Consider the following 72,089-nt stretch of genomic DNA (forward strand, 5'->3'; position numbering starts at 1 on the left):
TTTTGTTGATATTCTGCAATAGACATACTTCCTTGTCTTAAATTAAAAAACTCTTTCTTTTTAGCATCACAATAGACAGGGGGAACATATTTTGCACGAAATAATTTCACAAAGTCATCCCAAGTCAGCACCGGAGGTTTTGCTTTTGCATTTGGCACACTTACCCACCAATCATAGGCGTCTTTTTTGTAAAAGAGAGATAACATACTTAAATTTGGAAGCATTAGTACACTCCAGTTGTTCAAAGACCCTCTCCATGCACTCGAGCCATTGTTCAGCTACCGTGGGATCTGTAGTGCCTTCAAATTCAACTCCGCCCATTTTTCTCATCTTCTCAAAATTCATTTCACTAGGTTCTGACCTTGTCCCAGCCAAGTGACGAAAGAACTCAGCCATTTGCTGGAATGGAGGAGTCATAAATGGAGTATTATGACTCATTGCTCTTGGATTACTGCCCACTTCATTTCCACTAACACGAGGATGATTTAGGTCAGGCAAGGGTTCCTCATTTTCTCCCTGAAGGTGAGGCATGACATTATGCTGAGCCTGACTTTCATCAACGGATTCAACAGCTCTATTCGAAGAAGAGGCCATATTAAAATTCCTATAAAAGATAAGATCACACTGCATTAGGGACATGTACATGATGCACGTGCACACAGAATCCAATAAATTAAATTAAACAAGTATGCAAAAATTTATAAACTCCAAGTAATTTTCAAAAAAAAAAATAACAACAAATACTACGTACTATCACAACAAAACAAATCCTAGAATCACAAGTCATGGCTCTGATACCAAAACTTGTAGCAACCCCTTTGGGAAGCTACTACTTAAGAAATAAATCTAATTCCCTACTTACAAAATATTAAAAGAGATATTAATAAAAATATCCAAAGTAATTTAGTAGCGGAAATAGGCTCATGCGAAAAGGTTCAAAGTGCAATATTTTTTTTTAACATACACCATAATTTTATTTAAAATAAAATACAATGTCAAAATATTAACATAGGGTGATATAACTCTTCTTGAGCAATCAAGAGATTAAAACAACCTTCTAACAAATTTATACACTCATTCACAATCACTGCAAGTTTGTATTATACATAAATTTTAAACTATCGGGTATAAAGAAAGGAAAACTAGTTTTCTTCTTTTCTACATATTTACAAGACAAAGTGTAAATTCAGCATATTACAAGACCTGAGTCATTAAAATACCCTAATACAATAAAGTAGGTTACAAATTCAAGTTACAAGATTTTTTTTTTGGTCTTTAAAAACCAACAAGCCTCCAAATAACATAAGTGTGATATATATATATATATATATATATATATATATATATATATATATATATATATATATATATATATGTATATGTATATATAACATAAGTGTGACATATATATATATATATGTATATATTCTGTATATCCTGTACATCATGTATACGTCCCAAAACTATGCAAAACCAAGGTGCATATGCAAATGTGATCTTCATAAGTTCTTCCAAAAGACTAATTCACCCTGGCCATCTTCAGATTTCATCCCGAACATTTCCTACGATAGAAAACAACTATCGCTAAGCATAAAGCTTAGTGGTGTATAAACTTTAGGCTTGGAGTCATTAAATTCTCCAATTCCCCTTTTCAGTCATAGTTAGCTCAATTTAACATAATTTAAAACAAGTGAACAAATATATCAAACATACCAATATCAAACTTTGAAGTGTTTCCAAATATCAATAACAATGCTCAAGAGTCTAGAAAGTGTATATTATCAATTTAAGGAAGTATACCAAATATCCATTTTTCGCCCAATATGTACGTCATACCATCACACTAAGCATAATCAGATATAAAGATGGACCGAAGCCCCAAATCAAGTTGGGTCAAAACCCAATAGACAAGAGAATCAAGAACCATATTAAAAATGGCTTCCTAGTTCGTACTTAACACGGACAAGTTCCATAATCCAAGACGAACTACAAATCCAAAGTCAAAATGGCAAAAGATCCGAATCAAAAGGTATGCCAAGTGAGTGACCAAATCACTGCCACAAGAAGGACAAAGTCCCAACAAGAATGCAAAATGATCAAACAATCCGTACGAATGGGCGATTTAACAAATTTCTGACAAGACTTAATATAATACGAATATAACAATATAAATTGAAGACAATAAAAGCAAAATATCAGGTTATTTCAACATATTTCCAGAAAGCAAAAAGAGTACAAGTTTATACACAAACCTTGGTGTTTTACCATAAAACAGTTCAATCACAAATTGGGGACGTTCGAATCGTCTACGCCGTAAACAAACCAAATCTGTCCACTTCCTCAAACACTTCCCCTTTGATATTTTTTTCAAGGGTTTATATACCTTAAATACATAATCAAATATCTAAATAAGTTCAGTGATTTAACAAGTCAACTAAACATGATATTGGTGAAAATTACCCAAAAACATTTGAAATAGAAATTCTGGATAGTATCATTGTTCCGAGTTGTGACTCAGCTTTGAAGATCTATACGGACAAACTAGATTTTATAGTCTTCACAAAAGTTGTAGATCTATGTCTTACCATTTCAGAAAATCTTGAATCAATACAATATCAATTTTGAACAAAAAGTTATGCTAAATTTACTAACAGCAGTACATGGAGTATTTCAAGAACTGAAAATCTGGACAGCACCTGCCCTGTACGTTTTGACCATTTTTCAGGTATATACCAACAAAACTAGATTTTAGTTCCTTCATAAGAGTTGTATATTTATGAAATACCTTTCCATAAAGTCCTAGATCACTTAAATCGGAGCTCTGTACAAAAAGATATATAGAAAATACTAGTAGATGTCTAGTATAAAAACGGGTTATAGAAACTTACCAAGAGGAGCAACTTGATCTTCACCAAAAGCGAATTTTGTGTGTTGATTTAGTAGAAATCCATGGGTTTTTTTTTGATGAACCTTCAGCTTCTTGTTCTTACAGAGGAGAAAGATAGAGAGAGATAGAGATAGAGAGATAGAGTAGAAAGATAGAGATAGAAAGAGATAGAGGTAGATATTTCTTCTTCTTTGTTTCTGAAGAGTAGAAGAATAGGGAGCTTACGAATAGATATGAAATAAAATGATTCCTCAACTACTAAATATTCTTAGATAAATACAAAAGGTTGGAAACCCAAAACTTAATTATATACTATATTTAATAACAACTCGTCAAAATAATATTAAGTGTTACATATAGCAACACCATGGAACTTCCTTGCCAATATTAACACAACCTAAAGTAAGAAATTTTCATATACTGACCATTTCACATTTAGAAAGTGCAAAGTAAAATATTTCCTCGTTATAAAAAAAAATGCTCAATCAAGAATGCAAATATTGTAAAAATTTTGGGGTGTTACACGTGTCCATGACGTTGCAAATTCCTTTTAAAAAATAAGAATGAGATGAGCCTCGCCGAACAAAAATATAAAAATTGCGGGGCCCTCAGTAAATATTTGCTTTAAAATTATTTAGACTTCGGGACGGACCGTTTAGCAAAATTCCATGGCCCTACCCAAAGTAAATGATACGTTAGTCGCTTTAGGCGCACCTCTAATAATTTAATTTTCTTAAACTCGGGTGCACATTTATGTGACCCAAATCCAAATCTCAACGGATTCAAAGTGTGTCAACGACCACGGGTACATTGATTGTGACGCGGTTTGAGATACATTTTCACAATGTTGCAATTCCTTGTAAAAATAATAATAATAATTATGAAAGCGGTAAAAAGATAAAATTTGCACATAAGTTCATATTTGTATAAAATCAGATAATCAAGCCGAATATGACAGTTGAGCGACCGTGCTAGAACCACGGAACTCGGAAATGCCTAACACCTTCTCCCGGGTTAACAGAATTCCTTATCCGGATTTCTGGTACGCAGACTATAATATGGAGTCATTCTTTTCCTCGATTCGGGATTAAATTGGTGACTTGGGACACCCTAAAATCTCCCAAGTGGCGACTCTGAAATAAATAAACAAATTCCGTTTCGATTGTTCTTTAATTAGAAAAAACTCCTACGCCCCTCGCGGGGGCGAAAAAAGGAGGTGTGACAATATACAGCGGTCTGTCATAACCGCACTTACGATTGGTCGACTTCAGGTGCGAGACCGCAGATGCGACCAAGGTAGGCCAGGCCGAGAACCACAGAAGCAGCTCCGCAGAAGCGGTCGCAGCCCACTTGGCCGGTTCCACAGATGCGCCCAATTTCTCGCAGAAGTGGGACCACAGATGCAGTCCCCAGACCGCAGATGCGGAAATCGCTGAAATAGTGAGCTTCATTTAATAGGGGCTCTAAGTCATTTTTGCCACTTTTCACTCCTCCATTGGCGATTTTGGGAGCTTTTGGGAGAAGACTTCCACCTAGCATCTTGAGGTAAGTTTATCCCACCTATTCTTAGACTAATACTTGTGTCTTAGGTAAATTAAATACTAGGATTTAGGTAAAATCAAGGGGTTAGAGCAAAACCTAGGGTTTTAACAAAAGTTAGGTTTAACCACGAAATTTGTTTTGAAACAAATTGGAAATCATATATTATTGATCCTTAGGTTATAGAGAACAACTTCCTTCGAAATTTTCAGAATCCGGGCACGTGGGCCTGAGGTCGGATTTTAGGAAACTTGTGTCAAGGGTTGGGAAATTGTTTAAATAGCTAGAATATGATCTTGTGAGCTTATATTGACTAGTTCCTACCTCATTTAACTAGTTTTGGATTATTCGGCTCCAAATTGAAATTTCGGGTTCGTTCTTGGTATTGGAAGTGCACTTTAGAGTGAGGTGAGTCTCCTTTCTAACCTTGTAAGAGGGAATTGTCTCCATAGGTGTAATAATTGAATAATTGCTACTAAATGTGGGGGCTACGTACGCACTAGGTGACGAGAGTCCATGCGTAGCTACTATTATACTAATTGTCCGGGTAGTCTTGGACCCGTACCATGCTATATTGTGAATGTCTCTATATTTTCTTGCTAATGTGATCAGTTAGGGTGTGAGACCCGACCCATCGTCTCGTGAGTTACCGCCCCATTTTCCCCACTACCTATTTTGTTATGCTTATGTGGACGAGTTGAATTGTAGTGGTTTTAATAAGAAATGAGACACTTAGTCTCTTTAAGGAAGGTTTGTGTTGGAAAAGTCAACCGGACATTGACTTATGTGTTAGAGGACTCGGATTTGAATTCCGATGATTCGGTTAGCTTCGGGGGATGATTTGTGACTTAGGAGTGTGATCGGAAGTAATTTTGGAGGTCCGGTGTAGAATTAGGCTTGAATTGGCGAAGTTAGTATTTTGGCGATTTCCGGTTGATAGGTAAGATTTTGATCAGAGAGTCGGAATGGAATTTCGAGAATTGCAGTAGCTCCGTTAAGTGATTTGGGATGCGTGTGCAAATTTTCAGGTCATTCGGACGTAGTTTGGTTGGGTTTTCGATCGAATGTGTGTTTTAGAAGTTTTAAAAGAACTTAGGCTTGAATTCGATGTAATTCGATGATTTTAGTGTTAGTTGAGGTGTTTTGATGATTGGAGAAAGTTTGGATGATGTTTTAAGATATGTTTGTGCGTTTGGTTGAGGTCCCGGGGACCTCGGGGTGATTTCGGATGGCTAACGGGAATTTTTGAAGTTGGAAAATGCTGCAGAAATGCAGCAGTCAGTGCAGAGCCATTTTGCTCTATGTGATCGCATAGGGTTAGCTACAGTGCCCGGGAATTATGTTCTATGCGATCGCAGGAGCTCTAATGCGATCGCATAGGGTTAGCTACAGTACCCGGACAGAATGTTAAAAACATTTCATCCGCGAACCAAACCCACTTTTCCACCATTTTTGAACAACCTTGAGAGCTTTTGGACGGGAATTAAAGGGGTTTTGACGGGAAGTGATTGGAGGTAAGTCCTATGAACTAAATACATGATTATATTGTGAAATCATCCTTCAAATTCATGAAAATAGAGCCAAATTGTAAGAAATTAGGGCTTGAAATTAAAATTCTAAAATTGGGATTTGAGGGACCATTTGTGGTCCGATTTGAGAGATTTTTGTATGTATAGGCTCGTGGAGAGATAAGGAACCAGATGACGTAAAATATTTTGAGTTTTGAGACGTGGGCCCGGGGCTCGGGTTTTGTCAAATTCGTTAATTTTGATATTTTTCGAGTGTTTTTGATTGGGTATTGTCTCTTTAGCATAATGCGACATATGTGTTGTGATTTTGAGCAGATTCGTCGCACGAGGAGGCTAATTTGAGAGGCAAGGGCATTGCGAGCTAAACTTTGACCGTCTTGAGGTGAGTAATGGTTATAAATGATGTTCTGAAGGTTTGAAACCCCGGATTTGCACGACGTGGTGCTATGTTGAGATGAGATACACGTTGTATGATAAGCGTGGGGTCTGTTACTACTGGGGATTTGGACTCGGTCCATCCCGTTTGATGACTCTACTGTACTTTTGACTGAGACTTAATTAATATCATTATATTATGGGCTAGTTGCCATGTTTGGGGCCTTGTGCCGATCTGTAGAACCCTTAGGGGGCATTTGTATTGGTTGACCTCACTTTTCTTGTCGAAATCATACCCTCAGTCATGTTCTTAACTGATAAACATAATATGAACCAGCTTTAGAAATTGTTAAATCCTAATGAGAGTAACGTGTGGGTTGACAACCCGTCTTATCTTAGTGTGCCCGAGAGGCCAAGTCTCTATTGACTGAGAGGGGTCGAGAACCCCATTGTGAGGGTATTTGATATGCTATGGATCGGGCTGCACGCCGCAACAGTATATATATTTATGCGGATCGGACTGCACGCCGCAGTAGTATATTATATGGATCGGACTGCACGCCGCAGTAGTATATTATATGGATCGGACTGCACGCCGCAGTAGTATATTATATGGATCGGATTGCACGCCGCAGTAGTATATTATATGGGTCGGACTGCACGCCGTAGTAGTATAGCGCTTGGGCTGAAGGAGCCCCTCCGGAGTCTGCACACCCCCAGTGAGCGCAGTCGACTATTATTATTATTATGGATCGGGCTGTACGCCACAGCGATATACGGATCGGGCTGCACACCGCAGCGGTATATATATTTATTGATTTGGTTATCGTGAGAAGTATATGAATTAAGACCTGAGGATAAGAACGAATAAATGAACTGAAATGCTTGAGGAGTTGATTTATACTGATTATATCTGTTTTACCTGGTTTAAAGAATTTCACATGATTTCCTCATTCACTGTTGCTTAAATGATTTTTACTATTTTGATATAGAACTGCTTAGTGCCTTTACGTGATTTCATACTGTCAACCATTATTTATTGTTATTACTCACTGAGTCGGAGTACTCACATTACTCCCTGCACCATGTGTGCAGGTACAAGTATTCCTGAAGCATAGAGCGAGCTTTCCTGCCGTTCTGTTTTCATCGGAGTTATTGAGGTAGCTGCATGGCGTTCGCAGACCCGATTTCTCCTTCTATCTCCACTTATTATTCCGCATTTTAGACATATTTCTGTATTAGATTGTTGAAGCCTTGTATTAGAGGCTCAGACTTGTGACACCAGATCAGTGGGCTGTTTTACAAAGATTTTTCATGATTAGGGTTTCCGCACATTTCATATGTTAAATTCATACTTCTATTTATATTAAATTGGTATTAAATCCCAAAAATTGGTATTGAATTATAAAGAAAGAGGTTGTGAGATGTTAGTTGGTCGGGCTTGCCTAGCAGTGTGTTGGGCGCCATCATGACCGGGGTTGGGGTCATGACAAGTTGGTATCAGAGCCTAGGCTAATTGGTCTCGCGAGTTATAAGCCGGTTTAGTAGAGTCTCGCGGATCGGTACGGAGACGTTTGTATTTATCCTCGAGAGGCTGCAGAACCTTTAGGAAAACTTCACATTCTTGAATTCTTATCGTGCGCCGTTGATTCATCTTGAAAAGAAACTTTTGAAATTCCTTCCACGCGTTCGTATGCGCGCATAAGCGCTCAGTATCAGATGTGCCTCGATGGCTTGTGATTCTCCGATCGAGGGGCTAGGTGTAATCTCTGTGAGTTTATGGTGGGCCAGTCTGAAGGACTTGAGGTTGGATCTTTGCCTATGGCTGGAGCGCTGAGGTACTGATTGTGTAAACAAGTGTTTTTGAACTTATATGTTCGGTACTGTCCCTGTTAGTGGAAATGATGGTTGTGGCTATGTGAGGAGTATGTTAGTACTACGAGGTGTATCCATATGAATTGGAAGCGACGAGAAGGGGTCTGTTGAATGATGGAAGAATTAGTAGATGCTTGAAGTCTATCTTGATTCAAGTTATAGCCCGAGTTATGGGCGTTTGAAGAATCTTTTCATGACTCCTAGTTGGGAGTGAAGTAAATTTCATGTTGCGGTATGAGTACAGACTCAGGAAGATCAAGTGACTGCGTAATGCTTATGGCGGTGGAAGGTATACGAAAATGTTATATTGAGGCGAAGCAGGTGGGTTATCTCCCGTGAAGTGTGCTGAGGCGGTGTGATCCTCATGTGAATGACAGAAGATCTCATGTGCAAATGAATTGTAAGTGTTGAAGTTTGAAATTTTTGGTTCACTTAAGAGAGTGAGTTTAACTGTTGCGAGATTGCCAAAGAGTTGAAGTACTAGATAAAATGTGTTTACACAAGCTTACAGAGGATTTGAATTTAACCTCACTATGGTATTGAGGCAACAATGGAGTATACGCGTTATGAGTATAGTGTGTTGTGATCTATGGCTTCGAGCCAAGTGGGAAGCTTGTTATTGGTTAGCGGATTGTGCGGTTATGTACTATGTTAGTTCCGATTTGATGCATGCTGGTGAATCAGTTCTGGTTGTGGAAATTGGGCCGAGAATGGCACGAGTGAAGGAAATTTTTTGACAAGATGTCATGAGCTCGGATGAGCAGGAGATAAGTTTCGATGTTTACGGTAAGTTGGTATTGTCTTCAGCGTCACCTAAGATCGGTGTTTTGTAAAAAGGGTTTTGCGTCCTGGTTAATAATTCTTGATCGCTCTTTAGCGTTAGTGCGACCGGTGGTTTGGAGGTACGCTCCAGATATTGTTGTGGTAGGTTGTGGGAGTGTGTCCCACGGGAAGATTATATAAGTGTGGCATATGATCACTTGATTGATTAAAGATGTAAACCAAGTATGAAGTTTGTGATGGTGTCGTTAAATTGAAGATTCATCCCTGGAGGGCACTTGGCATATTGGGTTGTGAATTGGGGAGGATTACTCCGATTATGATGGTTGTTCTTGTGTGTTATGAGAAAAATGGGAGTTATTATGGACCTTTAAAAGGTTATCAGACTAGTTCAGTGTGATCAGAATCAGCTTGAAGTCGGTGGATAGAATTAATGTGAATAATGGCTCTATATCAGGCCAGATGTGTGCATTTTAGTAATGCGGTCCTCATGGAAGAGTAGTTAGGTTGATGTTTCGTTGTCAGATATTTCGCGTAGTGATGCATTGCATCGTTTGAGTTGTGAGACAGCTTGAGAAATTGCTATGGGTTGAGAATCCGCGTAGGAATGATGTTATATGAGCATCTTGGCTCTTGAAATTCAGATTGTACATCGCACCTCAGTTGTGCTTGAAATTTGTAGCTTATAACGCTATATGTCCCTCAGAGATATTATTATGTACTTAGCATACTTACGACCGATACTCGGTATTTTGTTGTAATGAGCAAATTTGGCTCGATGTGCATCTCCTTATGTGAGATCTATGTGTGGATCGGGTGGCACGCCGCCATAGGTATGTTATCTGGATCGGGTTGCACGCCGCAACAGTGTGATGTTGAGTATAATTTTCTATATGCTATTTTGTATGCCTTGCTTCCTGTTTTCTAAGGAAAGTCTGTATTAGTGCATGGGATTGGTAATTCCTTCCAGTGTTGGTTTTTTTTGTATCATGTTTGAATTGGTAGCCTATTGGCATATTATGGCATCATATGCAGCTTTTGATTATGTCTGGGGTGGCTTATTGCCTGAGCAGTTCGTAATGGGTAAGACGAGATCATTGAATTCGAGATCAGTGCAATCTGAGTATATGAAGTAAATTAAGGGGCTAAGACCATTCTTTGGTTCATAATGAGGTGATAGTTCTTGCAAGAAGTATAGACCCAATGAATTGTTGATTCGGCGGTGTTATGAATTTATACAAATCTCATCTGTCGTGTCGGTATTGTAAGAATTTGAACAAGACTTATGTATGTCATGCAGAACATGGGATGTGTAATGATTTTTCTTCTAGATGGGATCAATGGAAATTTTAGAGTATTTATCGTAGGATGATAGGGTATCAAAGGTGTGCATGTATTCGCATGGTGGAAACTGGAATCAGGTATGATGATTTGTGTGCCATATGGAGTTGGAGACTGGGAGTTCTCATGTCCAGGCTAGGTTGTGGTGGTGGATCGTGTGTATTTGGCACCGTTTAGCGACAATCGGGATTTGGAGGCTCGAGTGGATCTTTGTTTGCTGGCATGTTAGATTTATGATGTGATGCCGGAATTCAGACTGGTTGTCTTAGTGTTAAGTGATTCTGAAATATTGCGCTACGGGCAATACCGAAAATGCCACAGGTTGAGTGATGAAGTGCGTTGGATTATGTTCTAGCAGAGTGGTTTATATTTCAAAGAACCAGTGGACGGTTGGGAAAGATTGCTTTCTTAATTGGGCATTCGTGATGGATGTCAGTGCAAAGGTTGCTATCATTAATTCACTTTCGGTGTTGAGGGACTTTACGGACGCGTTTCGTGTGGCTAGGCATGTTGCCGGGAGAGGTGTTGATTTCGGTATTAATTTGATGTCAGGCACCGGATCGTCTGGCTCCGATAGGAGTTGTAGTAGTGGAAGTCAATCGGGATGAGTAATTGGGTGTTGCTCGGTGAATAACGTACCGGTTATGTTCTATCAGGTTTGCGTGGTGTGTGTTATTTGTTTCACCGTGGGTGTAATGATTTGCTTTGTCTCCAAACATCAATTGAGCATGGTTGTCGATTTCAAACATAGTGACTTGAGGCGTTTCATGTGGAGTAGTATTTGGATAGGATCGCGCGTTGCAGCAAAGCTGTGTGGAAACATGACCTTGCGGGTCAAATTTGTGTGTCCTATTTCTATAATGTGAGACAGGGTCTCAGCCTTGTGTTGTGGCAGTACTGGTGAGTTTGAGGTACAACTCTCTTAGTTGAGTCATTTTCATGATTTGAGTATGTTCGGACCGTTTCTTATTGGTGCACGTATTATGCAAGTTGTGGCTTAGGAATGTATTGATGTGTCATGTCACCAGAGTGGTGTGTTGGGTTCGAAGTGATTGTTGGGGTCATTAATGAATACAAACGGATTTGATTTCAGCATGTTTGATGGGTAAATATCGAGGTTCGGTTCAAAAATTTGTTATGATAATTGCTAGAGGAGAAATGGCCTCATGAATGGTTGATCTGAGCAATGGTTATGGTTTATTGCATGTTTCAATTATCGTTGGCAGTATATGAGAGTGTTGGAATGAGACCTTGGCTAATAAGAGATTTCTATCGGTATTTGGTTGTTGTGGGCAGCTGCTGTGAATGGAAGTTATCGCTGCATTTGTTTGAGTTATTGGTATATCATATAATTGCACCTAAGGTTGCAGGCATGGTCTATTACAGCTGGTTCAGACTTATTCTGAATGTAGGTGTGATGTTCTGATCTTGTGTATGATTCCGAAAAGGTGAAATGTGGCTCTATGATTTATGGGCTAGACTAGATTGTGTGATTTTAGTTAAAACGCGTTATCGGACCCATGTGAGATAGGGTGACATGGGATCATCCCGGGGTTTATTCTTGATAAAGTCATTCAACTTTTGGTTAGCTTCTAGGACAACTCTGGGTACGCTCGAGGAAGAGCGTTTGTTTAAGTTGGGGAGAATGTGACGACCCGACCCGACGTCTCGTGAGTTACCGCCCCGTTTTCCCCACTACCTATTTTGTTATGCTTATGTGGACGAGTTGAATTGGAGTGGTTTGTATAAGAAATGAGACACTTAGTCTCTTTAAGGAAGGTTTGTGTTGGAAAAGTCAATCGTACGTTGACTTATATGTTAGAGGGCTCGGATTTGAATTCTGATAATTCGGTTAGCTTCGGGGATGATTTGTGACTTAGGAGTGTTATCGGAAGTAATTTTGGAGGTTCGGTGTAGAATTAGGCTTGAATTGGCGAAGTTAGTATTTTGGCGATTTCCGATTGATAGGTAAGATTTTGATCCGAGAATCGGAATGGAATTCCGATAGATTCTGTAGCTCCGTTAAGTGATTTGGGACGCGTGTGAAAATTTTCAGGTTATTTGGACGTGGTTTGGTTGGGTTTTCGATCGAATGCGCGTCTTAAAAGTTTTAAAAGAACTTAGGCTTGAATTCGATGTAATTCGATGATTTTAGTGTTAGTTGAGATGTTTTGATGATTGGAGAAAGTTTGGATGATGTTTTAAGATATGTTGGTGCGTTTGGTTGAGGTCCCGGGGGCCTCGGGGTGATTTCGGATGGCTAACGGGAATTTTTGAAGATGGAAAATGCTACAGAAATGCAGCAGTCAGTATAGAGCAATTTTGCTCTATGCGATCACATAGAAGGTGTTGCGATCACATAGGGTTAGCTACAATGCCCGGGAATTTTGTTCTATGCGATCACAAGAGCTTTAATGCGATCGCATAGGGTTAGCTACAGTACCCGAACAGAATGTTAAAAACATTTCATCCGCGAACCAAACCCATTTTTCCACCATGTTTTAGCAACCTTGAGAACTTTTGGACGGGAATTGAAGGAGTTTTGACGGGAAGTGATTGGAGGTAAGTCCTATGAACTAAATACATGATTATATTGTGAAATCATCCTTGAAATCCATGAAAGTAGAGCCAAACTGTAAGAAATTAGGGCTTGAAATTGAAATTCTAAAATTGGGATTTGAGGGGCCATTTGTGGTCCGATTTGAGAGATTTTTGTATATATAGACTCGTGGAGAGATAAGGAACCCGATGACGTAAAAATATTTGAGTTTCGAGATGTGGGCCCGGGGCTCGGGTTTTGTCAAATTCGTTAATTTTGATATTTTTCGAGTGTTTTCGATTGGGTATTGTCTCTTTAGCATAATGCGACATATTCGTTGTGATTTTAAGCAGATTCGTCGCACGAGGAGGCTAATTTGAGAGGCAAGGGCATTGCGAGCTAGACTTTGACCGTCTTGAGGTGAGTAATGGTTATAAATGATGTTTTGAAGGTTTGAAACTCCGGATTTGCACAACATGGGGCTATGTTGAGATGAGACGCACGCTGTATGATGAGCATGTGGTCTGTTACTACTAGGGATTTGGACTCGGTCCATCCCGTTTGATGACTCTACTGTACTTTTGACTGAGATTTAATTAATATCATTATATTATGGGCTAGTTGCCATGTTTGGGGCCTTGTGCCGATTTGTAGAACCCTTAGGGGCATTTGTATTGGTTGACCTCACTTTTCTTGTCGAAATCATACCCTCAGTCATGTTCTTAACTGGTAAACATAATATGAACCAACTTTAGAAATTGTTAAATCCTAATGAGAGTAACGTGTGGGTTGAGAACCCCGTCTTATCTCAGGTGCCCGAGAGGCCAAGTCTATATTGACTGAGAGGGGTCGAGTACCCCATTGTGCGGGTATTTGATATTTTATGGATCGGGCTGCACGCCGCAGTAGTATATATATTTATGCGGATCGGACTACATGCCGCAGTAGTATATTATATGGATCGGACTGCACGCCGCAGTAGTATATTATATGGATCGGACTGCACGCTGCAGTAGTATATTATATGGGTCGGACTGCACGCCGCAATAGTATAGTGCTTGGGCTGAAGGAGCCCCTCCGAAGTCTGCACACCCCCAGTGAGCGCAGTCGACTATTATTATTATGGATCAGGCTGTACGCCACAACGATATACGGATCGGGCTGCACGCCGCAGCGGTATATATATTTATTGATTCGGTTATCGTGAGAAGTATATGAATTGAGAACTGAGGATAAGAACGAATAAATGAACTGAAATGCTTGAGGAGTTGATTTATACTGATTATATTTGTTTTACCTGATTTAAAGAATTTCACATGATTTCCTAATTCACTGCTGCTTAAATGATTTTTACTGTTTTGGTATAGAACTACTTAGTGCTTAGAACAGGTATTCCTGAGGCATAGAGCGTGCTTTCCTGCCGTTCTGTTTTCATCGGAGTTATCGAGGTAGCTGCATGGCATTCGCAGACCCGATTTCTCCTTCTATCTCCACTTATTATTCCGCATTTTAGACATATTTCTGTATTAGATTGTTGAAATCTTGTATTAGAGGCTCAGACTTGTGACACCGGATGGTGGGCTATTTTACAGAAATTTTTCGTGATTATGGTTTCCGCACATTTCATCTGTTAAATTCATACTTCTATTTATATTAAATTGGTATTAAACCCCGAAAATTGGTATTGAATTACAAAGAAAGAGGTTGTGAGATGTTAGTTGGTCGTGCTTGCCTAGCATTGTGTTGGATGCCATCACGGCCAGCGTTAATGTGATCACTTAGGGTATGCTAGAGACTTGGAAAGGAATATAAGCGAATGTATACACTTGTTAGACACTTGTATGAATTTAGTTGGATATAAATGCGCATTCATGTGTTTTCTTGATATTAATTGATATTTGTGGATCAGGCTGATCGTCTCGGTAGAAATAGATGCATCTATGGTTCGCAACATTCGGCCCTCTGGCAATGCACAATTTATTTTCTGTTGGATCAGGCTGTCGACCTCGGCATATTGTATGCATGATATCTATGTGAAATATTATCCATGACTTGTTCTGCTAAATATTTGAAAAATAAATGGCTAACTATAAAATGGTTGAGAACATGACTTATTACCTCTTGCTATAAATTGTTGAGTAATTGTGACCCCCATGCTTAGCGTGACACTTTCTTATATTATTTTACCTTAGTAAGTATCAAGTCGACCTTTCGTCTATACTTCTTCGAGATTAGACGGATACTTACGGGGTACATATTTTTTATGTACTCATACTACACTTCTGTATTTAATTGTACATGATCTGAGGCAGGTACATCTGGCTACCAGTCTGGTGCGTGCCCCTGATTCATAGTCCGAGACTTCCACGGTGAGTTGCCCCTTCCTGTGCCGTTCAGTAGCTTGATGGAGTCTTTCCTTACTTTTGTTGTCTATTCTGTTTCGGACAGTAGGATAGTTTTATTCTTTTGTACATTCTGGTAGTTGCCCACTACTTGTGACACCAGGTCTTGTCACACACCTTAGCAGACTTTTATTTTGGGGTTGTATGATTGTTTTTGGCACATTACTATTCATTTCTGGTTTTAACTATAGCTTAAGGAATTACTGCACTTATTTTGGTGAAAAGTAAAATGAAAACTTAATTATATTTCCGCGTCGGCTTGCCTGACAATGGTTTTGGGTGCCATCACGATCTATTGAGGAAATGGTTCGTGACAACATGGTATCAAAGCACTAGGTTCCCGTAGGTCTCACAAGTCATGGGCAAACCTAATAGAGTCTTGTGAATCGGTACGGAGACGTCTGTACTTATATTCGAGAGGCTATAGGGTTTTAGGAAAACTACTATTTATTCATTTCTTATCGTGCAGTGTTTGGTATACTAAATTTATCTCTTCTATTCTCTCACAGAACGTGAGGACACGCACGGCTGATGTTCCAGACCCGGGAAGAGTTATTCCCTTATTGCTAGAGATCGAGGCAGAGGCCGGGGGAGGGCACTGGCCCGAGGTTGGGGACGAGGGTGTCCCAGAGTTATCCAAGTAGTACCACCATTAGATCCTGCGGGAGATCCTATCATCGAGGAGCAGGGAGAGGTGCCCGCAGCTGAGCCTACCCCAACGAACTTTATGACAACACCGGGCTTCCAGGAGGTCATGGGCCGTATGCTGCGATTCATGGATTCCATGACTTAGGCTGGTTTATTTCCAGCGGATCCAGCTACATCACAGGCAGAAAGGGGAGCACAGACCCCTACTGCTCAGGCTCCTGGGTACGCAGATGCAGTGTATCAGACTCTGGGTGCACTACCCACAGATGGGGCCCAGCGAGTTGCTACAGTGGTGCCCCAGCCTAGACCAGCTGCGGTTGGTGACCTGCAGAAGTTATTAGACAGATGGACTAGACTTCACCCTCCTATATTCGGGGGTGAGCATCATGAGGATGCCCTCGTAGATAGGTGCAGGGACAGACTGCACAACATGAGGATATTGGAGTCGCATGGGGTTGATTTCACTACTTTTCAGCTTGAGGGCAGGGCCCGTAGATGGTGGCAGTCCTATGCTCTTGGCAGGCCAGCAGGTTTTCCTCCAATCACTTGGAGTCAGTTCTCACAGTTATTCCTGACAGGTATATTCCATCCTCTGAGAGGGAAAAGCTACGATATCAGTTCGAGCAGCTGGAGCAGGGTTAGATGTTGGTGACCGACTATAAGGAGAGGTTTTCTAAGTTATCCTGTCATGCATTGATGATACTTCCTACTGATGTAGAGAGGGTGCGGAGGTTCATTGCAGGGTTGCATTCTGGCATTAGGTCCAACATCGCCCCATAAGTGGAGATGGGGACTCCTTATCAACTAGTGGTGGAGATTGCTCGGAGGATTGAGGGCTACCATCTAAGGGGTAGAGAGCAGATGTAGCAGGACAAGAGGGCTAGATTCTCTGGAGAGTTCAGAGGTGCCCCAGCTAGGGGTAGAGGTTAGTTTGAGAGGGGTCAGCCCAGTAGGCCCCCATATTCAGCACCGCCACCTGCTCGGGGTGCTCCGGCATGCCCCTATTTCAGTGCCATGCTAGAGAGTTATTATCGCCCGCCAGTTATTCAGGGTTCCTCCGGTGGGTATTCAAGTCCTCAGGGTTCTTCTGATTCCAATTTCAGTGCTATGCTGGAGAGTTCATACCGTCCACCATCTATCCAAACTTCTTCCAGTGGGTCTACAGGCCATCAGGGTCATCCATCAAGGCAGCAGGCTGTAGCACCGCCGAGTTGTTTCAAGTGCGGAGACCTTGGTCATATGAGGAGATACTACCCCAAGCTTCGGGGCAAGGCAGTACAGCAAGGTCAGCAGCCTATGATTTCAGCACCGACTGCCCTGCCACCTAGATGTGGAGTGCAGACTAGTAGGGGTCATCTTAGGGGTGGTGTCCAGGCAGGGAGAGGTCAGCCAGCCACTACTCAGTCAGGTGGAGTCCATCTAGCCAGTGCTCCAGCCACATTTTATGCTCTTCCGGCTATGCCAGATGCATTAGCCTCAGATATCGTCATCATAAGTATCATTTCCGTCTGTGGTAGGGATGCTTCGGTGTTATTTGATCTAGGGTCTACTTATTCATATGTATCATCTCTATTTTCTTGCTTCCTGGTTATTTCTCCTGAGCCTTTGGGCACTCCTATTCATCTGTCCACTCCTGTGGGTGATTCTGTGGTTGTGGATCGGATCTACCGATCCTGTGTGGTTACATTTGGTGGTTTCGAGACTAGAGCAGATCTCCTGTTGCTTGATATAATCGATTTTGAGGTCATCCTGGGCATGGATTGGTTATCTTCATATCACGCAGTCCTAGATTGTCATGCCAATACTGTTTCATTAGCAATGCCAGGGTTGTCGAGGTTGGAGTGGAAGGGTTCCACAGTTGATACATCTAGTCGGGTTATCTCTTTCCTAAAGGCTCGGCATATGGTCGAGAAGGGGTGTTTGGCTTATCTAGCTTATGTTCGGGACACCACCGCAGAGTCTCCGACGACTGATTCAGTTCCAGTAGTTTGAGAGTTTGCTGATATGTTTCCTTCTGATCTTCCTAGCATGCCACCGATCGTTATATTGATTTTTGTATTGATTTAGCTCTAGGCACCCAGCCTGTATCTATCCCATCGTACCGTACGGCTACGAAAGAGTTGAAGGAGTTGAAGGAGCAACTTGAAGAGTTATTAACAAAGGGTTTTGTTAGACCTAGTGTATCGCCTTGGGGTGCACCAGTGTTATTTGTCTATGAATGTTTATTCTATTTTAATTAATGAAAAATACAAAAAATATATGTTTTGCATTTGCATTTACAATTTAGGATTAATTAAACAGTAATTTATTTTACGAAAATGAAAATCGAAAAAAAAATAACGTACTTCGCGTTTTTAGGGTTTAATGTCAAATTGTGTGATTATCTTTGTATTTAATTTTGTGTGATAATTATTATTAAGGGTTAATTAGTATTTTCTAAGTTAATTTTGGCTTTACAATTTATTTTAGAATTTTGGTAATTAGGAATCAAAAAGAAAATAAAAGAAAAAGAAGAAACAAGAGAAGAAGAGTTAAAAATCGGACTGGGCTAGTTTTAAAAGAAAGGTTCAGGCCCAATGTCACACCCCAACCTAGGCCCAAACCGGCTGGTCTCAGAGACGGCCAAAACGACATCGTTCTCTGATGCCCAATCTGGGCCGTTGATATGACTTGATCCAACAGTCCAGATCACCCCATCCCATAACCCGTTTCTAGCCTGACCCGCTTACCCCGAACCATACCCGCCCCAGCTAAGCCTAAACGACCCCGTTTGGTTTAAGCGACTTAATCTGGACCGGTGGTTCCCATCATCCAACGGTCCAGATTAATCAATTAATTTTCAATATACCAAAAAACCCCAAACCCCTTTCACCCGCCTCATTTTTCACTCCTTCGTCTCCAAGTCAGAGACTAAAACAAACCCTCCACCAAACCCTAGCCGCCCTCGTACCCCTTTGCCATAAAGCCGACGGCAACGATGTCGGTGACCACGAAACTCACACCCCTGAACCACCCTGCTCCCCCCTCTCCGATTCCACACTCTATTAACCTCGAATCATACTATGACTTCTCGAATCTTCGATCGAATATCCCCGTCTCAAACCCTAGCCTGCCCACTTAACCCCAAAATCACACCCAATAATCCCCTAGACCTCCTCATCGCTAATCCCTAACCAAATTGGCTCGAATCCGAGTAAAACTCGTCGAATGGCGGATCTAGGGTTCAACGGTTCGAGACTATTTCGAAGTTGTCAGGGTTGAACGGGTTCTAGTTAGTATTATAAGCCTATTTCTGACGAAATAGATGTATAATACTAACTGGAACTCAAGTTCGAAAGGGCATGTTGGTGAGATCCGAGAAAAGAACAGTAAGTTCTTATTAGCTCCTTTTTTTTTCTTTTTATATATATATGTTTATTTGTCTGTGTTAAGTTACAATTAGTCGCTTCTTCAGGTTTTCATCATTTTGTCAAGTAATTCGTCCGTGCTAAGTTGTAATTCATCACTCCTGTCAATTAATTCTCCTCCTCTTTCGGACCTTTTTCTGGTCTAGTTTTTCTCATTTTGGTCGATTGGCATATGTTGAATCAATTAAATGGTCTCGTCGATTGACCCATTCATGTCTATAGTTCAGTTGTTCTCTTCAAGTTATTTGATGTTGTTTTATCTTCTGACCTTTGTATTTTCAGCCTCAGGGCTCATAGCCAGTATACTTGTTGTTCCAGCATTTTTTTCGAGGTTAATTTAGAGTTATATTTGTTCCCAATATAGATAGCTTACTCTCATGCATCTGTGTGAATCAATTTCTTGACCTTAATAGTCCAGTCTGACTATTGTCCTGAATCGTTGAATCCCCATCTTGGTTGAAATGCTGTTGGATTTGATTTGAGTTCAATTGATGATTGAGTTTAATGATTCGAATCTACTTGTTTGTTCTGTTAAGCTTCTTCTGATATGAATCTGACCTTGTTGAATTGTCCTAATGTTCTTGATTGGGAGTTAGTTTCATGTATCTAATTAGTCAATTGATAGGCTTAAATTGGCTATAGCTGAGGTTTCATACAGGTTTAAAGGGATTGGGGTAGGATAGTAATCACCGGTGTTTCAAGGGATAATTTGGGACTTAAAAGTTTAAAAATGGTTGGTTTAAGTGTTCTGTCCAGTAAGTACTAATGTAACATTAAACTAATGCATTTGTTTAGTGCTAGTGGGAAACAAAACATAATGGTATGGGGAGGCTTAAAAGGTATTGATTAAAATATGTTGCCCATACCTGCTTGAACATTAAATAAGGAAAAGACAAGGGATAATGGGGAAAAACATACTCTAGTGGAGTTCTAAAGAAGATCATGGGCAGAATTAGTTTCTTAATTCTGCCTGAGTGCTCTTGAGCGCTGGCAAGGTCAGTGTTTGGGTATAAATGGAGGGACTTAGGACAGAGTTATGGGGGAGTAAAAAGCAATCTAAAAAGAGAGAGTAAAAGATAGAGGAAGAGAAACAGACAAGAAATTCTAAAAAAATAATATTATTGTTCCATTGAGGAAGTTTTCTGATTCTAGTTCATCTAGGATTAAAATAGCTTAAGTTTTCTTGGTATTGTTCAGTAACTGAAGCTTGAAAGGTCCAAGAATATGATTTCAAGTTGAATCTGGTTTGTTCGACTGAGTTGATTGGTTATTTGCTTGGGTTTATTGATTGTTGGGTTGATTCTTGGATTCTCTCGTGTCATTTGTTTTCTGAAAATTCTCTTATTGTCGTTGTTGAACCCTGCTGGATTGGTTATTTGCTGCTGCTGTTGCTGTTTGACTGACCCCCTCATTTTTTTTGGTTTATACTTCAACTTCCAGGTACACTGTTGTCTCTCATAATTTGAAGTTCCACTCAATGTATGCGAACAACTTTGAAATCAAAAATGAGGGAGAATCGCTAATTACTACGCGAATCTGTCTCTGTATTTCATTAACTAGTTCGAAATTGCTTGGTAATTAAATTGGACAGACTTTGGATTGTATAACTTGGACTGTTTTGAAGTTAATTTGGACTGCTAGGAGGCCAGTGATCTGAACACGACTGTTGTTCATTCAGTAGCCTAGTATAGTTTATTTGTTGATTAGTCTAGCTTTCAATGTTAAGTAAGAGTGTAAGTATAGAAATTGATCTCGGATATTTCTTGGTATGAAGTTATTGTTATTGCTTAGTGTGAGCACGTGATTTTTGCCCTATATGAGAATTACTCCCAAAAATTCAAAATAAAACAATTTTCCTTTGTGTGCAATGTTTGAATTTTCGTGGCACTTTTGGATAATTATTTATATTTTTGTCTGTGCATGTTTATTTGTTAAATTAATAAAAATATAAAAAATATGTCACATTTGCATTTAATATGTAATTCTACAATTAGTAGTAATTAAGTTTGTTTTACAAAATGAAATATTTTTTACAAAAATAGGCATCTTTTGCATTTTTAGCATTTAATGTCCAAATTTGTGTGATTTTATTTTATTGATGTTTAATTTTGGGTGATAATTATTATTAGAAGTTAATTAGTATTTCTAGATAATTTTGGGTTTTATAATTTAATTTTAGCATTTTAGCTTTATTATTTAGGAAATTGAATAAATAAAAGGACAAAAATAGAAGAGATCGGATTGGGTCTTTTCTTCAATTTTAAGTCACAGGCCCAAAGATGCCCAACCTTCCCCTACGACCCGGTCCATTTCGAACTGGGTCGACCCAGTCCATAACCCAAAAGACCCAAACCCCCTTTTCATTTTTCTTTCATTTTCACAAAAAAAAAAAAAAACCTAGACACACTACCCACCCCCCTCTCTTCTTCTCCACCTCTCTTCTCTCCAAAACACACACACACACACGCAGTAGTCCATCCATGGTTGCTGCTTCTTCTTCGTCTTTTTCCTCGTCTTCTTCATGTACAAACCGCCATGGACGAGATCTTCGTTGCTTCTTCTTCGTCGATCTTCGTCGCTCCTCGCTGCCATGGCTGCTACGTCAACTGCTTTTGCTTCTTCTTCCTCGTCGCCTGCTGCCCGATGATTCTTCTTCTCCGTTCACTGCTGCTACTACTAGTTTCACGTCGTCCATGGCTGTTGCGTTCTTCACGTCCAACGCCGAGCTGCTATCGTTGCTGGTCGCTTCTTCATCGTCTGTTTGTTGCTACTGCCTCCTTCACGTCGCCACGGCTGCTGCTGCGTCTTCTTCTTTACCCCGTCGCCTGCTGCCCGATGATTCTTCTTCTCCGTTCACTGCTGCTACTGCCAGCTTCACGTCGTCCATGGCTGCTGCGTTCTTCACATCCAACGCCGAGCTGCTATCGCTGCTGGTCGCTTCTCCTTTGTCTGTTCGTTGCTACTGCCTCCTTCACGTCGCCATGGCTGCTGCTGGGTCTTCTTCTTCACCCCGTCGCCTGCTGCTGTTTCTTCTTCGTCGCGGCCAAACAACCTTCGTCGCTGCTGCTGCTCCGTCACTGCTGTTGTCCGCTACTTCCTTCTTCAGTTATTCGATCATCCGTTCGTGGTCGTCTTCGGCGTCAAATTGTTTTGGTGCGATAATCGTTTCCGGGCAGATTTGTTTTCATTCAAGTTCTTCGTCGTTTCGATCCGGTTAGTGGGTTTGAGTTTCATTTTGTCTGTATTTTGTTTTGATATTCTCGGATCTAAAATCGGTAAATGTTTGATTCTTGTTTTGTTCGTGTTTATCGTTTTGTTAATTGGTTTCAGTTTGTTTCATGTATTTTTTTTTATTTTTTAACAGAAATTGTTAGTTTATTTTTAATGTTATTAGATTCAAATTGAAATTTAATTAATTAGTTTTTCAGTTTGTTCATGTGTTTTTATTTATTAAAAGAAATTGTTAGTTTAATTTTAATGTTATTAGACTCAAATTGAAATTTAATTAATTAGTTTTTCAGTTTGTTCATGTGTTTTTATTTATTAAAAGAAATTGTTAGTTTAATTTTAATGTTGTTAGATTCAAATTGAAATTTAATTAATTATTTCTTCAGTTTGTTTCATGTATTTTTTAGAAATTGTTAATGTTGTTAGATTCAAGTTGAAATTAAATTAATTATTTCTTCTTCGGTTTGTTTTATTCGTTTAAAAGAATTTAGTTGTAATATAGAAATATGTTAGTTTAATCGCTTGAATCGTCCATATTTGTTGATTAGTTTAGATTTAATTCGTGTTCATCTTTTGTTTGAAGTTCGTTCTTAATCCGGTGATTTAATATGAGTTTATATTTTAATTCTTGATTTAATTTGAATATTCATCTTGGTTGTAATGTTGTTGGATGTAGTTTAAAGTTCAAATGATTATTGAATTTAGAAATTCAAATCTACTTGTTTGTTATGTTCAATTGTTAATATTATTGAATCTGAAAATATATCGTTCAGTCAAAATAATTCCGATTGTTGCTTTGTTGTTCATCGTTTAAGTTTGAATTTGTTGATTGAACTGGATTAAGAATTGGTTATAGCTGGTAATTTAATTTTAAGTTCTTAGATAATTTTGAAGTTTGAACAGATTTTGAATCAAGGCAGTAACATTAGTTTTAGGGGTAAAACGGGAATTAACCAATTACATATTATTTAATTATGGTGGGGGACAAGACATAATGATAAAAACAAAAAGAAAAAGGTTAATAATGATGTCTTCTTTTGACCATTCAAAAAGAGGGAACATGGGGGACCCATGTTGACTACTTTTACTAAAGTGAAAATTAGAAATAGTGTAGGTAATAATAAAAGTTAAAAGGTGCACATAGTAAAAGAATATTGGATTAAAAAGTAAAAGAGGTAAAAGGGGTAGTAATAATAGTTTAAAAAGTAAAAAGGAATTAGGTAAAAAGAAAAAGGGAGGAGTCTTGCTTTGGATATAAAAGAGGACTCATTTGACACTTAAGAAAAGAAGAATTTTGGGGAGATAAAAATTTCAGAACTAAAGAGGAGATAAGAACAGACTTTTAATCTTGAGGAAGAGGATTCCTAAAATATCCGAATACTATTTCTGTGTATTCCTGAGTGTGATCTCTGCCTCCTGTTTGCTTCCGGGATTTTCAATTGGCCTCTTGAGTTAACTGTTGGTCCTTTGTTATTGCTTTATTGAGTGGTTGCTGGAATTTCTGTTTGGTTTTCAAGTCTACTGCTGGGTTTTCTGACTGCTGGTTGTTTGTTGTTGCTGCGCTGTTTCTACTGTTGCTGATCCTATTCTTCCTTTCCTTGTATTCAAATACCAGGTACACTAATCTGAATCATTTCGACATATGCATTGAAGCTGAAATGAAATGGCCAGAAGATTTATGCTTCTAATTATAGAATATTCGTATTTTTTTGTTAGATATTCATTATGTGTTTCATGTTATATAAATGGTGGAAGTTTGTATAATGTGAAGCGTTAAATTGCGGAACTAGTGGATGAGTGTCGGTATGAACATCATAAGTATTAGTTTCGGCTTTGTTAATTTTTAGTTTAAAATCGCATTCAAATCGTTAGTAAATAGTCAATATAGGAAATCGATTTAGTTTGGGGGGGGGGGGGGAAGGTTAGTAAAATCTGGATTTGAATTTGCAATTTTGGAATAGAAGCAATTTGAGGCTTTTTTTATCTTTAAATCTTGATAGTAACGAAGATCCGTAAATATTAGGCAAATATAATAGGTCAATAATTTCGTAGAATCTGCAGGCTTGATTTTTTTTTTATGTGTGATTCAATGATACAAGGCTAAGAACATTAATCCATTAGGTGCGAGTTTGAGCAAGATGAGTCAACGTTTAAGTTTAAAAAACTTTCTAATAAGCTTTAGTAATTATGGTTAAATCTAGTTTCAAATGGTTGTGAATAATTAATCTCAATAGTTTTTTTATAACAATGCGAGTTTTAATCTAGCTATATTTGATTCTTTTGAATATTAGTTGTCGAATTTTTATTTTATTTATAATTTCGAATTTTTTAGTAAAATTCCTTTTCATCAATATTTGTATTAATCTAGCAATTAGTAGGCCATGCTTTCTTAAATAAAAAAAAACTCGTAATTAATTAGGATTTTCTTTCTTTATTTTAGAGACTAATTTTAATAGAAAAATGTAGTCGCTTTAAGATTTGTCCATTTAAAATAAATGAGATGAGTCTCGCCTAGTAAAATGTATAGATTGTGGGGCCCTCACAAATGTATGCATTAATTATTTAGAACATCGGAGTTGGCCGTCTAGTGAAATTTTACGTCCTTTCCCAAAACAACAATACGCTAGTCGCTCTAGGCGCATCTTTAACAAATTATTTTCTTAAATATGGGTGTGCATTTATGTAACCCAAATCCAAATCTCAACGGAGTCGAAATGTGTCGATAACCACGGGTGCATTGATTGCGACGTGGTTTGAAATACGTTTTCACAATGTTGCAATTCTCCGTAAAATAATAACAATAAATAAAAATAATAAAAGCGGCTAAAGGTTAAAATTTGCACATAAGTTCATAATTGTATAAAAATCAGATATTTAAGCCAAACATGACAGTTGAGCGACCGTGCTAGAACCACGGAACTTGGGAATGCCTAAAACCTTCTCCTGGGTTAACAGAATTCCTTATCCGAATTTCTGGTTCGCGGACTGTTAAATAGACTCATTCTTTTCCTCGATTCGGGATTAAACCGGTGACTTGGGACACCCTAAATCTCCCAAGTGGCGACTCTGAAATAAATAAACAAATCCCGTTTCGATTGTCCTTTGATTGGAAAAACTCCTCTGCGCCCTTGCGGGTGCCGGAAAAAGGAGATGTGACAACTCTGGCGACTCTGCTGGGGATCGAACCCAGAATCTCTAGTTCAGGGTTCAGAATTCGAGCTTAGATAAATTGTTGTATTTGATTGTATCTGATTTTCCTACATGTTTTATGCTGAATGTGCTAAATGTTACCGCTTTGATATTATCTGAATTGTATATAAACTGTGCCGACACCCTTCTCTCTTCACCTCCGGGGATGTGCTTACTGGTTGAGACTCCCTATTCTGTTAGTGTCATACCTTGAAATAAGAAAGAGGCCGGACAAGTTACTAAGCCGGATGGCCCTTTGGTTCCCGGAAAGTTGCCCCCTCCTCGATTCGAGTTGTCCGCTCGGGTACACAGTCTAGAACACCGACTCAGGTTTTGAACATAGAATAACATGACTTCATGCCGGATCCCTAGTAGGAACGATTATTTGCATCATGTTGCATTTGACTTAGGGGACTCAACACAGGGGTTGGGTCCGTCTAGGACTAGCAACCTGAAATGAAAAGACCATCCTGATGCATCCTATTCGTGTTGTGCATTTATTTGTTCCGAGCCCGCATGTTGACCGGTTTTTGAATCTCGGGAACGTTGGAAAATTGAAAAAAAAAGGAGAAAAAGAGAGAAATAACAGTTAGGGAGTTAATTGATTGTTTTAGAAAAACACAGTGTCCAAGTACTGTCAGAACTCTGCCGAAATTTTTTTTAAAAAAATATTTTACTTTTAAAATTGTTTGTTTACCCAAAAATGCAGAAAGTGTGTAGGAAAGAGTCCTTTATTTTAGTTTGCTTTGTTTTCAAAAAAACGGAAAGGAAAAATAGTTTCTTTTGCTAAAAAAAGGGAAAAATATGTTTGTTTTCAAAATTAGTTAGTTTATTTGCCCGAACTACGCTGGTTTGATTCTCACTGGATCTGAGATACGTAGGCAACCCTCATCGGGTCCAACCTTCCTTTTTGTAAAAAAATAGCCAAAAATGTCTATTTTAATTTTCGTTATAAATAAGTCGGATGATGTCGTTTTTTGCAAAAAATAGCCGAATGTTCCTAAGCGGGACGCCGGAAGGCTGACATTGCATAAACGGCCATCTTTGGTCATCATTTTTATTTTCGACCGGTTGACTCTCGCAGCCTTAAAATCTTCGTTCACGAAGTGCTAAAAGGCCGCATTTGAAAACCGAGTCCATCGTTTTAAAAAAAAATAGTTTTATTTTGAGTCAAATAAAAGTTTTTCGTTGGCGTAATCACCTTAATAAATGTGCAGGATGAGCACAATACAAAACGAACCCTTTTCAATAATGACCAAGATCCCTTTTGAGTTGCGATTATGGGGGAATGACCTAGGCAAGGAAGGGCAAGACAAAGTAAAGAAGTATCTGAAAGATCTCCCGGATTTACTAGACATCCAGCCTCGGGGTGATATTATCAGATCATTGGTCACTTGCTGGGATTCAGCACATAATGTATTTCATTTCTCGGACTTTGAGCTCACCCCGACATTGGAAGAAATAGCGGGATACATCGGAAGTGATGAAACTCCGTTAAGGTTCAAGTACTTGATTGCACCCAGGGCCGTCACTGTACACCGGTTTTTGGATTTCCTGAAAATACCCCGAACATTTCACCATCCAGTTTTGCAAAGGGTTTCTGCAGTCTCCGCCTCATATATGCTAGATACGGCCACGTAGGCGGGTTCGATAAGCCAGACTTCAAACTATGTAGTAGAGATAACCGACAGAAGTGGGATGAACACAGGCTGGTAGCTTTTATGATAGCTTTTTTGGGTATTATAGTATTCCCAAGGAAAGACGGAAACATTGATTTGAAAGTAGTTGGGGTCATCAGTACCTTGCTCGCCCAAGATAAAAACACTCTGGCGCCTATGATTATGGTTGACATCTTCCGGGCTCTCACTGCTTGCCGAGTCGGGGCGACTTTTTCGAGGGATGTAACTTATTGTTGCAAATGTGGATGACCAATCATTTATGCCACCGCTCCCATCTCTTGGGTTACGGTTCGCCCGAGAAGACATGTATTGGAGAATTTTACACAAGAATCAAAGGAGTTAGTCTACCCGAGGGAGTCACAGCTTGGACGTCATTCTTCCTACCTCTCACTGCCAGCCAAATCCAGTGGACGCTCGGATGGTTGCCTGTTGAGGAAATCATATACATGCCGGCAACCAGGCCCCACTTTCTGTTGATGGGACTTAAAAGCATCCAACCCTATGCACCGTATCGGGTTTTGAGGCAACTTGGGAGGTATCAAGTAGTGCCGAAAGATGAAGACTTGAGTACCCAAGTGGTTGAAATCAGTCCTGACGGTCGGTTCCCCGAAGAAGAAGTTCGCCAGATCTGGAGCGAGTGTCAACATTTGACGGCAAATACTTGTGTGTTGGATAGGGCTAAATGAGAAGTTTCCCCGGGGTATCGCGCTTGGTTCAGAGGTGACATGTCCTGCGAGAGACCAGCTAAAAGACCTCATCTCAAAGATTTCGTTGAGTCATCCCAGGAGCAATGGAACTGGTTAGCAAAGGAAAAAGGGTATCGGGCGGAGATCGGTAAGTTGAAGCAACATGTTGAAAATTTGAAATTCGATAACAGTATGCAAGTTGCTGTGGATCGAGACGAAAAGAATAGATTGGCCCAAGAAAATGAAGAACTTAGGGCCCAAATCCAGAAATTGAGAATGGCTCCTGATAAACAACCAAGGAGTCAATCAGATGAGCAGTTGATAAAAGGGCTGAAAAATGAAGTCAGGGAATGGTGGGATGGTTGAGAAAAGTCTGAGAACGTCATGGCAGAGCTCAAAGCACAGTGGGGTGCAAGAGCTGATAAGCGTCGCCGATACTTGAATCAATTGAAACGGGACCACGAGAAAACTGTTTCCAATATGAAGAGAAAGGTGGCTACACTTGAGGGTAAAGCAGTTAAGCAGGCTGAGGATTTCCAAATTGAAAGCGGACACTGTTACGACTTGTTGGCCCAAATGGAGGTAGAAGTGCAGCAATTGAAGATTTAGCATATGCAGGATTCTCAGGCGTTAAAAACATGCAGTGATCAGATAAAACGCCTGCTTATAGAAAAGAAGAAAGCAAGGGACAGGATTAGAGCCATTGCCCGCGCCATTTTTAAAAGATGTCGCGCTTGTGAAGACATGACCCATGCTACTTTTGTCTCAGCAGTGCTAATCTATGTGAAACAGACCATGAATGAATTAGAGCAACTCAAAAGGGATTTGGAACCTAGGCCCGCGGTGAGGCTGAACGATGCCCCGCGGGCACCCATATTTGAAGCTTTAGAGTATGCGTAGTTCGTGTCTGTATTTCTCTATTTTTTAGCCTGTGGTTTGTCTGTCCATTGTCTTTTCGCATCAAAGTATTTCCGTAGTATTGGAACTTGTATTTGACCTTAGTTTGCGTTTGTTATTTTCTTTCTGCAAAAAGGATTTTAGTTTGTATTAGTTTGTTTTAAGTAATGAAAAATTGAAAATCTTTCTTCACGAACTACGCCTGGTCTGATTCGTGCGGGGTCACGATACGTAGGCAATCTCCATAGGATTCGACCGTAATTGAAAAAAAAAAGAGAAGAAGAAAAAGAGGGGTTTCTAAAACACACGAAAGAGGTACAAATAAAATAAGCCGGGATGATGCATGCGGTCAGAGCAAAATCATATTAGAAATGGTTACTTGCCTAAGAACATTGCATTCCCCAATGTACAATTACAATATCTGTTAAGACTCTAACACTGACAAGTTTGTTGTTTTTCCAATCCAATACCAGTTAGTTTGTTAGAGCGTACTGGCACCGTACCATTATCAAACAAGATCGAAAGGTCCTATACCAGAAAGCATGATTGGATCAGACAACAACGTTGAGTCGGAAAAGACGACAAATCAGATGCTGAAGGAAGCCCTGGAGAAAATGGAAAAAATGAGGCTGGAAATGAATGAAATGCAGATAGCCTTAGCTAGAGCCCAGAAGGGGCATGAACTACCCGTTACTCCTACTCTCCAACTAGGACACACGCCGGAATACCCCTCCACCGGCCCTTCAACGAGTTTCCCAAGCCATCACTACTATCAGGGAAGAGAGGCCTATGATCCCCAAGCTCCACCACCCAGTCAAAACCCTCCTCCACCAAATGTTCCCGTCTTTGTGGCGCCTCACCCAGCCCCATTGCACAGATCATCTAGTGAGCCGTTGTTTCAGGCTCACGACACACAATATTACCCCTCTGAACTCACATTCAAAGCACCCAAGCCACATACCTATAATCCCCACTTTAAGGTCCCAGCGGAGATTGAAAAGCGGGTAAGAGCCCAGAGCAGGACGAGGTGATGCGAAAATTTAAAAGCCTGGAGCAGTCCTTCAGGAACATGCACGGGTGAGGCAACCAGGTCAGCGTGGCCTACAAGGATCTATGCCCTTTCCCTGACGTCCAATTACCAGCAGGGTTCAAGATGCCCAAGTTCGATTTATATGAAGGGCATGTCAATCATATGGAACATCTACGGGGCTTTTGTAGCAAGATAAGGGGAGCGGGGGGAAAAGATGAGCTACTGATAGCATACTTTGGCCAGAGTTTGAGCGGGTCGGCACTGGAGTGGTATAAAAGACAAGATCCGAGCAGGTGGTACACCTGGGATGACTTGGCACAGGCTTTCGCAGGATATTTCCAATACAACCTTGAGATAGTCCAAGACCGTCTCACATTGCTAAAGCTTGAGAAGAAACCCGGAGAGAGCTTCCGGGAATTTGGGTTCCGATGGAGAGAACAGGCAGCCAGAGTTGATCCTCCAATGAGAGAGGGAGAAATGGTAGATTATTTTCTACAAACTCTAGAGCCAACGTACTTCGGTCACTTGGTGACGTCAGTTGGCAAATCCTTCAACGAAGTGGTGAAGATGGGAGGTGTCACACCTCCTTTTTCCGCCCCGCAAGGGGTGAAAGAGTTTTTCCCAATTAAAGGACAGTCGAAACGGGATTTTTTTATTTATTTCAGAGTCGCCACTTGGGAATTTTATGGCGTCCCAAGTCACCGGTTTTAATCCCGAATCGAGGAAAATATGACTCTGTTTGTCATTCTGCGAACTAGAAATCCGAGTAAGAAATTCTGCTAATTCGGGAGAAGGTGTTAGGCATTCCCGAATTCCGTGGTTCTAACATGGTCACTTAACCATTTTTATACTTGGCCTAATTATCATGATTTACTAAATATTTTTCTTGTTGCATGATTTGGTTACCGCTTTTGGTTAGATTATTTACAATTATAGACCTTCCTTGAAACGAATCACGCGTACGTATATTCGTATTATATATTTTTTTTATAAATGTAAAGAATCGTGTCACGCATACGTGTACACAATAAGATTGAGAATATTTTTATATTTTTATTATAAAAAAACTTATGTTCGAAATTGTGCTTAAAATAAAATTAAGAACATTCGTCACTCTTGTATGATTAAATAGTGAACTGCACATCTCGGGTTATATGAAATTAATTTAATTTAAATATCCTCCGAAAAAACCCTTTTATTAAGAAAGTTTGCTCGAAGTTGCGCGAACGCATACTCCGAATTGTCTTTAGAAACGTTATCATGTCACGCGAACGTGTCCCCAATCACACAAAATATTTTTTGATGGTAATATAAATTTTCTACAACTGTTTATTATGTTCATTTAATTTTTAAATATGAGAACCATGGGAAATCACCGAATGGAATGTCTTGAGATTTCTTAAAAAATCAAAATTTATTAGGTGTTGACCACAGATTATATTTTAAACGTGTGAATTATATACCTCAAAATTATTCAAATTAAAAGAATTAATGAGATGAAAAATAAATAAATAACGCGCAACTAAAACTACCATTTTTATCGTGAATACGGTATTCGTATTTTGCTTATGTATTTTTTAATACTTGATAATTATATGCACAAGTTATTTATCATTTTTCTAAGCTCAAGACTAAGTGTATATGTTTGAAAACTTACCAAAAGCGAATTACGTGTAACAACTAGGAAAAATTTAATTGATAAGCAAACTAATAGTTTTCGAAGAATTTCCATTATTCTATTCGGAGCGAACTCTACTTTGCATATCTTTGACTTAAAATATTGCAATTCGTATTTATAAATCCGACCTTCTTCTACACGACTAGTTTTTAGTCCAAAGGTCAAATTATTTGGTTAATTTGCTTACGATGATTGAGTTTGGGATAAATAAGATCAAACCAATTTTTATCTCGGCTTATGCAAGCTATTTACAAATACTAAATCTATACTTTGTACAAATCATTGACATTATTTCTATATACTATTTATAAGGAAATGGGTTAATCGCATTCCTAAAATAAATGGCCATTTGTTGTTAAGAAAGAAAATTAATTTACAAATTTGATTAAACAAATTGACATTATATACCGCAAATACACATCTAAACCTTTTGGAATATCCCAATATCGTAATGGATTATGCCAATTTTCCTCTCACTTATGGTTATACACATAACCATTAACATGCCATATACAAACAAGAAACTCTTACATCAACTAGAAAAAATTTGATGCTTGACGAGATAAATGTGCAGAAAAATAAAAAAATAGCTCTTGTTTTTAAAAAACGAAATAACAATTTCAGCTTGATTTCATAGGCTCTCATCTAGATTTACTTCAAGGTTCAAATGTCTTTACATACCTGGAAATGAGGGTAAAAGAGGTGGTATTCAGCAGTAGCAGCACAAGAAGCTCAACAGCAGAAATAAAATGCCAAACAATTCAGCAGATTTGAGCAAAACCGACAGAAACCGTGAAAACCAGACGAATAGTAGCAGAAATTTTAAGAAAACTTCAGATTCAATCAAACAGTATCACCAAACAAACCCAGACAGATATGAGGAAACAATATTTCTGATTTTTCTTTCTTTCTTCTCTATTTTTCTGTTCTCTTTTCTCTTTTCTGTGTGTGTGTGTGTGTGCTTTTTTTCCTGTTTTTCTTTTTCTATCTCTCTTTTATGTCTGTATATCTCTCTGAGTGTCTGTCCTCTTTCTTCTGTGTTCTATATATCTCTGTGTGTCTTTTTTTTAGAAATCAGTCCCAATACACCTTCTTATACAACTTATTTTCCCCTCATTTCCTACTGCTCGGACCCCCTTCTGTTATCCAAGGTAGATTTTTTCACTCAAATCTGCCACTAAACTGCTTTTCTAATGAATCAGCCACTAAGGAAAACTTTCCCTTAATTTCAGCCCCTCCACTTCCTTTGGTTTCCCATTAGGATTAATTGATACCCCATTGATAAAGCACTAGCAATAAAGTATCATACTAACTGTTTTATTCCCCAAACACCCCTGAAATTACTGCCCTACCCACTCCCTTTCAACCTGCATTAAACCTCTCCAGTCTACTCAAAATCCAACCACTATCTAAATACAATTAACTACAACAGCTATAACCAATTCAAAGGTTTTAAGGCAAAGAATACCTTAAATACTAAGACTCCCAGGATTCAGAACATTGTGTACAATCAAACAGAACTTTAACTAATCAGACCATCAACCATCGAAATTAAAACCAAACAGATTGCCAAAAATGATTTAAACTTATATGAACAAACTGAACATTGACATCTACTCAATCAATTACATACACACAACACAAACAGAGTTAATCATACTAAAAGGGTAATTCATGGTTTTGTTCAACACAGGGGGTTTATGAAGCTAACTATTCGACGACATTAATCAAATCGACTACGTAGTTTATAACATGTACAACTTAATTACGGAAGAGAAATCGACCAAATAAAAGGGATACTGGGAATGAAAAGATGAATTGAAAGAGTGTGGAAAATTAATCAAAACTAAAATACACAAATACACAGATAAACAAAAACCATAAATACAGGAAAAGAAAAAGGAAAAATACCTCAAACCTTCAGAACTTATACTGACACAGGCTCAAACTAGGATTCAGACATTTTGAGGTTGAACAGACTTTACTCGAAGTATTCTCAATTGAGAATACCTCGATTAAAGTCTCTTAGACCCCAATCTCTCATTTAATTTGGACAAATTCCACGATTTGGATTTTTAGGGTTCCTGATTCTTTGATCTAAAATTCGAGCATTTCTAGACATATTCGAACCAAACCAACGGTGTTTTAGGCACGAGGGAGGTTAGGTGGATAACTGGTGTGAGTTTGGGGTAGGTTGGGGTAGGGTTAGGTTTTACTCGATTCTTCGATTGAAGATTCGAGGAGCTTCATCCTGATTCGAGCAAAATGGTTAAAGGATTCATGGAGAGGGAGGTTAGGTGCTCTAGTGGTGTGAATTTCACGGCCACCAGAAACGGCACCGCCGGGTTTACGGCGAGGGAATGGGGTGGCGGCTATTAGGGTTCCTCGTCTCTGAAAGAGACGAGGTTTGATGAGAAATGAGAGGAGGGGGGCCTGGTTTGGAGGGCGGGGTTAGTTTGGACCCTTTATATATGCATGTGAGGGTTGGATCCAGACCGTTCGATCTGATGAGATCAATGGTCTGGATTTATCGAGTAAGTGGAGTGACGTCGTTTTGTTTATCCTCAAGACCAGATCAATTTTGGACGGGCACGGGTCGGGTGTGGAAGAATTGATCTGGAGCATTGATCAAGTGAAATCAACGAACCAGATTTGAGCATGATGAAACGACGTCGTTTAATTTAGCTACAGGTGGACTGGATTTGGCCGGGTATAGAGAAAGTTTTGGGCCTGATTTTTTGTTTAAAATTTCTTGGCCCAAATCTGATTTGCCTATTTTCAACTCTTTTCATTTTCTACTTTTATTCCAAATTTTACACAATTGTAAAATCAATTAACATTTTGACATACAAATTAAAACAAGTAGTTAAAAATCACAATCACTCAAAGGCATACTTAAATGACAAAAAATATAACAATTATATATTTTTTGTGATTTTCCTTCTTTCAAAACCAAACTATGGTTTATAATTTTCCTAAATATATTATTTTTATTATTATCCTTTTATATAAACCAATGATTAATTAATTCTAAAAATGCAATATTAATTCCGGAATGCATACGCATCTACATTACCATTTTTTTTTGTATTTTTCCTTAATTAGAATAAAAATGAACATGCACAGACGAAATGCCGCGAAAAAATTCAAAAGTTGCGCACAAAGGAAAATTATTTGTGATTTCTTTTGGAGTAGTTCTTGTGAGGCAAAAATCACGTGCTCACAGCTGCCCCTCTTTGTCCGAAAATACGAAGAGTTTTCGTACAAAGATAAAGTGAGCGGATACAAGCGATTTTTTCCCGTTTGACTATTCCGAGTGAAACATTTTTGAAAGATTTGACCGAACCTTGCTTCAAAGGTTTCCTACATATCCCTGGCTAAAAGGGAATCAGGTCAATGTAGTTCGGGAAGTTTTGGTAGCTGGGACTACCATGGGATTGCTGTTACTGTTGTTGCTTGCTGTTGCTACTGCCTCCCGATCTCCTTATTACACCGTGCCAAAAGAAAATAAGAAGCTAGACTAAGCTAGGAATTACAAAATCTTATTTGTCTTCCCTTTGCTCTGGTTGCCTCACTTTTGTCGTCTTGTGTTTTCCCTGGTGCCTTTCTTTCAAAAACTGCTGGGGATGACACTGGCCTTTTGCCTTACGAGCGTAAACTTTATTCTGTTTTGTCTGTTGGGAACAACTGCTTCCTATGTTAAAGCTTGTTATGCTGAGGATTTTTGTTGTAACCCTCCTCATTACTGCTTTCCGCTTGATCTTGACATGTATTCCTCTGTTCTGCAGGCGGGTTCCTGACTTCAACCAACAATGTCAAAAATAAATCGCCATTCTGTTCTTCAGGGGGGCTCCTGACCTCTTTTGAATTATATTCCTTTGTTCTCCAGGTGTATGCCTGATTGCTGATACTTCAACTGTTCTTCCTTGTTCTCTAGGTGTACGTCTGATTGCTGATACTTCAATTGTTCTTCCTTGTTTTCCAGGTGGATGCCTGCTTGCTGCTTCAATTGTTCTTCCTTGTTCTCCATGTGGACGCCTGCTTGCTACTTCAATTGTTCTTCCTTGTTCTCCAGGTGGACGCCTGCTTGTTGGTATTTTAATTGTTCTTTCTTGTTCTCCAGGTGGACGCCTGCTTGCTGATATTTCAACTGTTCTTCCTTGTTCTCCAGGTGGACGCCTGCTTGCTATTTCAACTGTTCTTCCTTGTTCTCCAGGTGGACGCCTGCTTGCTATTTCAACTGTTCTTCCTTGTTCTCCAGGTGGACGCTTGCTTGCTATTTCAACTGTTCTTCCTTGTTCTCCAGGTGGACGCCTGCTTGCTATTTCAACTGTTCTTCCTTGTTCTCCAGGTGGACGCCTACTTTCTATTTCAATTGTTCTTCCTTCTTCTCCAGGTGGACTCCTGCTTGCTATTTCAACTGTTCTTCCTTGTTCTCCAGGTGGACGCCTGCTTGCTATTTCAATTGTTCTTCCTTGTTCTCCAGGTGGACGCCTGCTTTCTATTTCAACTGTTCTTGCTTGTTCTCCAGGTGGACACCTGCTTGCTATTTCAACTGTTCTTCCTTGTTCTCCAGGTGGATGCCTGCTTGCTATTATTCCAACACCGGGTGTTTTCCTGAAACAAATATTGTTTTTGCCCTTGTTTCAAATCAAGGAAAATCTTGTTAGTTTAAGGCATGGTGGTTAGTTGTGGCATTCTCGCTGGGGGTGGGGTTTCTCTTTGTCCTATTTTACTGCCTTGAAGCGGTTAAAAAGACTGTTTTGTCCTCATAATTGATCCTTAACCGTAGGATCCCCAACTGTTGTTTTCACTTCAAACCCTTTCAATCGTAATCATATGTCTCTCCTCACATTACTGAACCACTTTTCTGATTCAACTTTTCTCACACCCATATCTTATTTTCATCCTATTACTTCCCGCCTATCATGGCCGTATTTTGCATTGTGCAATCTTGAATCTTGGTAGTATACCTTGACCTTCCTTTTTATTTGCTTGGAACGAAACTTACCTCAAAAGCTTTTAGAAGAGTAAGATTATTAGTGACGAAACATGACGATTTCGCCAATTAAGAATGAAAAGAAAAATCCAAATTTGGATGACTGTTGGAGATAGGAATAAGGAACTTATCTGATTGGAGTCACTGGCACCAGTGATCAGGGTATGCATTTTGGATTAATCAGCCTAGTCTATTTAACCAATCTCCTTTTCAATTGTTTCACTTTGTTTTCCAAAATTTCCACAACCCAATTTTACTTTTTGCCAACTTACGGACCTTGTTCGACTTGCAGTGCCTTAAAGAGTTTTCACCGACAAACCTCCCTCATTTGTTTATTTCTTAATTCCTTTTCGCCTTATGGTGCCTGCGAAGGTTTTCACCAATAAGACTCTCTTATTTTACTTTCTCTCAGCTTCCGTCGTCTCATGGTGCCCGTGAGGGTTTTCACCTATAAGACTCTTTCATTTTCATCGTTTTTTCTTGTTTGGACCAGAGTGTTATGAACCACCTCCATTTGCTTGACTCGGCATTTTTCTAAGATTGATCTAAAGGTCTTTTGGTATGTGGTTGGAATGAAAGGGTATCAAAAGTTAAACAATTTTGATATGGGTTTAAAATTACAACTCTTGGAATTTTTCTTATTGCCTATACAATTCTTGCCCCAGTTTCTTGATTGGGGGCCTCTTGATGTTTCATTTTATGCACATTATGCATATTATGCACCCTATGACCGAGCCGTGAGGCGCCTACGTATCCTCTTTGAGGAATCAGGTCAAACGTAGTTCACTCCAGTAATAATAATAATAATAATTTATTATTATTATTTTTTTATCTTCTATTTTTTCATTGATTCCAAAAGAGGGTAGGAAAGAAACAAATATGGCTCAAAAGGGGGAACAAAGGGTACAATGTTTGGATAGCAGAATAAATTGCCTTCGTCATTCCAATCTTCGAAATAATGCCAAATACAAACATTCAATAACTATACCAAAGAAAAATCATGCATAATATCTCTTTACTGCATCAGAGTTGATAGCCATGTCTATGCATTTTCCTTCAATATCTGTTAAACATAATGCACCATTGGACAATACTCTGGTCACAATGAACGGTCCTTGCCAATTTGGGGCAAACTTGCCCTTTGCTTCAACCTGTTCGGGGCAAACTTGCCCTTTGCTTCAACCTGATGTGGAAGAATACGTTTCAGCACCTGTTGACCCACTTCAAACTTTCGGGGACGCACCTTTTTGTTGTATGCTCTTGCTATTCTTCTTTGATACAATTGACCATGACATACTGCTGCCAATCGTTTTTCATCAATCAAGTTTAACTGTTCCAAACGGGTTTTGACCCATTCATCATCATCAATCTTAGCTTCGGCGATGATACGAAGGGAAGGAATCTCAACTTCTGTAGGAATTACCGCCTCAGTGCCATATACCAACAAATAAGGAGTTGCTCCTACCGAAATGCGAATAGTAGTGCGATATCCCAACAACGCAAATGGTAATTTTTCGTGCCATTGTCTTGAACCTTCTACCATTTTCCGAAGTATCTTCTTTATGTTTTTGTTGGCTGCTTCGACTGCTCCATTCGCCTTGGGCCGATATGGGGTAGAATTGCGATGTATAATCTTAAACTGTTGACATATCTCTCTCATTAAGTTACTGTTAAGATTAGCACCGTTATCTGTGATGATCACCTTTGGGATTCGGAATCGACATATGATATTTGAGTGAACAAAATCGACCACAGCTTTCTTGGTCACTGATTTGAATGTTTTGGCCTCAACCCATTTGGTGAAATAATCAATGGCTACCAGAATGAACCTGTGCCCATTGGATGCTGCCGGCTCAATTGGTCCAATAATATCCATGCCCCAAGCGACGAAGGGCCATGGTGCCGACATTGTGTGCAACTCGGATGGTGGAGAATGAATCAAATCTCCGTGTATCTGGCATTGATGACATTTGCGCACAAAACTGATACAATCTCGCTCCATGGTAAGCCAATAGTAACCAGCTCGGAGAATTTTCTTTGCCAACACATATCCGTTCATGTGGGGTCCGCAAACTCCCGAATGTACTTCAGACATGACAGTCGTAGCTTGTCTAGCATCTATGCATCTTAATAATCCAAGGTCTGGTGTTCTTTTATACAAAACTCCTCCACTTAAGAAGAATCCATTTGCCAACCGCCTAATGGTTCTCTTTTGATCCCATGTGGCTTGTGCTGGATATATCCCCATTCTGATATACTCCTTGATGTCGTGGAACCATGGTTCACCATCAAATTCTTCTTCAACCATGTTGCAGTAAGCGTGCTGATCATGGACTTGAATATGCAGTGGATCCACATAAGCTTTGTCCGGATGGTGCAACATTGATGCCAGGGTAGCCAATGCATCGGCAACCTCGTTATGGATTCTTGGAATGTGCCTGAACTCCACTGATCGAAACCGTTGACAAAGATCATGTAAACATTGTCGGTAGGGTATGAGCTTCAGGTCTCGTGTTTCCTATTCTCCTTGAATTTGATGTACCAGAAGATCCGAATCTCCCAAAACCAAGATTTCCTGGATACCCATGTCTGCAGCTAGCCTTAACCCCAAAATACAAGCTTCTTACTCAACCATATTATTGGTGCAATAAAACCGATGTTGAGCTGAACAGGATAGTGATGCCCGGTTTCAGAAATAATCACAGCTCCTATCCCGACTCCTTTCATGTTAGCAGCCCCATCAAAGAAAAGTTTCCATCCAGGTTTCTCAATTTGCTCCATCTCACCGATATGCATTACTTCTTCATCGGGAAAATAAGTTCTCAATGGCTCGTACTCTTCGTCGACCGGGTTTTCGGCTAAATGATCGACCAATGCTTGGGCTTTTATGGAAGTCCGAGTCATATAGATGATGCCAAATTCTGTGAGCAATATCTGCCATTTTGCAAGTCTCCCTGTTGGCATAGGATTTTGAAAAATATATTTCAACGGATCCAGACGCGAAATGAGGTAAGTAGTGTAGGATGACAAGTAGTGTTTCAATTTCTGAGCTACCCAAGTTAGGGCGCAACATGTCCTTTCCAGATGAGTGTACTTAACCTCATAAGCTGTGAACTTCTTGCTAAGGTAGTAGATGTCCTGTTCCTTTCTGCTGGTGATGTCATGTTGCCCCAGTACACAACCAAATGAGTTTTCCAAGACTGTCAAGTAAAGAATCAAAGGTCTTCCTGGTTCTGGTGGAACCAACACGGGTGGGTTTGACAAGTATCCTTTTATCTTATCAAACGCTTCTTGACACTCATCAGTCCATTTGACCGCAGCATCCTTCTTCAACAATTTGAAAATAGGCTCACAGGTTGTCGTGAGCTGAGCAATAAACCTGCTGATGTAATTTAACCTCCCTAACAAACTCATTACTTCAGTCTTGTTCCTTGGAGGTGGAAATTCTTGGATGGTTTTGATCTTTGATAGGTCTAGCTCGATGCCTCACCGACTGACTATGAATCCCAACAGCTTTCCAGATGGAACGCCAAATGCGCACTTGGCAGGGTTAAGCTTGAGGTCGTACCTGCGAAGTCTCAGGAAGAATTTCCTCAAATCTCCAATGTGGTCGGCCTGATGCTTTGATTTTATGATCACATCATCCACGTATACCTCAATATCCTTATGTATCATATCATGAAACACCGTGGTTATTGCTCTCATGTAAGTTGCCCCGGTGTTCTTCAAACCAAATGGCATTACCCGGTAGCAATAAGTTCCCATGGGGTGATGAATTCCGTCTTTTCTGCATCTTCTTCATCCATCAGAATTTGATGATACCCGGCATAACAATCCACAAAAATCCTATCTCATGCTTGGCACAACTATCGATCAAAATATGGATATTGGGTAATGGGAAGTTATCCTTTGAACTTGCTTTGTTGAGATTGCGGTAATCGACGCATACTCTAATCTTGCCGTCTTTCTTTGGCACAGGAATGACATTAGCCAACCAAACAGGATATCGAGTGACTCGAATGACCTTTGCCTCCAACTGTTTGGTAATTTCTTCTTTAATTTTCACACTCATATCAGTCTTGAACTTCCTCAGCTTTTGCTTGACAGGAGGCACCATTGGATCAGTGGGCAATTTGTGAACCACTAAATCAGTGCTCAAGCCTGGCATGTCGTCATATGACCATGCAAAAACATATTTGAATTCGATGAGTGTTTTAATTAACTCTTCTCGGATCTTTGGTTCGAGGTGGACACTTATTTTAGTTTCTCGGATATTATTTGTATCTCCTAGATTGATGTCTTCGGTATTACTCAGGTTAGGTTTGGCTTTTTCTTCAAAATGAATTAACTCTTTACTAATCTCTTCGAAAGCTTAATCCTCATCATATTCTGATTCATAATCACAATATACTTCTTGAATTATTATTTCGGAATCAAATTGATTTTTAAGACTGGGCTGAGGATTACTTATGCATGCCATATCACTAGAGCCAGCGTAAAAAGGACTGTACAGAAAAAGAAGAAAAAGAAAAGAAAACTATCAGGAATGATAATGAAAAGGAAACTGTATTTCATTGGATGATGAAAGATAACAAGGTTTGCACACTTCAAACAAACTGTAAGATAAAAATTTGGATTACAACCCTGAAGTAACCCAAACAAACTGAAGGAAAATCAAAATAAACTACCAAGACTCCTTTCGAATGGGGAGAGGAGTGGCTTTCCAGTTATTAAGCTTTGTCTCTGGCCCAACGAATTGAACTTCCGCGTTGCTAGAACCTTCACCATTTTCCACCATGTTCACATCGTCAAACAGCTTTTCAAATATTTCAATTGATTCCTCCTCAGGATTAATCATGGATTTAGGAATTGTTTTTATCGGGTGATTTCTGGTACCGGACTTGACAAAAGACTTTGATAGATGTGGGACTGGATTTGGAAGGACCCATGCCTTCTGTTTTGGCTTTCTGGACTTTCTCACGTCTTTGACAGTGGGTATGAATCCCAATCCAAATGTTCCCCAGTTCTCGGGAAGAGATACTGGTTGTATAATGCCTTGCAAAGATGAGCCCAAACCTTTTCCGGGTACAAAACCATTCTTCAACATTTCATAGGCTACCATGACTGATGCGGCGGTTATCTTTGGATTCAAAATGTATTTCCCCTCCGGAATCTTCTCTACCAACATTGTGTCGGAAACCTGGTAAACCCATGGTCCCTGGTCATTTTCTATTCCCTCGATCGATACAATGGCATTGCAGTGAGCATTTAAACTGTCTTCCCCATGCACAACTATTTCTTGTTTATCCCATTCAAACTTGACCACCTGGTGTAGTGTTGATGGGATTGCTTTAGCAGCATGGATCAATGGTCGACCCAACAGTAAATTATAAGAAATAGCTATATCCAACACCTGAAACTCCATTGTGAATTCAACTGGTCCTATTGTCAGCTCCAGCACTATGTCGCCAAATGAATCTCTGCTTCCACCGTCAAATCCCCGTACGCAAATACTATTCTTGTGGATTCTCTCCTCTTTTATTTTCAACTTGCTCAGAGTGGAGAGAGGGCAGATGTTTGCGCTTGACCCGTTGTCAACCAACACCCGGGTCACTACGGAGTTTTCACATTTCAAGGTGAGGTAAAGAGCTCAGTTGTGCTCAGTACCTTCCACAGGCAATTTCATCATCAGAAAATGTGATTCTGTTTGCCTCAAAGATTTTGTTGGCTATTTTTTCCTAGTGATTCACGGAGATCTTATCAAGAACGTGTGCCTCATTCAAGATCTTCATTAAAGTTTGACGGTGCTCATCCGAATGGATCAGCAATGATAATAATGAAATTTGAGCGGGCATTCTTTTCAATTGTTCCACGATAGAATAGTCATGGAGCTTCATCTTTCTCAAGAATTCTTCCGCTTCTTCTTCAGTCACGGCCTTCTTCATTGGTGTTGGATTATTTTTAGTTTTCCTTAACTCTTCGGGAGTAAAACATCTTCCCGAGCGAGTCAAACCTTGCACCTCACAGACTTCTTCCTTGACTTCTTTTCCTTTGTACATTACCGTCACCCGTTCATAGTTCCATGGAATAGCCTTGTTGTTGATCACTGGCAACTGGGTTACTGGCTTGATAATAACCCGATCTACACGGGCTCCTTCCACGACTATGATGGGTTTGCTGGCCACCCCTGGTACAATCACCTTTGACCCTTCCTGCTTCGTGGCAACTTTGCTCGAAGATCCCTTCTCGACTACCACAGATGCCTCATCACCATTTTTGTTCTGCTTAGGTACCGACTTCTCCTCTGCTAACTGTTCATCTGGCTTGGCTTCATGAGACCGAATCATCATGATGGTTTGTGATGGCTTCTTTGTTTCCCCATCAGCCCGTACTACTTCTATCATATTGGCCTCCTGATGGGCTGGCATTGGATTTCTGTTGATATTGGGAATTTCGGGCGTTTGAACTTTGATTTTATTAGTATCAATCAACTCTTGTATTGCATTCTTTAAATGCCAGCACTTTTCTGTATCATGGCCTGGTGTACCAGAACAATACTCACAGCTAACGGTGTAGTCCAGATTCTTTGGAGGAGGATTGGGCAGCTTGGATTGTATCGGCCTTAGCATATCTAGCTGTCTTAGCCTGCGGAACAGACTAGTGTAGGATTCTCCTAGTGGAGTAAAGGTTTTCTTTTTCTGCACCCTTTCACCCCTGAGTGCTTGATTAGGCCTGAAACCTGGTCCGGGATAGGTTCGCGGATAAGGGTAGGTACTTGGTATGACAGGAGCACGCCAATGAGCGTGGGCAGGTGGCTAATTGTATGCTTGTGCATGGTTGACAGAAAAATGAGGTTCCGACGGGTGATAGTAGTGTTGGGGTGAATTGTGGTGATAAGTTGGTTGGCGGGATCGATGTTGATTGTAGTAATGAGGTAAACCTCTGGATCCCGACCAAGTTCCTGAATCAACCATTGCCGTTTCCTCTCTTTTCTTCTTTCCAATCCCTCATACTCCGCCTTGAATAGCTTGAGTAGTTGCCTTAATAGCCGAATAACTCATGATTTTATTCGTCTTGAGGCCTTCTTCCACCATACCTCCCATCTTCACTACTTCGTTGAATGATTTTCCTATCGCTGAAACCAAATGGGCATAGTAAGTTGGCTCCAAGGCTTGTAGGAAGTAATCTACCATCTCACTTTCCTTCATTGGAGGATCCAACCTTGCTGCCTGTTCCCTCCACCGGAAACCATACTCTCATAAAGCTTTCATTGTGCTTTTTCTCAAATTTTGTTAAGGATAGTCGATCTGGGATGATTTCCAGATTATATTGGAAGTGACAAGCAAATGCCTGTGCCAGGTCATCCCAGGTGTACCATCTCCCATGGTCCTGACGGGTATACCACTCCAAAGCCGATTTGCTCAAACTTTGACTGAAGTAAGCCATTAACAATTCGTCTTTTCCCCCAGCTCCTCGCATCTTGCTGCAGAAACCCCTCAAGTGGGCTACTGGATCGTCGTGCCCGTTGTATAGGTCAAATTTGGGCATCTTGAAACCAACTGGTAATTGCACATTTGGGAACAAACATAAGTCCTTGTAGGCCACACTAACCTGCCCTCCTAACCCTCGCATGTCTCGGAACGATTGTTCTAAGCTTTTGACCTTCCTGAACATCTCTTCTTGTTCGGTATTTTTGACTGGCTTGTCAATTTCTATTGGGAGGTCAAAACAAGGAGTAAATGAATGGATTTCGGAAGCTTTGAAAGCGGGCTCCGGGGGGTAGTATTGGTTGTCCTGGGCCTGGAATATAGGCTCACTAGGAGATTTGTGGAATGTAGCTGGGGGAGGTGCCACGAAGACAGGAGTTACTGGTGGAGGAGGGTATGGAACTGGTTTAGGAGGTGGAGACTGCGGTGTATGAGAGGTGGTGCCTCGGTAGTGCTGGTAGATGGGGAAACTCGGGGATAGTTCAGTGGCAGGATTATCCTGAGTTTGGGCTAGTGATGGGGTGGAGGCAGGGTTAGCTGGGTAAGATGGGGGTGATTGCCCTGTGGACCAGGCCCGATACATCTCGGCCATTTGTTGCTTAAGTTTAAGCATCTCTTCTTTCATTTTACCGACGTCCATCTCCTCTATCTCAATACCTGTGTCGACATCCGAGATAGACATGCTTTCGGGTATCGGTCCTTTTGATCTGGTGTGATAGTGATAATATGCCAGTAAACTCTTAGAAAAACTAACTGCTTGAATTCTGGAAATGAACAAACTTGTTAGTTTTGAGAGTTTAACACATATATAATTCCACGTTGAGATTCAATGTTCCTAGACAAATAATCCTTTTCTATCATGCATTTGCTCGGCTGCTTGGGTCATCCCAGCTTTTCTTGATATTTCTTTTTATTGTCACTCACTCTTTATTTTATTCCTTCTTTTGATTGTGGTCGAATCTTATAGAGATCGCCTACGTATCATGTCCCCGCATGAATCAGATCGTGCGTAGTTCCGGCGTAAAGCAATTGTCAACACTTTTATTTATTGTTGAAATAATACAAAGATGGCACAAACATTACATTTGGAAAACTTTATAAGAAAATGGTTTAAAAACTCGACACAAACCCAAATCAAACAAAAGACATAACTCTTAACAGTTGTGAACATGCTCCACTCCCCGCGTTTGTTTTCAATCATTGGATCATCTGCTCACGGTGGGGCTTGACCCGGATGACCTCCTAGTGTACGATACATTCTTTCTAACTCCATTGCCAGATGACGGGCAAAAATAGGTGCATGCTCTATAAACCTTTCATAATCCATCCCTTGGCAGTTCACATAACTTTGAGAGGTGTAAACCGCCAAATCATGGATTTGTGCCCTGAAATCTTGGAGACGTTGGTCTTGGTTTTGCAGTTGCTGTTGGAGAGTGGTGGCTATATCTCTTATATGGTCTTCACGATCTAAAGCTGACTCTAATTAAGCTCGGAGTCTGGCCTGATCGAGTCTTGCCTGTGCTCTTTCTCTGTCGATGTCTGCGTGCTGATGTTCTCTATTGTACCTTCTCGCTTCTTCCAATTGTGCATGGAGTTGAGCTTCTGAATGTATCCAACAGTCTTTCTCTTTATTGAATTGTGCCCTGTTTTCTTCGGATTGCATTACTTGGCGTTCCTTATTAGATCTGGCCTCCTCATTTAATTGTATGATTCTTTCTTTAGCTTTGCCCAACGCCTTTTCGGTTTTTGCCAAAATGGAATCATAATCTTGCATTTTTTCCAAAAGATTGGCGATGATTTTTTGATCTTTCCAACTTCTCATTGGTGTTTCAGAAGCTTTCTTCATTTTTTGAAATTGAGCGTGAAGATTTTTATTTTCACAAGCCAGACTCTTCTTTTCACCTTCTGCTTCTTGTGCTTGCAAGTCTTTTTCCAAATTGAGGTTCCTCAGATTTTCCTTTAAGGCATGAATAATTGCTTTGTATCCCTTTTCCTTTTCTCCCCAAATCAATCGTTCTTGGATTTTATCGTTAAAGGTTTGAACATGGGGTCTTTTTATAGGCCTTCTCAGATCGGTTTCTGGTGCATCATCCACGCGGGATCATTTCTCAAACCACCTTGCATATCCTGGATTTATCTCGCCCTTTCTAGTATCTGGAACTTGAGTATCATCTTTCAAGTATCGACATCCATTCCACATCTGCTAAATTAAAGCCTCGGGAAGAGTGGCTTCGGGGTGTAACTCGATTACTTGCATACTCAAATCCTCATCATCTGGCACCACTTTGTATCTCCCTAGTTGTCTTAGAACTCTCTGTGGTGCATATGGCTGGACGCTTCTCAATCCCAATAGTAGCAAATAACTATTCAAAGTTGACATGTGTATCACTTCTCTTACCGGGAGCCATTCCAAAGTCCACTCAATTTGACTGGCCGTTAAAGATCTTAGATGAGATACCCAGGCTTCCACCCCTTCTGGAGATTTATAATCTTTTATTCTTTGTTCATAACTCTCGATGAAATTATCATTGCTTGGACCATACTACATGAACTTGGGGTGATGTTGGAGATGTTCAATCATCCACATTTGCAACAAAATTTTGCACCCTTCGAAGATTTTTGCCCCTGATTTACATAAAGTCAACGCCCGATAAATTTCTGAGAGAATGATCGGGGCAAGGGTGTGATTTTCCTTGGTAGTGAGGACTTGCACGACTTTCGCTGTGCGAATATCAATTGTTCGTTCTTTGTTTGGGAAGACAATGATTCCCAGAAAAGCCACCATGAAAGCGAAGCGACGGTGAATCTTCCAGGTGTCTTTGTTCTATTTGTTTGTAAGGCCCTTTTCATGAATTTCAAATCCATACGGCTTTCCGAACCTTGAATATAGGAAGTTGAAAGAACAACATCCTCTAACAACGTTGCTTTTTCTGATTTGATTACTGATGTTCAGGAGCCCAAAGAATCGATGCACTGAGGGAGCTTTTGGGAATATAAGACTTTGGTTTCTTAAATCTCCGTCAAAACCGGCATATCCAGCTATCTCTTCTAATGTAGGAGTAATCTCGAAATCAGAGAAGCGAAAGATATTGTGAACAGGGTCCCAAAAAGTTACTAACGCCGCAATCAAATAATCACATGGTTTAACTTTCATAATATCTGTGAGAGTTCCCAAATGCTTAATGACCCATTTCTGACCATCTTCTCATAACTCATGCCACCACATCTGAAACCGAAATAGAAACTCATCTACATTTGCGAATGGTGGGTTTTGGGTGGTGCTCATTTTGTATCTGCGATTAATTTTAACAAAATCAAGACTCATTTTGAAAACAGACACTCATAAAAAGAAAAATCATTTTTTTTATTTAACACTTCTTCTTCTTCTTTTTTTTTCAAAATTTAAAACTATTTTGGGAATTTTCTAAAACAACCCATTTTATTTTTCGGCTCTCACAATGATTTTTTCAATTAAGCTGGTCAACAAGCAAATCTGAGGCAAATGAATGCACAAGTAGCAAGTAGGATGCATCAGGATGGTCTTTTCATTTCGGGTTCACCTGTCCTAGACAGACCCAACCCCTGTATTGAGTCTCCAAGGTCAAATGTACATGATGCAAATAGACGTTCCTACTAGGGATCCGGTACGAGGCTGAGTTATTCTAAGTGAAAAACCTGAGGCAGATTGTTCTAGACCTGGCTTACCCAAACGGACAGCTTGAGCCGAAATGGGGGCAACGTACCGGGAGCACGAAAGTCTACCCGGCCTAGTTACTTGTCCCAACTTCGTCTTATTTGGTATGACTTCTAATAGAAAGGTGGGCCACACGCACGTGTGCACCATAAATTCAGAAGACTCAGAAAGAAGAAGGGATTCGTAGCAGTTTTATATACACAATTCAAATAATATTAAAGCGGTAAAAAGCAACATTTAGCACATTAAGCACAAATATGTGAAAAAATCAGATAACAAACAAAGCCAACTATAACAGTTATTTTAAGCTCGAATTTTTGAACCCTGAACCAATGATTCTGGGTTCGTTCCCCAGCAGAGTCGCCAGAGCTGTCACACCTCCTTTCTCCGCCCCGCAAGGGGTGAAGGAGTTTTTTCCAATTAAAGGACAGTCGAAACGGGATTTGTTTATTTATTTCAGAGTCGCCACTTGGGAATTTTATGGCGTCCCAAGTCACCGGTTTTAATCCTGCATCGAGGAAAATATGACTCTGTTTGTCATTCTGCGAACCAGAAATCCGAGTAAGAAATTCTGTTAATCCGGGAGAAGGTGTTGGGCATTCTCGAATTCCGTGGTTCTAACACGGTCGCTTAACCATTTTTATAGTTGGCCTAATTATCTTGATTTACTAAATATTTTTCTTGTTGCATGATTTGGTTACCGCTTTTGGTTAGATTGTTCACAATTATAGACCTTCCTTGAAACGAATCACACGTATGTATATTCGTATTATATATTTTTTTTATAAATGTAAAGAATCGTGTCACACATACGTGTACACAATAAGATTGATAATATTTTTTTTATATTTTTATTATAAAAATATATTATGGCCGAAATTGCGCGTGCTTAAAATAAAATTACGAACATTCGTCACTCTTGTATGATTAAATAGTGAACTGCACATCTCGGGTTATATGAAATTAATTTAATTTAAATATCCTCCGAAAAAACCCTTTTATTAAGAAAGTTTGCTCGAAGTTGCGCGAACGCATACTCCGAATTGTCTTTAGAAATGTAATCATGTCACGCGAACGTGTCCCCAATTACACAAAATATTTTTTGATGGTAATATAAATTTTCTACAACTGTTTATTATGTCCATTTAATTTTTAAATATGAGAACCATGGGAAATCACCGAATGGAATGTCTTGAGATTTCTTAAAAAATCAAAATTTATTAGGTGTTGACCACAGATTATATTTTAAACGTGTGAATTATATACCTCAAAACTATTCAAATTAAAAGAATTAATGAGATGAAAAATAAATAAATAACGCGCAACTAAAACTACCATTTTTATCGTGAATACGGTATTCGTATTTTGCTTATGTATTTTTTTAATACTTGATAATTATATGCACAAGTTATTTATCATTTTCCTAAGCTCAAGACTAAGTGTATATGTTTGAAAACTTACCAAAAGCGAATTACGTGTAACAACTAGGAAAAATTTAATTGATAAGCAAACTAATAGTTTTCGAAGAATTTCCATTATTCTATTCGGAGCGAACTCTACTTTGCATATCTTTGACTTAAAATATTGCAATTCGTATTTATAAATCCGACCTTCTTCTACACGACTAGTTTTTAGCCCAAAGGTCAAATTATTTGGTTAATTTGCTTACGATGATTGAGTTTGGGATAAATAAGATCAAACCAATTTTTATCTCGGCTTATGCAAGCTATTTACAAATACTAAATCTATACTTTGTACAAATCATTGATATTATTTCTATATACTATTTATAAGGAAATGGGTTAATCGCATTCCTAAAATAAATGGCCATTTATTGTTAAGAAAGAAAATTAATTTACAAATTTGATTAAACAAATTGACATTATATACCGCAAATACACATCTAAACCTTTTGGAATATCCCAATATCGTAACGGATTATGCCAATTTTCCTCTCACTTATGGTTATACACATAACCATTAACATGCCATATACAAACAAGAAACTCTTACATCAACTAGAAAAATCTGATGCTTGACGAGATAAATGTGCAGAAAAAAAAATAGCTCGTGTTTTGAAAGAACAAAATAACAATTTCAGCTTGATTTCATAGGCTCTCATCTAGATTTACTTCAAGGTTCAAATGTCTGTCACGACCCAAACTGAAGGGCCATGACAAGCACCCGACCACACTTGCCGAGCACCAACGTACATTTCATCTAACCTTCATTATTATCTTTTAAGGCTAAAGAGATCAATATAAATGGTAGACCTAGATCATGGACAACCAGCAATAAAATATGACGGCATGAACATACATAGCAGGGGATGACCAGACAATCAAGAAACTACATATAAGGTATGAGCTACCACGCTACTATGAAAGACTATACAACAAAAACTAGCCGACAAGGCATACCAAACTATACATGAGCCGACACCTGTCTATGAGCCTCTAAAAGAACATAAGTGTTGCAACATAGCCGGAACAGGGCCCCGACATACCCATAATGTCTATAACAAAAATTGCATACCAAGACCAAGGCAAGTCCGGAGAAGGGATCTCGCCAATCACCGCTGAACTGGATAGTCCTACTGTGGTGGGGAGCTGCACCTGCCTGTCTATCAGGACCTGCAGCACGACATGCAGCGTCCACAAATAAAAGGACGTCAGTACGAATAAAGTACTGAGTATGTAAGGCAAGGAACCATAAATACGATCAGTAATGTAAGCAAGGATAGAGAATATACAACCTGTAACATCTTAGTACCTCTGAGGGCTACTTACATGAAATGCATGATACATATGTATAAATACATAAACCTTTAAAGCATTCGCCTCTGTGGGCATTATCATCATCATATCGTAACCCGGCCATAATAGGCTCGGTAGAATCGTACCCGGCCACGTGGAGCTCGGTAAAACCCAACTGATTAGTGGTTGCACAATAGGTGCCGTACCCGGCCAACTATAGCGTGGCTCGGTAGAGTAAAATAGATACATATATATAATGCATGCTCGACTCATGGAATCACATTCTAAACCTTTCGGAGTGACGTAAGGTCGGTATCCTCTGTACACGTTATTAGGACTAACTCTTCACTATGAACCTTATAAGAATCAGGAAGTACCAACAACATTGATAACATAAGACTAAGAGAAGCAACATTAACATCAATCGTTCCATAAGAGGGAAAACAATGTAAGTACTGCTAGCTTCTAAGAGTAGAGTATCTTGGAAGATCGTTCATTACATTATGTGCAATCGGAGTCGTGCAAAAGAAGGAAAGGGATAGCCTCACATACCTTGTATATACTGCCCCAATCTCAAGCTATGCAATTGTCAAAACTCCTTAGTCTACAATAAGATAAACGATACTATCGTTATCATTTAAGCGTCATAACTATTATGTATCGACCACAACCTATTTTACGATGAAACGGACAGCACCTCCCCTATATATATGACCTCACACCATTCAAAACAATCACCAAACAGCCCAAACAACATCAATAATAAACATATTGAGCCTCCCAAAATAGTCCACACACAGCCTAATCACTCCATACATACGACGACCACCGTAGTCGTGTCAAACAACCTGGAAATGTTACGAATAACTATCAGCCCATAACCCTACATATATATGGTGTTTCTCCACACCCTTCCTCCTCCAAAACTCCACAAGATAGTAGTAAAATACGCAGCCCAACAACAACGCAAAACAGTCCACAAAACAATAACATTACTTCCAAGCCTTTCGATATATATTTCACAAGTTCTAGCTTCAATGGCTTAGCTGCAACTTGGATAATCTTAAATACATATATAGTAAGAGGTTCCTTACCTTTATACAGAAATAACAACTCCAATTTGACCTTAAATTTCCATGAAATATCCCTCCAATGCTGCCACAACAATAAAAAAGCGAAACTAGCGATCAATTAGTGTTTTTCGGCACTAGAATCACTTTAGAAGGCTTGAAATCACCTAGGATTGATATTAAGAACATGAGGGAGTATTTACAGAACATAAACCCTTTAAAATAACCTCCCACACGAGCTGGAACGACACAAAAATGAGCAACAACAAGAAGAACAAGAGACTTACTAGCGCCACGGAATTCCCGACGCTTGATTTGTGTTGTTTGCCCTTTTTTGGGTCTTGAATCTTGAGAGAACCTTGAGAGGATGTTCCTAGGGTTCTAATGTCTGAAAATAGTGAAAAGAAATGACTTAAAATGGGTTGGAGTCATCCTATATAGGCCCAAATATCTTAAACCGACTTAGTGGGCCCCATAGAGAGGTGTTTGGCGCAGTCTCGCGAAAACGCGAATATCTCTCTACTCCGAGATCGTATCGATGAACGGTTTAATGCGTTGGAAACTAGACTCCTAGATATTTAATTTGGTTGGTAGATCAACCCGTAATTCCTTGTAAATTATGAGAAAAGATTAGAAACATTTGACCTAATGTTTAAGTAAAATTATGAACCTAAGTTGCGACAACTTTTGTCGACTTTTGTTTCATAACCCGTTTGACTTTAAGACTTATGATACGGATATTATATGATTAAAATACCTTAATAAATGACCTCTTGAGTGTATTAAGCACCGCTAGATTACCTGAAAATACGAGTTACAACATCCTTGATTCGTTTAACTTCTAATACTGGTTAATCACCCTTATACACTCTTGTATCACTTAAGACCAATAGGATTGACTTCTTATCATCTCAAAGATAATTCCTTCTTAGATTTATGTTAACTAATATATGGCATGAACTAACACATGTGGATATGGGTTGTAACACACCTCCCCCTTAGGAACATTCGTCCTCGAATGTAAGGGTTTATGGGGAGTTTAAATCATCGTGGATTCCAATGGAAATTTCCGATCAATTTTCCCCTATAAAATGGTCACTAGCAAAACTTGCAAGTAATTAAGCCCAACATATGGCTTCACAAGGCTACACAAAGCATTATGCGTATTTACATTATCTACATATCACCATTTTGTATTAAGGAGGAGTATTCTCAAATTATTGCTTACCTCATAGAGCCGTTTCTTCTTCCAATGTATCCTGTCTTCCACCAGCATCCTTGTTATCTTCATTCTGGAATAAGTAAGGGTATTTAGACTTCATCTCCTCTTCTTCTTCCCATGTCATTTCTTCCATATTTTTGTTCCTCCACAATACTTTGACAGAAGCTACATCTTTTGTTCTCAGCTTGCGGACTTGCCGATCTAATATCGCCACTAGCACTTCTTCATATGATAGGTCCTCTGTAACTTGTACATCTTTGATAGGGACGACTCGAGAAGGGTCTCCAATACATTTTCTCAACATAGATACATGGAATACCGGGTGGACAAATTCCAATTCGGATGGCAATTCTAACTCATAAGCAACCTGTCCAATCCGTCGAAGAATTTTATACGGCCCGATATACCTTGGACTCAGCTTACCTTTCTTCCCAAAACGCATAATACCCTTCATTGGTGAGATCCTCAGGAAAACCCAATCACCAACCTCAAACTCTAGATCACGACGTCGGACATCAGAATAAGATTTTTGCCTGCTTTGTGTCGTCCTCAATCGCTCCTGTATCACTTTCACCTTCTCAATAGCTTGGTGAATCAAATCTGGCCCATATAATTCTGTTTCACCGACTTCGAACCATCCAACTGGTGATCTACATCTCCTCCCGTATAGTGCCTCATATGGGGCCATTTTAATACTGGAATGGTAGCTATTGTTATAGGCGAATTCTATGAGTGGAAGATGATCATCCCAATTCCCCTTAAAATCTAGAACACATGCTCGTAGCATATCTTCTAGTGTCTGAATGGTACGTTCAGCCTGTCCATCAGTCTGCGGATGAAATGCAGTGCTGAGATTTACCTGTGTGCCTAAGCCCTTCTGGAAAGACCTCCAAAAGTTAGTCGTAAATTGAGCTCCTCGGTCTGATATAATAGATATGGGCACACCATGAAGCCTAACAATCTCCTTGATATACAACTTCGCATAATCTTCAGCCGTGTAAGTTGTCTTTACTGGCAGAAAATGGACACATTTTGTAAGTCGATCAATTATCACCCAGATGGAGTCAAACTTATGATAAGAGCGAGGTAATCCAATAATGAAGTCCATATTAATCACCTCCCATTTCCAAGTCGGAATCTCTATATTTTGAAGCAATCCACCGGGTTTCTGATGTTCTATCTTTACTTGTTGACAATTGGGACACTGGGCTACAAATTCTGCAATAGACTTCTTCATATTATCCCACCAATATTGCTCCTTGACATCATGATACATCTTTGTCGAGCCGGGATGGATGGAATATCGGGATTGATGAATCTCATTCATAATCTTCTCTCGCAACCCTGCCACATTAGGCACACACAATCGGCTCTGGTATCTTAGTGCCCCATCTTTTCCGATCCCAAAAGCCATATTTTTACACTGTTGAATGCTTTCTCTTAATCGTACTAAGATAGGATCTTCATATTGTCGTGCTTTTACCTCTGCTACCAAAGATGATTCTGATGTATTCTGTACAGTAACACCTCCATCATCAGAGTCTAACAATCTGATTCTCATATTGGCTAGCTGATGAAGCTCTTTAATCAACCCCCATCTACCTACCTCAATATGTACTAAGCTTCCCATTGATTTACGGCTGAGAGCATCTGCCACAACATTGGCTTTACCGGGATGATACAATATCTCGACGTCGTAGTCTTTCAATAATTCAAGCCACCTACGCTGCCTCAAATTCAACTCTTTCTGCTTGAAGATGTATTGTAAACTCTTGTGATCTGTGTAGATGTCAACATGGATGCCGTATAAGTAGTGCCGCCATATCTTCAAAGCATATATTACTGCAGCTAATTCCAAATCATGGGTTGGATAATTCTTTTCATGCTTCTTCAATTGTCTTGATGCATAAGCAATCACATTCCCACGCTGCATCAATACGCACCCCAAACCTATACCTGAGGTATCACAATATACCACATAACCTTCTGTTCCTTTAGGAAGAGTGAGCACTGGTGCAGATGTCAATCGATTCTTCAGCTCCTAAAAACTACGTTCACAAGTGTCAGACCACTGGAATTTGGTAGCTTTTTGTGTTAACTTAGTCAATGGTGATGATATAGAGGAAAATCCTTCTACAAACTGCCTATAATATCCTGCTAGCCCTAGGAAGCTGCGGACTTCTGATGGTGTTGTAGGTCTCGGCCAATTCTTTACTGCATCGATCTTCTGAGTGTCGACACTAATACCCTCATCAGATATCACATGGCCAAGGAATGCTACTGAGTTCAGCCAGAATTCACATTTGGAGAGCTTAGCATATAACTTACGATCCTGAAGCGTCTGTAATACTATCCGCAAGTGGCCCGCATGTTCCGCCTCCGAACGAGAATATACTAGAATGTCATCAATGAATACAATCACGAACACATCAAGATAGGGCCTGAATATAGTATTCATGAGATCCATAAAAGCTGCTGGGGCATTTGTTAGCCCGAACGACATCACCAAGAACTCAAAGTGCCCATATCTTGTCCGGAAGGCTGTCTTTGGAATATCCTTCTCCCTAACCCTCACCTGATGATACCCTGAACGTAAATCAATCTTAGAGAAATACTTGGCACCCTGGAGTTGGTCAAACAGGTCATCAATTCTTTGAAGTGGATACTTGTTCTTTATAGTAGACTTATTCAACTGTCGATAGTCGATACACATCCGTAACGACCCGTCTTTCTTCCGTACGAATAGGACTGGTGCACCCCAAGGTGAAGTGCTAGGCCTAATAAAGCCCTTATCTAGCAAGTCCTTCAACTGCACCTTCAACTCTCGCAACTCTGCCAGGGCCATTCTGTATGGAGGAATAGAGATCGGTTGAGTGTCAGGCAACACATCAATGCTAAACTCAATATCCCTTTCAGGAGGAAGGCCTGGGAGTTCATCTGGGAAAACATCTGGGAATTCGTTAACCACAGGGATTGATTGTAAAGTAGGCGGTTTCGCCTCCGTATCCCTAACGCGAACGAGATGATAAATGTAACCTTTTGAGATCATTTTCCTTGCCTTAAGATAGGAAATAAACCTACCTTTAGGTGTAGCAATGTTCCCTTTCCATTCAATGACGGGTTCACCCGGAAATTGGAACCTAACCATCTTCGTACGACAGTCAACATTTGCATAGCATGAGGCCAACCAGTCTATTCCCATTATCACATCAAAATCAACCATTTCTAACTCAAATAAATTTGTCGAGGTTTGATGACTACATATCATCACAGTGCAACCTCTATATACCCTTCTAGCAATCACAGAATCTCCTATCGGAGTAGATACCGCGAGGGGTTTACTTATCAATTCAGGTTCAATGCCAAACTTATTAGCCACAAAGGGTGTAACACATGATAATGTAGATCCCGGATCAATCAGCGCATATACATCATAAGAAAACACAGATATAATACCTGTAACAACATCTGGAGACGACTCGAGATCTTGTCGACCTACTAGAGCATAGGTTCGATTTTGAGCACCACTCGAACTCGGCACTGCACCTCTACCCCTACCACGACCTGTCGACTGCTGAAAACCCCGTGCTGGAGGTCGAACTGATGAGGAAGAACCAGACACAGATCCAGTCGGCTGAGCCATACCATCACCTCCTCTATTAGGACAATCCCGCATCATATGGCCAGGCTGCCCGCACGAATAGCATGCATCAGAACCTCGACGACACAGTCCAAAGTGGGCCTTGCCGCACTGATCACAATGTGGTGTTGGGGGTCTCATCTGACTAGTATCCCTGTGATGTTGCGAGCCAGATGCCCGCGAACTCTGACCTGGACCAGAATAGGATCGATCATATCGAGGCCTCTGAAACTGTGGAGGAGCACTAGCTACAGGTGGCGCCGAACTCCTCGAAAACTGTGGCCTGATGCGGCCTCTGAAGTCATCAGAATACCCTGCAAATCTCGCCCTCTTATGCTGGCCTCTATCCTGCTCCCTAATTGCCCTCTGCTGGCGCTTACGATCCTCTAGGGTCTGGGCATAAGCTTGAATACGGGAAATATCCATGCCCTCCACCAAGGAGGTTGTCGTATACTCATTTATTAGATATGGTCCCAACCCATTCACGAACATATGCACCCGATCACTCATCTCGGCCACCATATGGGGAGCATACCTTGCCAAAGAATCAAACTGCATACTATACTCTCGCACACTCATATTACCTTGTCTAAGGTTCAAGAACTTATCAGCTCTAGCTCGTCGTATCTCAACTTGCAAGTAGTGACGAAGAAAGGCCTCAGAAAATTACTTCCACACAGCTGGAGGAGGGTTCGGACCCCTGGATCTCTCCCAACTATCATACCAAAGAACCGGTAAATCCCGTAGCCGATAAGAAGCCAACTCTACTGCCTCTGTATCACTAACATGCATAACCCGAAGTGTACGATGAACCTGGTCAATAAAAGTCTGTGGGTCCTCCTTGGGGTCTGATCCGGTAAACACTGGAGGGTCTAAATTAATAAAATCATGAACTCTTGTACTAACTGGTTTCTCAGCAGCACCTGTATTCTGCCTCTGAGCCTGAGCAGCTACCAAGCTAGTCAATAACTGCAAAGCACTCTGCATATCCTGGTCTGGAGTGCCAGACGGAGGAACTGGAGGCGCTGGGTGCCTTCTAATATCCTCTGGAGGAGATGGAGTAGATGAGGTATGAGAGGGCATCTCACTTTGAGCCTCACTTTGTCCTGCTCTGACTTGGGGCACCTGACTGGTACCCTCTCCCGCTGCTGTATCAAGCCGTCTACTAATCGTTTGCTTCCTAGTCGAAGGCATCACTGAAAAAACAAGGTGAATATTAGAGACAAACACTTACGACTCAACTCTACGCACGATCTAGATTCAGGAAGAAGGTAACAACCCTAGATGTCATGTAGCCTCCTGATTATAAATGTGGCGCGCTACACATCCATAATCAAGACTCTACTAGACACGGCTCATAGACAACCCCTAGGACAAACTTGCTTTGATACCAAGTTTGTCACGACCCAAACTGAAGTGGCCATGACTAGCACCCGACCACACTTGCCGAGCACCAACGTACATTTCATCTAACCTTCATTATTATCTTTTAAGGCTAAAGAGATCAATATAAATGGTAGACCTAGATCATGGACAACCAGCAATAAAATATGACGGCTTGAACATACATAGCAAGGGATGACCAGACAATCAAGAAACTACATATAAGGTATGAGCTACCACGCTACTATGAAAGACTATACAACAAAAACTAGCCGACAAGGCATACCAAACTATACATGAGCCGACACCTGTCTATGAGCCTCTAAAAGAACATAAATGTTGCAACATAGCCGGAACAGGGCCCCGACATACCCATAATGTCTATAACAAAAATTGCATACCAAGACCAAGGCAAGTCCGGAGAAGGGATCTCGCCAATCACCGCTGAACTGGACAGTCTACTGTGGTGGGGAGCTGCACCTGCCTGTCTATCAGGACCTGCAGCACGACATGCAGCGTCCACAAATAAAAGGACGTCAGTACGAATAAAGTACTGAGTATGTAAGGCAAGGAACCATAAATACGATCAGTAATGTAAGCAAGGATAGAGAATATACAACCTGTAACATCTTAGTACCTCTGAGGGCTACTTACATGAAATGCATGATACATATGTATAAATACATAAACCTTTAAAGCATTCGCCTCTGTGGGCATCATCATCATCATATCGTACCCGGCCATAATAGGCTCGGTAGAATCGTACCCGGCCACGTGGAGCTCGGTAAAACCCAACTGATCAGTGGTTGCACAATAGGTGCCGTACCCGGCCAACTATAGCGTGGCTCGGTAGAGTAAAATAGATACATATATATAATGCATGCTCGACTCATGGAATCACATTCTAAACCTTTCGGAGTGACGTAAGGTCGGTATCCTCTGTACACGTTATTAGGACTAACTCTTCACTATGAACCTTATAAGAATCAGGAAGTACCAACAACATTGGTAACATAAGACTAAGAGAAGCAACATTAACATCAATCGTTCCATAAGAGGGAAAACAATGTAAGTACTGCTAGCTTCTAAGAGTAGAGTATCTTGGAAGATCGTTCATTACATTATGTGCAATCGGAGTCGTGCAAAAGAAGGAAAGGGATAGCCTCACATACCTTGTATATACTGCCCCAATCTCAAGCTATGCAATTGTCAAAACTCCTTAGTCTACAATAAGAGAAACGATACTATCGTTATCATTTAAGCATCATAACTATTATGTATCGACCACAACCTATTTTACGATGAAACGGACAGCACCTCCCCTATATATATGACCTCACACCATTCAAAACAATCACCAAACAGCCCAAACAACATCAATAATAAACATATTGAGCCTCCCAAAATAGTCCACACACAGCCTAATCACTCCATACATACGACGACCACCGTAGTCGTGTCAAACAACCTGGAAATGTTACGAATAACTATCAGCCCATAACCCTACATATATATGGTGTTTCTCCACACCCTTCCTCCTCCAAAACTCCACAAGATAGTAGTAAAATACGCAGCCCAACAACAACGCAAAACAGTCCACAAAACAATAACATTACTTCCAAGCCTTTCGATATATATTTCACAAGTTCTAGCTTCAATGGCTTAGCTGCAACTTGGATAATCTTAAATACATATATAGTAAGAGGTTCCTTACCTTTATACAGAAATAACAACTCCAATTTGACCTTAAATTTCCATGAAATATCCCTCCAATGCTGCCACAACAATAAAAAAGCGAAACTAGCGATCAATTAGTGTTTTTCGGCACTAGAATCACTTTAGAAGGCTTGAAATCACCTAGGATTGATATTAAGAACATGAGGGAGTATTTACAGAACATAAACCCTTTAAAATAACCTCCCACACGAGCTGGAACGACACAAAAATGAGCAACAACAAGAAGAACAAGAGACTTACTAGCGCCACGGAATTCCCGACACTTGATTTGTGTTGTTTGCCCTTTTTTTGGGACTTGAATCTTGAGAGAACCATGAGAGGATATTCCTAGGGTTCTAAGGTCTGAAAATAGTGAAAAGAAATGACTTAAAACGGGTTGGAGTCATCCTATATAGGCCCAAATATCTTAAACCGACTTAGTGGGCCCCTTAGAGAGGTGCTTGGCGCAGTCTCGCGAAAATGCGAATATCTCTCTACTCCGAGATCGTATCGATGAACGGTTTAATGCGTTGGAAACTAGACTCCTAGATATTTAATTTGGTTGGTAGATCACCCCGTTATTCCTTGTAAATTATGAGAAAAGATTAGAAACATTTGACCTAATGTTTAAGTAAAATTATGAACCTAAGTTGCGACAACTTTTGTCGACTTTTGTTTCATAACTCGTTTGACTTCAAGACTTATGATACGGATATTATATGATTAAAATACCTTAATAAATGACCTCTTGAGTGTATTAAGCACCGCTAGATTACCTGAAAATATGAGTTACAACATCCTTGATTCGTTTAACTTCTAATACTGGTTAATCACCCTTATACACTCTTGTATCACTTAAGACCAATATGATTGACTTCTTATCATCTCAAAGATAATTCCTTCTTGGATTTATGTTAACTAATATATGGCATGAACTAACACATGTGGATATGGGTTGTAACAATGTCTTTACATACCTGGAAATGAGGGTAAAAGAGGTGGTATTCAGCAGTAGCAGCACAAGAAGCTCAACAGCAGAAATAAAATGCCAAACAATTCAGCAGATTTGAGCAAAACCGACAGAAACCGTGAAAACCAGACGAATAGTAGCAGAAATTTTAAGAAAATTTCAGATTCAATCAAACAGTATCACCAAACAAACCCGGACAGATATGAGGAGACAATATTTCTGATTTTTCTTTCTTTCTTCTCTATTTTTCTGTTCTGTTTTCTCTTTTCTGTGTGTGTGTGTGTGCTTTTTTTTTCCTGTTTTTCTTTTTCTATTTCTCTTTTCTGTCTGTATATCTCTCTGAGTGTCTGTCCTCTTTCTTTTGTGTTTTGTATATCTCTGTGTGTCTTTTTTTTTTTTTTGAAAGAACGAAATAACAATTTCAGCTTGATTTCATAGGCTCTCATCTAGATTTACTTCAAGGTTCAAATGTCTTTACGTACCTGGAAATGAGGGTAAAAGAGGTGGTATTCAGCAGTAGCAGCACAAGAAGCTCAACATCAGAAATAAAATGCCAAACAATTCAGCAGATTTGAGCAAAACCGACAGAAACCGTGGAAACCAGACGAATAGTAGCAGAAATTTTAAGAAAATTTCAGATTCAATCAAACAGTATCACCAATCAAACCCGGACAGATATGAGGAAACAATATTTCTGATTTTTCTTTCTTTCTTCTCTATTTTTCTGTTCTATTTTCTCTTTTCTGTGTGTGTGTGTGCTTTTTTTTTCCTGTTTTTCTTTTTCTATCTCTCTTTTCTGTCTGTATATCTCTCTGAGTGTCTGTCCTCTTTCTTTTGTGTTTTGTATATCTCTGTGTGTCTTTTTTTTTAGAAATCAGTCCCAACACCCCTTCTTATACAACTTATTTTCCCCTCTTTTCCTACTGCCCGGACCCCTTCTGTTATCCAAGGCAGATTTTTCCACTCAAATCTGCCACTAAACTGCTTTTCTAATGAATCAGCCACTAAGGAAAACTTTCCCTTAATTTCAGCCCCTCCACTTCCTTTGGTTTCCCATTAGGATTAATTAATACCCCATTGATAAAGCACTAGCAATAAAGTATCATACTAACTGTTTTATTCCCCAAACACCCCTGAAATTACTGCCCTACCCACTCCATTTCAACCTGCATTAAACCTCTCCAGTCTACTCAAAAGCCAACCACTATCTGAATTCAATTAACTACAACAGTTATAACCAATTCAAAGGTTTTAAGGCAAAGAATACCTTAAATACTAAGACTCCCAGGATTCAGAACATTGTTTACAATCAAACAGAACTTTAACTAATCAGACCATCAACCATTGAAATTAAAACCAAACAGAATGCCAAAAATGATTTAAACTTATATGAACAAACTGAACATTGACATCTAATCAATCAATTACATACACACAACACAAACAGAGTTAATCATACTAACAGGGTAATTCATGGTTTTGTTCAACACAGGGGGTTTATGAAGCTAACTATTCGACGACATTAATCAAATCGACTACGTAGTTTATAACATGTACAACTTAATTACGGAAGAGAAATCGACCAAATAAAAGGGATACTGGGAATGAAAAGATGAATTGAAAGAGTGTGGAAAATTAATCAAAACTAAAATACACAAATTCACAGATAAACAAAAACCATAAATACAGGAAAAGAAAAAGGAAAAATACCTCAAACCTTCAGAACTTATACGGACACAGGTTCAAACTAGGATTCGAACATTTTGAGGTTGAACAGACTTTACTCGAAGTATTCTCAATTGAGAATACCTCGATTAAAGTCTCTTAGACCCCAATCTCTCATTTAATTTGGACAAATTCCACGATTTGGATTTTTAGGGTTCCTGATTCTTTGATCTAAAATTCGAGCATTTCTAGACATATTCGAACCAAACCAACGGTGTTTTAGGCACGAGGGAGGTCAGGTGGATAACTGGTGTGAGTTTGGGGTAGGTTGGGGTAGGGTTAGGTTTTACTCGAATCTTCGATTGAAGATTCGAGGAGCTTCAGCCTGATTCGAGCAAAATGGTTAAAGGATTCATGGAGAGGGAGGTTAGGTGCTCTAGTGGTGTGAATTTCACGGCCACCGGAAACGGCGCCGCCGAGTTTACGGCGAGGGAACGGGGTGGCGCCTATTAGGGTTCCTCATCTCTGAAAGAGACGAGGTTTGATGAGAAATGAGAGGAGGGGGGCCTGGTTTGGGGGGGCGGGGTTAGTTTGAACCCTTTATATATGCATGTGAGGGTTGGATCCAGACCGTTCGATCTGATGAGATCAATGGTCTGGATTTATCGAGTAAGTGGAGCGACGTCGTTTTGTTTATCCTCAAGACCAGATCAATTTTGGACGGGCACGGGTCGGGTGTGGAAGAATTGATCTGGAGCGTTGATCAAGTGAAATCAACGAACCAGATTTGAGCATGATGAATCGACGTCGTTTAATTTAGCTACAGGTGGACTGGATTTGGCCGGGTATAGAGAAAGTTTTGGGCCTGATTTTTTGTTTAAAATTTCTTGGCCCAGATTTGATTTGCCTATTTTCAACTCTTTTCATTTTCTACTTTTATTCCAAATTTTACACAATTGTAAAATCAATTAACATTTTGACATACAAATTAAAACAAGTAGTTAAAAATCACAATCACTCAAAGGCATACTTAAATGACAAAAATTATAACAATTATATATTTTTTGTGATTTTCCTTCTTTCAAAACCAAACTATGGTTTATAATTTTGCTAAATATATTATTTTTGTTATTATCCTTTTATATAAACCAATGATTAATTAATTCTAAAAATGCAATATTAATTCTGAAATGCATACGCATCTACATTACCATTTTTCTTTGTATTTTTCCTTAATTAGAATAAAAATGAACATGCATAGACGAAATGCCACGAAAAAATTCAAAAGTTGCACATAAAGGAAAATTATTTGTGATTTCTTTTGGAGTACTTCTTGTGAGGCAAAAATCACGTGCTCACAGGAGGTATGATAGAAGAGGGACTTAAGTCCAATAAGATCCTGAGTTACTCGACAATTAAGGCAACGACTCAGGCCATTCAGAGCGACACAGGAGGTGCGCTCGGAAAGAAAAGGAGAGAGGAGGTCACGACAATAAAGGCAGGCAATTGGTCCAGATCTAGAGGTCCTTCCCCTCATTACCAACCCAGACTCCATCCTCCAAACTACCCACACATTCCAAATTACCCTCCACAACCCTACTACCCACCACAAGAACAATATTTCTCCGTTCATCAAGCCCAGACATATACTCAACCTCCGGCTCTCCCGCAATAGCGTGCGCCAGCTCCCCACAATACATACCCACCTCCACATAATACCTACCCACCACCACAAAACACATATCCACCGCCAAGAGCCTACAGGAACCCTCCAGGGACAGGTTTCAGGGGAAATCCGGCTTCCAGAAATGAAAGACTGCAGAGGCAAAGAACCTTTACTAAGTTGGGAGAAACTTATACTGCCTTGTTCCACAAATTAAGGCAGTTGGGTTTATTAAATCCTGTTGAGCCTAGGTTGCCAAATCCCTTAACCCAAAATATGGATCACTCGGTAAGATGTGAATATTGTTCGGGAGCTCCCGTACATGATACCGAAAAATGTTGGAGGCTGAAACATGCGATACAAGATATTATTGATGCCAACAAGATCGAGGTACAAGCACCGGAGGCACCCAACATTAACCAGAACCCATTGTCAGCGCACCACGAAGCCCACATGATCGAGCTTGTGCACGAAGGAGGGAAGCCAAAGAAACCCTCACAGACAGTGATGATGATCCGTGCCACTCCGAAAGAAAAATCAATCGGTGGGGAAGCAGGGGTACAGTTGAAGGGGGAAGATGTCAAGCCAGTGGTGATATTAGGGAAGAATCCATCCACCGCTACAAAAAAACCAGAGCCAGCCAAATTGGTAGTATCAGGAGCATCATCTGCACCTGTAGTTGTTGTGAAAGGGGTCTATGGGAACCGGTCATCATAAAGCCGGTAGTCCAATTTCCAGTGATTGATAGTAAGGCGGTGCCTTGGAAGTATGAAAAGGCAGTGGTAATGTACAAGGGAAAGCAAGTGGAGGAGGATAGTTGTGAGGTGCAGGGACTGACTCGATCGGGACGGTATTTTACTCCCGTGGAGTTAAGAAGGTCCAACCCAGCAGTAACAAAGAAACCCGTGTCAGAAGAAGAGGTGGAGGAATTCCTGAAAAAGATGAAAGTGCAGGATTACTCCGTTGTTGAACCATTGAAGAAAACACCGGCCCAGATCTCGTTGTTATCACTATTGATCCATTCGGACGAGCATCGCCGGGCCCTGATGAAGATACTAAATGAAGCTCATGTGCCCAATGAAATTTCAGTGAACCACCTTGAAACGATTGCCAACAAAATTTTTGAGGTAAACAAGGTAACGTTCTCTGATGACGATTTGCCAGTGGAGGGCACGGAACATAATAAAGCTCTCTACTTGACTGTCAAATGTGAAGATTCGGCAGTTACTCGAGCGTTGGTGGATAACAGTTCAAGTGCCAATATTTGTCCATTGTCCACACTGAACCAGTTGAAGATTGACCATGATAGGATCCACAAAAACAGCGTTTGTGTCCGAGGATTTGACGGAAGTGGAACGGATACCGTGGGGGATATTATACTCGAGTTGACCATCGGCCCGGTTGAGTTTACTATGGAGTTCCAGGTATTGGATGCCGCGGTTTCTTATAACCTTTTGTTGGGACGACCGTGGATCCGCGCGGCCAAAGCAGTGCCATCCACATTGCATCAAATGGTCAAGTTTGAATGGAACAGACAAGATGTCGTGTTGCATGGGGAAGACACTGTGTGCACCATGGGAGGTGCCATTGTGCCATTCATAGAAACCAACGATGACAAAGGTCCCTGGGTTTACCAGGTTTTTGATGCAGTGTCAGCAAATAAGATTCCCGAGGGTAAAAGCATTCCACACCCCAGGATAGCTTCCGCAACCATCATGATAGTTTCGGAGATGCTAAGTAATGAGTTAGTGCCAGGAAAAGGTCTGGGGGCTGAGCTCCAGGGAATTGTTCAACCTGTCTCTTTGCCCAAGAATTTAGAGACTTTCGGATTGGGATTCTAACCAACTGCAGCAGATGTAAAGCGAGCTCGGAAAATGAAGAAGAAAGTTTGGGTTCTTTCCAAGCCAGTTCCGCATATCTCTATATCTTTTGTTAAAGCAGGTGTCACAAGGTCGTTAGTCCCAAAAATTTGTGGACCGTTGATTGGGCCAGATGGAGGATTTGGATGAGGGCTTAGAAAGAATGTTCGCAGATGACAACAAAATAGAAGCTGGAGAGGGTTCCAGTAAGGCAGACATACAGTTTGTGGGGCCTAGGGCCAATGTCAACAATTGGACAGCTACTCCTCTTCCTACTCGGAGGGAGTCCTGGTAGTTGGCTCTGATTTTCCTTTTTGTTTTCTGGATTATTCCAGGGTTGTAATCCAGATTCCTTTTTATTTCTATTACTGCTCAGCAAAGTGTGAAACCTTGTTATCCCATAATTTAATAAAACGAAAAAGTTTCTTCTTTATTCCTTATTTTATATGTTTTTTTTTTAATTTTGTTTCCTTCGTTTCTTTTTTCTGAACAGTTCTTTTCATACTGGTTCTAACGACATGGCATGCACAACAGATCTTCAACCTAGTCTAAAAGATCAACCTGATTCCGAACTAACTATACAAGAGGGTGATTATGATAATGAATCGGAATACGATGAGGATGAAGCCTTCGAGGAGATAAACAGGGAGTTAAGTCAGTTTGAAGAAAAATCCAAGCCCAACTTAAATGACACAGAAGCCATCAATTTAGGGGATGCCGACGATATCAGAGAAACTAAAATAAGCATCCACATTGCACCAAATATCAGGGAAGAATTGATCAAAACACTTATGGAGTTCAAAGATGTTTTTTCATGGTCATATGATGACATGCCGGGGTTAAGCACTGATTTAGTGGTTCATAAATTGCCCACTGACCCGGCATGCCCTCCCGTCAAGCAGAAATTGAGGAAGTTCAAAACGGATATGAGTGTGAAGATTAAAGAGGAAGTAACCAAGCAGCTGCAAGCAAAGGTTATCCGTGTCACTCGATATCCTGATTGGTTGGCTAATGTGGTGTCGGTGCCAAAGAAAGATGTGAAGATCAGGGTGTGTGTCGATTACCGCAATCTGAACAGGGCAAGCCCAAAGGACAACTTTCCTTTACCCAACATCCATATCTTAATCGACAATTGCACCGGACGTGAGCTCTGATCTTTTGTAGATTGCTATACTGGGTATCATCAGATTCTGATGGATGAAGAAGATGCGGAAAAAATGACATTCATTACGTCGTGGGGAACATATTGCTATCGGGTGATGCCATTTGGTTTGAAGAATGCTGGGGCAACGTACTTGAGAGCAATGACTACTGTGTTTCATGACATGATCCATAAAGAAATTGAGGTGTACGTGGACGATGTGATCATAAAGTCTAAGCATCAGGAAAACCATGTAGCAGACCTAAGGAAGTTCTTTCAAAGACTTAGAAGGTATGATATTAAGCTTAACCCGGCTAAATGTGCCTTTGGTGTTCCATCTGGAAAGATGTTGGGATTCATCGTCAGTCGGCGAGGTATTGAACTGGACCCGTCAAAGATCAAATCTATCCAAGATTTGCCACCACCGAAGAATAAGACAGAAGTAATGAGTCCGTTGGGAAGGTTGAACTACATCAACATATTTATTGCTCAACTCACAGCAACTTGTGAACCCATCTTTCGATTGCTGAAGAAAGATGTCGCGATAAAATGGACGGCAGAATGTCAGGAGGCATTTGACCAGATCAAAGGATATTTATCCAATCCACCTGTGTTGGTTCCACCTGAGCCGGGGAGGCCATTAATCCTTTATCTAACGGTCCTGGAGAATTCGTTTGGCTGCGTGTTGGGGAAACACGACATCACAGAAAGGAAAGAGCAAGCCATCTATTATCTCAGCAAGAAGTTTACAGTCTATGAGAATAAGTACACTCAACTTGAGAAGACATGTTGTGCTCTAACTTGGGTAGCACAGAAGTTTAAGCATTATCTGTCGTCACATACTACTTACCTTATTTCACGCCTGGATCCATTGAAGTATATTTTCCAGAAGCCTATGCCCCCAGGAAGATTGGCAAAATGGCAGATATTACTCACAGAGTTCGACATTGTCTATGTGATGAGGACGGCCATGAAAGCCCAAGCATTGGCCGATCACTTGGCTGAGAATACTATTGATGAAGAATACGAGCCTTTGAGGACGTATTTTCCAGATGAAGAAGTGATGCATATAGAGGAGTTAGAACTGATTGAGGAACCAGAGTGGAAGCTTTTCTTCGATGGGGCTGCGAATGCAAAAGGAGTTGGAATAGGAGCGGTACTTATTTCTGAAACAGGACATCACTATCCTGTTACATCTCAGTTACGTTTCTATTGTACCAACAACATGGTTGAATATGAGGCATGCATTTTGGGCTTACGTTTAGATGCAGACATGGATGTCCAGGACGTCTTGGTCTTGGGAGACTCGGACCTTCTGGTACATCAGATACAGGGTGAATAGGAAACACGGGATTTAAAGCTTATACCATATCGACAATGTTTGCACGATTTGAGCAAGCGATTTCGATCAGTGAAGTTCAGACACATCCCGAGAATTCACAATGAGGTTGCTGATGCTTTGGCCACTTTAGCATTGATGTTGCACCATCCAGACAAGATCCATGTTGACCCGTTGCATATTCAGGTTCGTGATCAACATGCTTATTGCAACATGATAGAGGAAGAAGTCGATGGAGAGCCATGGTTTTATGACGTCAAGGAGTACCTCAGGATGGGGATATACCCAGAGCAGGCCACCGGAGATAAAAAAGAGCCATCCGGCGATTGTCAAATGGATTCTTCCTCAGTGTAGGAGTGCTGTACAAAAGAACCCCAGATTTGGGATTGCTGAGATATATAGATGCTAGTCAAGCCACGACAGTGATGACAGAGGTACATGCTGGATCTGTGGGGCCCATATGAGCGGGTCTGTATTGGCAAAGAAGATTCTGCGGGCGGGATATTATTGGCTCACCATGGATCATGATTGTATCAGTTTCGTGCGAAAATGCCATCAGTGTCAGATACACGGAGATCTGATTCATTCCCCGCCGACAGAATTGCATACAATGTCAGCGCCATGGCCATTTGTTGCATGGGGCATGGATGTCATTGGACCCATTGAGCCGGCAGCTTCAAACGGTCACAGGTTCATTCTGGTAACCATCGATTATTTCACCAAATGGGTGGAGGCCAAGACTTTCAAGTCAGTGACCAAAAAGGCGGTGGTGGATTTTGTCCATTCCCATATCATCTGTAGATTTGGGATCCCGAAGGTGATCATCATGGACAACGGTGCTAATCTTAACAGCATTTTGATGAAAGAAGTATGTCAACAGTTCAAGATTACACATCGTAATTCCACCCCGTATCGTCCCAAGGCGAATGGTGCAGTTGAGGCAGCCAACAAAAACATAAAAAAGATTTTGAGGAAGATGGTAGAAGGGTCCAGACAGTGGCATGAAAAGCTACCGTTTGCATTGTTGGGTTATCTCACTACTGTTCGTACATCAGTAGGTGCAACTCCTTAGTCATTGGTATACGGAACTGAAGCAGTGATACCAGTAGAAGTTGAAATTCCATCCCTTCGGGTTGTCGCTGAGGCCGGGATTGATGATGATGAATGGGTCAAAGCCCGACTGGAGCAGTTGAGCTTAATTGATGAAAAAAGATTGGCAGCAGTATGCCATGGCCAGTTATATCAGAAGATAATAGCAAGAGCATACAATAAGAAGGTGCGCCCTAGGAAATTTGAAGTAGGGCAGTAAGTATTGAAACGGATCCTCCCACATCAGATCGAGGCAAAAGGCAAGTTCGCCCCGAATTGGCAAGGGCCGTATATTGTGACCAGAGTATTATCCAACGGCGCTTTACGTCTGACAGATGTCGAAGGAAGATGCATCGACATGACTATCAATTCTGATGCAGTCAAAAGATATTATGTGTAATTTCTTTTGTTGTTTATTTGTTTATTTGTACTTGGTGCTTATCGAATAATGAAATGACAGAGGCAATTCTTTCTTCTATCCAAACACTTTTAACCTGTGCTTTACCCCTTTGAGCCTTACTTATTCTTTTATACCCCTCTCTTGGAATCATTAATGAAAAAGAAAAATGAGAAAGAGAAAAAAAAAGGAGAATAATAATAAAAGAAAAAAGGGAAGGTCGCAAAAAAAAACAAAGGAATCAAGTGAACTACGTTCGACCTGATTCCTCAAAGAGGATACGTAGGCGCCTCACGACTCGGTCATAATGTAACAAAAATCAAAAATTCCCCAAGTAGGAAAACTGGGGCAGAAGTTATGTTTTTAAATTTTGAAAAAAAAAAGGGGGTTTTGATTCCAAGAGTTGTAATGTTTTACCCATCAAAGTTATTTTGAATTTTTATATCCTTTTCTTTTAAGCCCCTACATAAAACCCATATTGATATCCAAAAAAAAAAGACCTCCCGATCAGTATCCGAGAGGTGCCAAGACAAGCAAATGAAAGCCGAGAATAACACGCTGGTCCCGGACTGAATGAGGATCATGAGCTGAAAGAATTGATAGCCATAAGAATTCCCAGCAGAGAGAATCTTACCGGCAACACTCCAATCCCCAGCTGAGAAATAAGATGAGAGAGTCTTATCGGTGAAAACCTTCACAGGCACCATAAGACGACGTAAGCTGAGAGAAGCAAAATGAGAGAGTCTTATCGGTGAAAACCTTCACAGGCACCATAAGACGATGTAAGCTGAGAGAAGCAAAATGAGAGAGTCTTATCGGTGAAAACCTTCACAGGCACCATAAGGCGACGGGAACTGAGAGAATGAGAGAGTCTTATAGGTGAAAACCTTCACATGCACCATAAGGCAACGAGAACTGAGAGAAATGAGAGAGTCTTATTAGTGAAAACCCCGCGAAGGGCACTATGAGGCGACAAAATAGATTGGAGGAAAGGATCCGCATTTTGCGAAGAGGTGGACACCTATTTATCCCCATCAAGTGAAGACATCAGAAAGATTGATCGACACAAATAGACTGGGTTGATTAATCCGGAATGCACGACATGATCGTTGGAATCGGTTATACCACCCAGATAAGTTCATTTCTTTTCTTTTCCCCAGCATTTGTTCAGAAAGATTTTCTCTTTTTCTATCTTTTCATTTCTTTGTTTAAAAGACTTTTTCCAGAAAATTTATTTTTTTGAGAAAGGTCTTTCAGAGCTTACTACCAGTTGCCAAAATGGTCCAAGCAAAATTTGAAGAGGACAGGCCAGAGACAAGGCAATAAGACAAAGGACGTTGGTTTCAAGGCCGAATAATATTGGTCTAAAAGGGCAAGGAAAGTACGGGGAAGAACCGGAAAAAAAAGCATGTTGAGGAAATTGTGGGCCAAGTTCCAAGAGGATTCCCAACAGAACTCCGACCTATTATCGACCAAGTTCCGAGGTGGTTGGACAACACAGAATGGGAAAGGAAGAAAGGAAAATCCATCTTCAGCAAAATGACCCCCAACAAGTTTTGAGACACAGAACGGGGAAGGGATAAATGGAAAAACCATCCCCAGCAGAATGTTATCCCCAGCAAATAACATCATCCCAAACAGGTTTTGGGAATTCCAAATAGGAATAAGGGGAAGGGAACAATCATCCCCCATCAGGAGTGACATGACCACTCGCCATATTTTAAAAAAAAACTAACTAAATTTCTTTGATTTGAACAGGAAAATAAAGTGTTGATGATGGCCGAAAGACACGCATAAGAAATATCGCCAGAACTGGGGCAGAAAATTTTCTGCCATAGTTGAAAATTTTCTCGGAGAATCGAGGAAACAAATTCAAGTTATTATCTTAGCATTAGGCACCCACCTGTATAACAAGGGAATACGTTTCATGTCTTTACCAATTAGGCTCCCACCTGTATAACAAGGGAATACGTTTCATGTCTTTACCAATTAGGCGCCCACCTATATAACAAGGGAATACATTTCATGTCTTTACCAATTAGGCGCCCACCTGTATAACAAGGGAATACTTTTCATGTCTTTACCATTAGGCGCCCACCTGTATAACAAGGGAATACATTTCATGTCTTTACCAATTAGGCGCCCACCTGTATAACGAGGGAATACTTTTCAGTCTTTACCATTAGGAGCCCACCTGTATAACAAGGGAATGCTTTTCAGTCTTTACCAATTAGGCGCCCACCTGTATAACAAGGGAATACTTTTCAGTCTTAGCATTAGGCGCCCACCT

This window comes from Nicotiana tabacum, chromosome 20, assembly GCF_000715075.1.
Source record: "Nicotiana tabacum cultivar K326 chromosome 20, ASM71507v2, whole genome shotgun sequence".
NCBI classification, from domain to species: domain Eukaryota; kingdom Viridiplantae; phylum Streptophyta; class Magnoliopsida; order Solanales; family Solanaceae; genus Nicotiana; species Nicotiana tabacum.